The sequence below is a fragment of the Quercus suber genome, unplaced genomic scaffold (genome assembly GCF_002906115.3).
Source record: "Quercus suber isolate HL8 unplaced genomic scaffold, Cork oak 2.0 scaffold_8, whole genome shotgun sequence".
In the NCBI taxonomy this organism is placed as follows: domain Eukaryota; kingdom Viridiplantae; phylum Streptophyta; class Magnoliopsida; order Fagales; family Fagaceae; genus Quercus; species Quercus suber.
The window spans coordinates 375,606-428,077 of NW_027069474.1; the positions used below are offsets into that span (position 1 = coordinate 375,606).

The 52,472-nt window shown below is 36.7% G+C and overlaps 4 protein-coding genes and 1 long non-coding RNA gene across 5 annotated transcripts in view; 4 read left to right on the forward strand and 1 right to left on the reverse strand.

Moving 5' to 3' along the window:
* LOC112012730 (uncharacterized) overlaps positions 1 to 1,127 on the reverse strand; it is a 9,498-nt gene extending 8,371 nt beyond the window's left edge. The window contains exon 1 of the mRNA XM_024045122.2: positions 915 to 1,127. Coding sequence (XP_023900890.2) covers positions 915 to 965 — 51 coding nt within the window. The 5' untranslated portion in view covers positions 966 to 1,127. The remainder of the gene's footprint in view (positions 1 to 914) is intronic.
* An 18,027-nt stretch (positions 1,128 to 19,154) lies between these two features.
* Positions 19,155 to 21,013, forward strand: LOC112012731 (uncharacterized). Its single transcript, XR_002883018.2, has 3 exons — positions 19,155 to 19,320; positions 19,462 to 19,560; positions 20,730 to 21,013. It is a non-coding gene; the product is annotated as an uncharacterized LOC112012731 (long non-coding RNA).
* Positions 21,014 to 24,907: 3,894 nt separating this feature from the next.
* LOC112012726 (uncharacterized) lies at positions 24,908 to 25,312 on the forward strand. Its single transcript, XM_024045118.1, has one exon. It carries the CDS (start codon positions 24,908 to 24,910, stop codon positions 25,310 to 25,312), a length of 405 nt encoding a protein of 134 aa, XP_023900886.1.
* Positions 25,313 to 34,298: 8,986 nt separating this feature from the next.
* LOC112012727 (uncharacterized) lies at positions 34,299 to 34,811 on the forward strand. The gene has a single exon (XM_024045119.1). The coding sequence runs from the start codon at positions 34,299 to 34,301 to the stop codon at positions 34,809 to 34,811; it is 513 nt and encodes a 170-aa protein (XP_023900887.1).
* Positions 34,812 to 49,051: 14,240 nt separating this feature from the next.
* On the forward strand, positions 49,052 to 51,169 carry LOC112012719 (peroxidase 24). The gene is made up of 4 exons (XM_024045111.2): positions 49,052 to 49,318; positions 49,623 to 49,814; positions 50,321 to 50,486; positions 50,675 to 51,169. Exons 1-4 carry the CDS (start codon positions 49,103 to 49,105, stop codon positions 51,079 to 51,081), a joined length of 981 nt encoding a protein of 326 aa, XP_023900879.1. The 5' UTR covers positions 49,052 to 49,102; the 3' UTR covers positions 51,082 to 51,169.
* The last annotated feature ends 1,303 nt before the right edge of the window (positions 51,170 to 52,472 follow it).

The window sequence follows — 52,472 nt, forward strand, 5'->3', positions numbered from 1 at the left end:
TTGATTCCCAAACTCAAACCCATGACACTCCTTAGGTAACTTCATTATTTAAATCACGGTGCCCCCTACGTGAGAATAATCAAATGAAGGGCCTATGTCTAAAACTACTTTCTAATGCCATACCTTCCACATGATAATAAAGGGCCTATATCTATCATTACGTTCTAAATTTACAAAGATTAACTTATAGAGTATATGCATTGCCTACCTACATTCAAGGAACAGCATATGACCACTTCCAAAATTAGTATTCCCAAATACCGCAACCCACCTTAAACCACTTTCCATATTCTTCACGAACATGAAACTCTCTATTTTTTTTTTTCCTTATACTTCTATAATTAACACATCAAATCATATTTTAGGCAACCACAGTTCAACAGCCAAAAATTATTGAAGACCCACATGATATCAGCCGTAATTGCCTAATGGGGATACTCCAAAAAATATGTCAGCTGAACATATTCATTTCTATCTCAAACTTCTTTTTTGAAAAAATATTTATATCTCAAACCTAAAATGATGAAACCAAATCCTTAAAATCAATAGAACAACCGGATCAACGCCATGAACTCCTAGAACCTCTCAGTGCCCTCTATATTAATAATGCTCCTAAATGAAAATCAACCGCTACTGAAGTAAAAAAAAAAAAAATTGCCTAGCCTACAGTTCAGCATTAATAAATTAAAGAAACACCCATTAATCTGCAATAAATGAACATAAAAACTGAAACTTTTTTTTTTTTTTGAGGGGGTAAAAACTGAAACTTTAAAAACCAAAAAAAAAAAAACCATATCTTTTTTTTTTTTTAGAAACAAAAAAAAAAACCCATATCTGAATCTGAAAGAACAAAGCATAAGTTACACATGCACACCCATATATACATATCCAAAATACAAAAAAGAACAGCCAACCTGAGGAGAACTATTTGCTACTCCACTGGAAACTGCTTGAACTGCTTGCATTATTATTATTTGTTAAACCCCAAAGAATTTCAAGGGATCAATAACCTTAAAAATAAGTTATGAAATCATAGGATACACAAGAACCATAAAAGGAAACAAGAAAACCAAAGAAATCTGACAAAAATTCGAGTAATCTAGGAAGAAAGAATAGCTGTCAAGCTCTTAAAGAGTTAAAAGTAAGAAGGTAATGCTATATAAGGGAAGGGTACCTCTGATAGAAAGGGGGGGGAAAACAGGAGAGAGAAAGGATATAGTAGATGGTTGTAGCTCCAGGAATTGTAATCCTTGATTATGAATGAAAACATCTCTTCGGACAAAGTACCCATTTTAGTCCGAGAGCACATTAATTCAGCTTCTCACATCAGTGTTGCTGCTTAATACTGTCATTTTCATTACTTGCCTAGCCCTTTCGCCCACTCTCTACAAAATTTATTGTTTTGGGCTCAGTGGGTTCCGAATCCATACCTCCTTGGGCTTGGGCCGCAAAAACTGTCCCCACAATATATATATATATTATATGTACGTTCTGTGGCATTTAATATATTCTCACGCTAACTGACCGTACTCTTGCAATTGGCGAGTAACGTTTTCCATTCTACTCGAAAAAGTATAGCAAAGTAGTATCAAACTTTTACGTCGGTCCCCAGCATTGATTGGCTTTATCATTTCATTCTCCAAAACTCATGTAAATTTGGAGTGATTATTTAAGAAGGACGTATTAAAAAAATCCATGAGCCAGAATGGTGTATGATTAGGAAAAGTAACTCTTTTTTTTTTTTTTTCTCTCAGAAAAAAGAAACACAAGCATAAAAAAAGAAGAGCATATATATATATATAAATTATTTTTCACAAATGAGCTTTAATAAACTGATAAGAGTAATGCTTGAGATACACTTCTTCTCATCCCCAAATTTACAACATTCTTAGTTTTTAACATTTTCACATAGGCCCATCACATATATTTGAAAATGTTAAAATCCAATTAAGAGTTAACAAATAAGCAAAGTGTGATAGTTGGTGTAGGAAATGATGTGTCCCTAACATTACTCAAGCTGTAATTAATTCCCATCCCTGCCCGTAATTGACATCACTTGTTATTATTATCTATTATTAAGCATTCATAAGCTTTGTTTATCAAAGATTGTGAAATATGTTATGAATCATTGGACAAATCTAAATTTATTGGATTAAGAAAGAGGTACTCCACACATGTACACAGTTCCAATTTCCAAATGTGATGGATGTGCACATTCCACCTTTTGGAAATCGACAGTCTTTCTGGCCTAGTCCACTGTGGATGTTTGCACATTAGCCCGTAATTGACATCACTTGTTATTATTATCTATTATTAAGCATTCATAAGCTTTGTTTATCAAAGATTGTGAAATATGTTATGAATCATTGGACAAATCTAAATTTATTGGATTAAGAAAGAGGTACTCCACACATGTACACAGTTCCAATTTCCAAATGTGATGGATGTGCACATTCCACCTTTTGGAAATCGACAGTCTTTCTGGCCTAGTCCACTGTGGATGTTTGCACATTTTCTTTAGGCAATGCATTTGTGAATGCTTTGACAGTCTACATACATGCACATAGAGAGAATAGCATTAAGTGTAATAATACAAACAAAAAAAAAAAAATCATTAAGTTTTGACTCAATATAAATTAATGGGTCTAGATGAAACTAATATTATCTTCTTAATAAAATTGTGAGCAAAGTTCAAAACAAGATGTGTCCCCAAATATGACTCAATATAAATTAAAGAAGGGTTTAGGTCATACAAGAGAAGAGGGAATCGTGCACTTTTCTTGATTGTACTAATCAGCAGCCAGCAGGTAGTTTGTTCAATTTGGCAGCACAAGAACAAATGGGATTCAGTACTTCACCGACACCCAACTTTATCTAGGCAACATATGTACAAACAAAAAGTTCTTTTGCCAAATTGGTCAATAGCAGCAGGTCTTGATTAAGAAAGAGGGCATGGTCAAGCCCCTTCTTCTGCAAGAAGTTTTAGCTGTATAAAGTCTACACTCTTATTAGCTCTTGAGATTTTTTTTTTTTTTTCTTTTAACTTTTATGTATAATTTTTTTAAATCATATATATATACACACTTTTTTAAAATATAAATATATTTAGCACGTTTTTTACAAAAAGTTAAGTGTGCATTTAGATACCGCTTATTTTACTGAAAATTAAAGACTTATTACTGAAAATACTGTAGCAAAATATTTTTTATTGCTCAAATTTACTGTTCACCCACAATTTGCACTTGGATGATCCATGAACAGTGCCATGGACCAGCCAAAAATGCAGCTTACCAAAACGTAAACCTAAATGCAGCTTACCCGAAGATAAACATAGTTGGCCATGGCGGTTCAAAGGAACTAGAAATTATTCAAAGTTGCAAACATGATATGGAATCATGGATATGGAATAGTCCTTATAAAAAGGGTGCTTTGCAGTTTCTTCACTTGCGCCGCCACACTTCTGTAGAGCCTTTTAAGTTTTAACTATTCTATTTATAAAAAATGAAAACATGATTTGTATTCTAGTTTAACTTAACAATTGCTTATAAAAAAAAATTAATAAATGATTAAATTGATTATATTATATAAATTATTTGAATATGCTATTCATTGAGAATTGTTTTTAATCATAGAATCCTAGATATATTATATCATATAGGATATAACACAGGTTCACAATTTCACATGCAATGGAGGTACCCCTCTCACCTTTTGGAAATCAACAGTCTGTCTAGCCTAGTGGAAGTATATATAGAAAGAGAGAATAATGGTAAGCCTAATAACACAAAATTTTTCATAATTATTGACTTGATAGTTGATATGTTATAATTAATTTGTAATAAAATAATATTGATAATTAATTTTTATGAAAATAATATTAATTTTATTAGGTCATCATGACATAGGTCATGGGTCGGTGGTCTAGGAGGTTTTCCCTAATGCACTAGCAATTCGTTGTTGCTATTTGTACGTATCCCAATATTGCATGCACAATGAGAATCTTAATTCGAAGCAATTAAGGTGCCTATTATGATAATGCTCAAGTGGAAAAACCTAACTAGTTGGCATAATTTTAAAAACCAGTGCAATTAAAGAATTGTTTTTTATTTCAGTTCTTAGTTTTTTTTAAAATTATTTTTAAGTTTTGATCGTTTTATACTGGTTTTAAGGTTTTTATTGGACCAAATTGGTATTCAATTTCCATTAAATTGGTTCAATTGGTCAATCCAGTCTAATTTTTAAAACTATGTTAGCTAGTTGCCCTCCCTAACCATTTATTTTCTACCAAATTTTTTTTTTAATTTAATTATAACTTATCTTTTGTAAGGAGTAAATTAGTTGTGATGTTTCTTTTCAATAAATCTTGCTTTTTCATCCAAAAAAAAAAAAGCGTTGGAAACATCACTCAATAAATATTATATAATATAAAGAAATGTTTAGATTATAGTATTATACAAGAGAAGAGGGAATTGTGCACGCGGTAATCTTGATTGGAGTAATGAGGAGGTTGCTTGTTCAATTTGGCAGCACAAGAGCAAATAGATTCGGTACTACACCGACACCCAACCTGGTACAGGCAACAGAGATTAAAAAACAGAGTGTAGTGTTTTTAAAATAATTATTAATAAACTATTTCAATAAAGTTTTGATACTATTATTATCGGAAAAGAAATTATAAAATATTTTGAGAGTATCATAAATTTGTATTCTAAAAAAATCATCAAAAAAATTAATTATCTTATTATTTATCTAAAAATACTTACTAAACTAATGACATAGGATATCAATAACATTTCCCAAAAAAATAAATTGTTTTGCCATATTGGTCAATATCTAGTTCGTGATTAGGAGAGTGGGGTGGTCAAGGTCCTTTTTCTGTAGAGGTTTTAACTTACTCTGGCTACAGTATACAATCTTTTTGGCTTTTGGGAATCAACTCAAGTAATAAGGAGGTTCAAAGGAACTAGACATTATGCTTATTAAAAAAAGGAACTAGACATTATTCAAAGTTGGAAACCACATTTTAGCTCAGATTTCATTTTCTTTATGATTATGGAATGGAATACAGCTTCATACCAAAAGGATGCTTCGCGTTTTCGTCAATTGCGCCGCCACATTTTTTACTATTTACTATTTATGAATGAAAATGTAATTAGTACATTCTATTAGATAAACGCAAAGAATTTTTTAGCTTAACTAGCGCTCTCTAGCATTTTTCATATAAATAAATTGCCACTGTTTAAATTCCCTCAAATATATATATATATATATATATAAAATAAAATAAAATAAAATAAAATAAAAACACTCCTCCTCCTCAGCTATAGACTTATCCCAAAAAAAAAAAAAAATGAAGAGCTTAAAATATAAATGCTTATGAAATTATCCAATGGAATAGTTATGTATTTGAAGAGCTTTTGATACTTTTTTTTTTTTAAGAAGATTATGTGGTGGATTGAAAATAGTGACATGACAAATAAAATTCAAGCTATTTCATAGGTTTTGCTTAAACCTAGAAAAATTAGACTTGCACTGAATGAAAAATAGGTCAACTGCACATGACTTGTTGAAATACCAAATTAGGTAGGGTTACTTGTACTCAACCCAACTCAATTCGACCTCCCTTTAAATAAAAAAGAACTTTTTGCTTTATTTATTTATTTGAATGTAATATTCAAAGTTTGATGTTCTCTCTTGGTGGAAAGAAAATTATAATTGGTTTTTTGAGCTATCTCTAGACTTTAATGATATGCAATCTCTTGAGTACTCTAAATCAACTTTTAGCATTTGAAATAAAATTCTTATTCAATATTGATTTTGTCTTTTACCAGAGAACTAGAATGTAATATGTGCTTTCGCACAAAAATGATGAATTATAATGGTTTTATTGATATTAGTTTAGGTTATTAACTATATATGACATTTGTTCAACCAGGACATTTGGAGGTACTAAAATGATTTTCTTTTGCAATTTTAATGATATTGGTTATGTGAAGTTTTTCATTACACTATTGTTATGTATACAATTTTGAAAATCACTATTGGACACTACATATATAATATTAATTCACTATCACCAACCATAAAATTTTACTAAATACAACACAAAATAAAAAAATAAAATGGTTCAATAGTATCTCCTAAATTAAATGAGCATAGGTGCATGGAATTGTTTAGCTCAATTATAGTTTGTTACATTCAAAATCTTCACATACAAAATATCTAAATAGAAACAGTATAAAAAAATATACTCATTAGTTCAAAATAAATAAATAACAGCAAAAATCTAAACAATTTAATTTGTAGGAAAAGCTAACAAAGGCCGAATCTAATTGATTCTGATCAAATATTCTCTAAGCTTTGGTGTTATATATACTAGTATGTAACCTTGTACTACCGCACGGGAATGGATATATAATTAGGGGTGTTCACCAAAACCGCACAAACCACAAAAACCGCACCAAAACCGCCTGCAAAATGACATAACCGCACCGCACCGCAAGTAAGAGTGCACTACACCGCATGATGTAGTGTGGTTTGCGGTTTTATAATATAAAAACCGTACAAACCGCACCGCACCGCTATATATATTAATATATTTATTTATTTAATATTAAATATAAATAAATAAATAAATAAATAAATAAATATATATATATATATATATATATATATATATATATATATATAATATATATATATAATATAAAAGGACAAAAGATCAATACATTAATAATTTAATACCCTAGCCGCCACACTTCGACCTAGAGTCCTAGTCTCCTAGACTACTCACTGCCGTACCAGTTGCTTCTACTATTAAGGTATTCATGTGTTCAATTCAAGTTTTTCTTTGTTAAAATGAATCTATTGGCCAATTATACTATTCACTTAGGACAAGTTGTTAAAGTCAATCTATTGTTAAAATTTTTCTTTGTTCAATTCACTGTCATTGCATCAGACTATCAGCCGTATCTCATTGTTCTATTGCCAAAGTTTTTCTTTATTAATTATATATTTTTTTTATTGATTGTTGTGTTGCCATTGGTATATGGCACTTGGAACTTCCTATGTTAGATATTTAAGTTAGATTTTTTTTTTTTTAATTTTTATGTTAGATATTATTTAAGTTAGAAGCTATAGGTTATGCCATATCTCATTGTTCTATTGTTAAAGTTTTTCTTGTTGGGTTTACAATTAATACTTGTTTTAGATTTGTAATTCATTTCATGCTTTGCTTTAGACTTGTTTACATTATGGTTTTGATAATTGAAACTTGAAATTAGTAGGCATGACTAGAATTGCTTTGAGTATGGGTAAATCCTTTTTGCTTTGTACCTGGTGTTTCACATAAACTCTTTACTTCATATTCTTGATCTAAAGTGAGGATTGAGGAGCATTAGATTTTGATAGTTAAAATATTTAAGTTGCTTGCCACTCTATCTTATTTAAAGTACTTGACTTTATTACATATTTGATGTATACCTGAGAATTTGAGATAGTGATATTACTGATACATTTTGAATTGTATGGTGATATATATGTTGAATTTTTATGTAGCAGGTGAATTTTTATACACCGCATAGCACATGTGATCGCAAAAATGAGGTGCGGTGTAGTTATGATTTTGGCTAAACCGCATCGCAAAGTGCGGTGCTAAAAATGGCCTAAAACCACACCGCGAACACCCCTAGATATATTATTAATCATGAGTTTATTCATGTTTAAAAGGCTCAGTTAAGTCTAAATTCATATTATTAATTAGAAAATTTCATTAACAAAACTTAGCAGTATATATATTTTACACAGAAAGATGAACCTTGGTGACAGTGTTTATCCAAAAGATTCATTCACGCTTTTGAATCTTCAATCTCTATTGGTGATTGAAATTTTCGCAGCTTAAAAAATTAAAAAAAAAAAAAAAACCCTCAGAGTTGTACTCATTTTGTAATTTTACGATGGGTCATTTTGTAACATGATGGGCATTTGTGTGAAGAAAAAACCTCTGAAGTTCCATAGCTAATAAAAGAAATTCTCTTCAATCTCTTTTTATAGAGAGATGGGTTTGTGCGTGTTTTTATACTTCATAGTTGTATTATCACGAAGTAGGTCCAATAGATTTAGATTGATACTACCGATTCCCAAAGCATGAGTGTTTAATGTGTTATTAATTTTATCTCATTGGCTTCTGCACATGACAGTAAAATTAAAAATAATTAGATTGTACACGTGTATAGTAAAATTGAACTCTAATTTCCGATTCTAATTGAACAATTGGAATGATAATATATGATAGTAACAACAATAGGAAAATTCAAATAAAATTTCGAATTAAATTGTAACAATCTGAATAAAAAATTCCAGTAGAAAGACAGGGTGGAGTGATCCACTCCAAGAAGGCGACCAAATTTGCGTAAATATAGAATAATAAATCTCTCTTCTGAAAATTTACATTGTTCATAACCTTTACCTTCACTGAAAAATTTAAAAACATAGTGACTCACAACTGCCATTCAGACATCTACAATCAGGTCCTCTCCAATTCGAGTGAGATTCCATTGATCACTAAGTTCCCTTGCAGCCTGCAAAAAGTATTATCCATCAGTCCATAGTAGTGCTTTCTTCATTATTATAGGTGTCAAACCTAAAGAAAAAGCCAAATATAAGGATAGTGAATTTTAGGCATAATGTACATCTAATCACATATTAGCAATTTATAACAAATGTAAAAATGCAAACTTTGTAAATGAATAGTAAACAAAACTCAGTGTTAAAACCAAGAAGAAAGCATTTTAATCCGAAACTCAGTGCAAATATAAAGATGCAAATTTTGTAAGCAATTTATAACAAAGATGCAAACTCTGGCTTTGCTATCTTTTTGGAATTATGCAATGTACCTAAACCAAGTTCTTATCACCGATATTAATCTCTTTGGTTTTCACGTTTGACTGCAAAATTAAGAAAAAACTTAATTAGCACAGTAACTCACTTGACCCGATACATAGAAGTGATTTAATGAGAATGAGCCCACATACATTTAGCCACATGATGAGTCTTATCATTGATATTAATCTCTTTGATTTTCATGTTTGACTGCAAAATCAAGAAAAAACTTAATTAGCACAATAACTCATTTGACCCGATACATAGAAGTGGTTTTAATGAGAATGAGCCCACATACATTTAGCCACATGATGCAAAATTCAACTTCAATTTTAAATTCTAGACACATTGCACAAAATTAGAGTCCTAATTTGGAATTCAATTTCACACACTCTCTGCTTCACCTATTATTATTATATATAGATATATAGATTACATATGTTTATTTATATTGAACTTCTCGTTTTCTACATTAAATTAATTCCTTAACACAAAAATTAACAAAATTTAGATTAGATGAGACACGGGGCAAAAATTAAACTCTAATTGAAATTTAATTTTTACACTAAATTAACTCAATTGGCAAAAAAAATTTAAAAGCTTATATTAGATGAGACACATAACAAAATTAGACTCTAATTGAATTTCAATTTGAAATTTAATTGGATATTCTCTTAGTTTTGCCTCTCTCTCTCTCTCTCTCTCTCTCTCTCTCTCTCTCTCTATATATATATATATATATATATAGATGTGGAAGCTATGTTAATTTAATTCACTAGGTAGGATAGTCATTGTTATAAAATTTTAATTCTATATTGACTAAATTTTATTGTATACCTAAGTTATATTAACATTTTGCATTATACATGAAAATACTAATGAAATTATTCGCCAACTTAAGGTGCAACTCTCAAATATGAAATATTTCTATTATTAGATCTCTACTAAAGTTGAGTAGATTGGATTGCAATTGATATAAATATTTACTTATTTTTCTTTACCTACTATGTTGTGTTTTATTATTAATTTTTTTTAATTTTTTAATTTAGTTATTTTTCTAGGTAATTTAACTTTATCATTATTATTTCACATGCCATAAGTATATATGAACTTGAGGAGGTTGATCACTTGACATGGTCGATGATTTTCATACATTTTTTTCGCTCTTTTATGATGATGATACCATTAGTAAATTTTGAATTGTGTATGTGGGGCCTGAGAACTTAGTAGCCTCGACCCATTTTACATCCAGCCCAAGGCCCATGCTGAGGATGAAGAATCGTCCGAGGACGTCATATGAAGGCCCGAGCTGCAAGAACCACAGCCGAGGATGGCCTTTTAATCGGTGGACCGAGACTAACACCAAGTGGGGGGAAAAGTCTAGTACAGGGTGTCACCTCCACACTAAACGTGCTCACCTAACCCTCTGACCGCATTAATGGAGATGTGACTCCATGACGGGGCAGCCCTGGCCACTAAAAATGACACGAGTATTGATAATGCAGCTGTGGGGACGGGCAATCAGGAGGAAAGGACGCGGATGATCAATAGGTGGAAGAAAGAGACGGTGAGAAGAGGACTATATAAGGGGAACCAACGGAATAGTGAGGGGAAAAAAAAAGAGCGAAAAAGGAAAGGACCTCTGTCAAGCTCCTCGGATCGGTGCCGTGGAGAGACCTTGAGGAGTAACTCCGGAGCGCCGGCCTTCAACGAGTGTAAGTCTTGTTTCAGGCGTTGTCTGTTTGTTAGGGCCTAGTTCTTGAATCCACTCTCTAAAAATATATTGTTTGAGCTTATTGGACCGTTTTCCTTTTGATTTTTGAGAGCTTTTCCAAACCGAGTCCTTACAATTAGCGTTGTCTATGGGGAGAACTAGGGCGTTAGCAGGCGCAACGGCTAACGATTCCCCCGTTGGGGGCTTGTGCAAGGTTGGGTAGTTTTTCGTCACCATCAGCGACACTGACCCCGACTAAAAAAAAAAAAAAAAAAAAAAAAAAGAGAAGAAAAAGAAGAGAACAAAGTAAAAACCAACAATAACGCTTTTGCACAAGATATGGTCGTTGCAAGGAAGTAAAAGATTCAGAGAATAGGAAAAGGAAACAAACATCGTAATGTTTTATTAATCGAAAAGTAAATATAAGATACAAACAGAGGCTCAGACAGGCGTGTTTTAAAGCTAATTCTACAAACAGAGGCCCAGACGGGCTTGTTTCAAAACTAACTTTAGGGAAGGGGGCTGAGACAAGCTTGCTTTAAGGCTGCCAACAACCCCCGGGCCGGTGCGGATGGTGCCGGCGAGAAGAGAGGAGCAGATGCATGGGCCCCCGACGACCCTTCCACACGATGGTCCCTTAATTCTCTCCCAGCCCCACGGTGGTTGGTCGTTGGAAACGGCAACACCCGGGCACTGAACATGACGTAATATTGCGGGCCTCCACCGATGGATAGGCCAGGCGCGAGTCACTGCCAGTTTGAAGGGCAGGCATGGGTGTGCCCCAGAAAAGAGCGTTATGTACTTCAGGGATCTCCCTCCTGACCGCCATGTGCGACACCATCAAGATGACGCCCAAACTCTGCCATGCCGGAAGTCTGACGCGAGCTACAGCCACAACGGCTTTCGGCCGAGGAAGGAGGACCTTTGGCTTGTGTGTCCTCACTCCCATCTAAGGCCGCCCCATTTCTCCAAACTCATGTCACAATCTTGGCAGGGTTATTGAAGGGGCTCGGAGAGCTGAAGCGACGTGTTTCCTGTTTTGCTAAAGGGTTCATGGAGTGTGAAAGGACGTTTCCCCCTAGAGAGCCTTATATAGAATATGGAGGTTGGTGGGAATTGATCCATACAAAATTCAAGAAAAGGGTTATCAGTGGCATTAATCTTGACCAAATTCTAAGGGGGCTGTAGACCACTGGATCTGCATCAATCCATGAGGATATTAATGAGGGCGCCTTTCGCGCATCGAAACGTCAGGCGTGAAATGCGAACAGTCAAGGGATGCCTCGTAATTGAGGAGGGCAGAAGCCTGAACCGAAGGCGGGGTTACTGCCACACGTAAGGTTAAAAGTCCGAACCACCTCTACCTAGGGCACCACGAGGTCAAGGATCCGACCCGAGGATGGCCCACTTCCGGTGAAGCAGGGCCGAGGCCGTCATCATGCCAAAAATAAAATCCCAAGCGCTGAGGACAAACTCCTTCATCCCATACAGAAGTGTTAGACAGAACTAAGACCTTGCATGGTCCTCGGACTCAAGCCTATGGGGAACCTAACTACTTCAAAAAGATTCCAAGTGTTAGACAGAACCAAGATCTTACATGGTCCTCGGACTTAAGTCTATGGGGAAACTAACTGCTTCAAAAAGATTCTTAGTGTTAGACAGAACCAAGGCCTTGCATGGTCCTCGGACTCAAGCCAATGGGAAAACTAACTACTTCAAAAAGATTCCAAGTGTTAGACAAAACCAAGGCCTTGCATGGTCCTCGGACTCAAGCCTATGAGGAAACTAACCACTTCAAAAAGATTCTAAGTGTTAGGCAGAACCAAGGCCTTGCATGGTTCTCGGACTCAAACCTATGGGGAAACTAACTACTTCAAAAAGATTCTAAGTGTTAGACAGAACCAAGGCCTTGCATGGTCCTCGGACTCAAGCCTATGGGGAAACTAACTACTTCAAAAAGATTCTAAGTGTTAGACAGAACCAAGGCCTTGCATGGTCCTCGGACTCAAGCCTATGGGGAAACTAACTACTTCAAAAAGATTCTAAGTGTTAGACAGAACCAAGGCCTTGCATGGTCCTCGGACTCAAGCCTATGGGGAAACTAACTACTTCAAAAAGATTCTAAGTGTTAGACAGAACCAAGGCCTTGCATGGTCCTCGGACTCAAGCCTATGGGGAAACTAACTACTTCAAAAAGATTCTAAGTGTTAGACAGAACCAAGGCCTTGCATGGTCCTCGGACTTAAGCCTATGGGGAAACTAACCACTTCAAAAAGATTCTAAGTGTTAGACAGAACCAAGGCCTTGCATGGTCCTCGGACTCAAGCCTATGGGGAAACTAACCACTTCAAAAAGATTCTAAGTGTTAGACAGAACCAAGGCCTTGCATGGTCCTCAGACTCAAGCCTATGGGGAAACTAACCACTTCAAAAAGATTCTACGTGTTAGACAGAACCAAGGTTTTGCATGGTCCTCGGACTCAAGGCTATGGGGAAACTAACCACTTCAAAAAGATTCTAAGTGTTAGACAGAACCAAGGCCTTGCATGGTCCTCGGACTCAAGCCTATGGGAAAACTAACTACTTCAAAAAGATTTTAAGTGTTAGACAGAACCAATACCTTGCATGGTACTCGGACTTAAGCCTATGGAGAAACTAACTACTTCAAAAAGATTCCAAGTGTTAGACAGAACCAAGGCCTTGCATAGTCCTCGGACTCAAGTCTATGGGGAAACTAACTACTTCAAAAAGATTCTAAGTGTTAGACAGAACCAAGGCCTTACATGGTCCTCGGACTTAAGCCTATAGGAAAACTAACTACTTCAAAAAGATTCCAAGTGTTAGAGAGAACCGAGGCCTTGCATGGTCCTCGGACTCAAGCCTATGGAGAAACTAACTACTTCAAAAAGATTTCAAGTGTTAGACAGAACCAAGGCCTTGCATGGTCCTCGGACACAAGCCTATGGGGAAACTAACTACTTCAGAAAGATTCTAAGTGTTAGACAGAACCAAGGCCTTGCATGGTCCTCAGACTCAAGCCTATAGGGAAACTAACTACTTCAAAAAGATTCTAAGTGTTAGATAGAACCAAGGCCTTGCATGGTCTTCGGACTCAAGCCTATGGGGAAACTAACCACTTCAAAAAGATTCTAAGTGTTAGACAGAAGTAAGGCCTTGCATGGTCCTCGGACTCAAGCTTATGGGGAAACTAACCACTTCAAAAAGATTCTAAGTGTTAGACAGATCCAAGGCCTTGCACGGTCCTCGGACTCAAGCCTATGAGGAAACTAACCACTTCAAAAAGATTCTAAGTGTTAGACAGAACCAAGGTCTTGCATGGTCCTCGGACTCAAGCCTATGGGGAAACTAACCACTTCAAAAAGATTCTAAGTGTTAGACAGAACCAAGGCCTTGCATAGTCCTCGGACTCAAGCCTATGGGGAAACTAACCACTTCAAAAAGATTCTAAGTGTTAGACAGAACCAAGGTCTTGCATGGTATTCGGATTCAAGCCTATGAGGAAACTAACTACTTCAAAAAGATTCTAAGTGTTAGACAGAACCAAGGCCTTGCATGGTTCTCGGACTCAAGCCTATGGGGAAACTAACTACTTCAAAAAGATTCCAAGTGTTAGACAGAACCAAGGCCTTGTATGGTCCTTAGACTCAAGCCTATGGGGAAACTAACTACTTCAAAAAGATTCCAAGTGTTAGACAAAACCAAGGCCTTGCATGGTCCTCGGACTCAAGCCTATGAGGAAACTAACCACTTCAAAAAGATTCTAAGTGTTAGGCAGAACCAAGGCCTTGCATGGTCCTCGGACTCAAACCTATGGAGAAACTAACTACTCTAAAAAGATTCCCAGTGTTAGACAGAACCAAGGTCTTGCATGGTTCTCGGACTCAAGCCTACGAGAAAACTAACTACTTCAAAAGATTCTAAGTGTCAGACAGAACCAATGCCTTGCATGGTCCTTGAACTCAAGCCTATGGGGAAACTAACCGCCTCGAAGGGGACCTGGGCTAGGAAGAACCAGAACCCTACCTAGTCCTTGGGGCATAACGGGTCTGCCTAAGCATAACGCCCTCACGTTATTACAATTACTGCCTTGATTGGCCGAGATACAATTGGAGTTAAGATTATACAAAAAAAAAAAAAAAAAAAAAAAAAGAGTGGATAACGTGCTAATGAATAAATAGCCGGAACAAATAAAAAGAGAAATAAAACTCACGTTGCATTAAGTCCATAGAAGTTACATGGCATGAGTCACATTACAATAATAAAAAAAAGAGACAAAACGAACAGCAAAACAGAAGCAAAAACAGGGCAGACGTGTCCCGACAATGCACAAAACATGGTGTGACAGAGGCGCCAAAGAGCCTATTCCTTTCACTTAATCTCCCCATCTAGTGGGTAGCTGGTTCGTGACAGCCTCAAGGTCCTCTGAGCTCTGACTTAGATGGATAACCTGCAGAGGCACGGCAGGGATAGCTGCCTCCTCGGTGGAAGGGACCTGGGTATCGGAGGAGGGATTTGCAATCTCTTGAGGCGCCTCCTCGTTGGGGCCTTCCCTTGATCCAATTACCCCAAGAGGATCACCCCCTTTGGCAGGCTCACCGGCAAGTCCAGCAACTGAGGCTCCTTCACCTGGAGTAACCCCAACTTCCTCAACAACCTCCTCAGCCTCGGAGGTATCAGAAGCAGCCTCGCGGATAGCAGGGGGGTAGTACACACTCTCAGCCTTCCACAGGTCAGACGAGACCTCGACCCCGGCTTGTTTGAGGGTCTCACCCCAAACTTGGGAACAGTAGCGCCTACATACCTTAGGGACTTGAGTTTTGAAGGCAGCTTCCGTCTCGGCCACCCCCGCGATGTAAGCAGCCTCCTCGGCTTCCTCTTTAGAAGCCAAAGACTCCTCCCTACCGAAGTCTGACTCAGCCTTAGCCCTCACAGCTTCATCCTTGGCCCATACAGCCGCATTTTTGGCCTCCTCAGTAGCAGCTGCCTTCTTTGTCAGGTCTGCAACCACCTCCTTGGCGATTGCTAGTTGTTTCTTTGCATCAGCCAGACGCCTCGTCTGATCTCGGGCCTGCTTCTGGGCACTAGCAAGGCCTGACTCTGCACTGTCTCGAGCCTGGGTCATCACCTTTAGCTCCTCCCTGGCCGTAGCGAGGTCAGTCTCGGAAGTCTTGAGGGTCCGAGTGGCCTCTAAACGCTTCTCGCGCTCCACATCGAGGGCCCTTCCCTGGTCGTTGGCCGCTACCTCCAACCTAAAGGTGGCCTGGACGGCCTGCCAAACAAAACGAATGCATAATAAGCCAAACTCAGAAAAAGGAAGAAAAATTGAAGTCAGAAAAAATCACAAGTATTGGGGGTCTTACCATTTCTAGGTACCGCTTAAGGCTGAGGAAGACCTGCTTGCTCCTCAAAGTCTCCAGCTCAGCCATATCCGCAGGGAGCAACAGGCACCTCTCCAGAGCGTCGGCCACATGCTCACCTTCGCCCTCCTTAAAATCCATGAGGGAGGAGTCATCCCTCAAAGACTCCCTATGGAGCATTAGGGCAGGAAGCCAGGCTTGAGCCTCGGGCTGGGCAGCGACCTACCTATCTTGGCCTTGAAGGCCTATCTTTATCTGCTTTGAGGACCGTCGAGTGTCGTCCCTATCCTGCGAGGACACTGACTTGGCCCCCATAGGCCTTTTGCCCTTGTGATTAGTGGGCTCGAGTCTAGACGACAGACTCGTCTGAGGCGAAGGAGGAGGAAGTCTAGACTGGGTAGAGGCCGACCTAGTCTGGGTAGGATGAGTCTTGAGAGGAGGAGGGGGAAGCTTTGGCTGGGACTTCCCCGGTTGGCCTTCGATCAGGTCTACTAGATTGGTGTGGGATTTCCTCTTGTAACCTATCTCCATCTAAGTACCAACCCTTGGGAGCCGAAGATCAGCTTCAGACAAATAGGGGTCCCCCAAATCACCAGAGGGATCCTTGGACTGATCGGATCGGTCAAATGCACCAAATTCGTCCTCAAACGAGCTTAGTCCGACCACTTCTACCCCCTTTTTCGAGCTCCCTTCCTCGGCCTCTGCTACTTAATGGGATGAGGAAGAACCTGCTAGCGGGATGCCCTCCGGAATAGAAGTTCCTTCGAAAAATGAAAACCCGTCCTCTACCACAGTGATTTGCCTAAGTCGAAGATCACGAGCCTTAATAACATGCTTCAGGACCGGGAACAACTTCTGGGTCGGGTCGCGTCCGAGGATCTTATGGGCGGCCCTGACCTGGTTATCGGTATCATTCAAAAAGAACTCCACCCTTAGAACGGCTTCCAGGTTTGCCTTGTTGACCAGGTGAAAATGACGCACGAAGGCGTGCGGATCTGCAAAAATAGAAACAAAACTCCTATGGTCAATCAAACAAAAAAGATATACGACCAAGAAAAAGAAAGAAAAAGAAGTTAGACCATCCCCTACTTCGAGTACCCTACCTGGCTCTCCCTCTACTGTCGGGCAGTGGAGACCATCGTGCCACTTCCCTGACACAATGAGAAAATCTTAAGTCAACCCCTTACTAGAATCAGGGAGACACTGGATAAGCCGAACCCTATCGTCCCTCGTCTTCATATAGTACGACTTACCCTTCAGGTGCTGAAGGTTGTAACACCAATTTACATCGTGGTGGGTTAACCTTAGCCCCATCTTCTCATTCAGGGCATCTACGCAGCCTAGTATCCTAAACATATTAACAGCACACTGGGTAGGGGCTAGCCGAAAATGCCTAAGGTAACCGCTTGTCACTGGCCCCATAGGGATTCTCATGCCTCCCTCTATGAAGGCAACTATGGGAATCACAACTTCGCCCTCGTTCCTTTTAATGAGCCACTCTCCTTCCTCGCAATACCTCAAGCCGACATTACGGGGTATCCCGCAATCAGCAATGAAATTCTCCATCATCTCCTCAAACTCAACTAACTTCTTGAATTTACCCATCCCTAGTAACGACTCAAAGACCCAAGAGAGAAAGAGAGAGCAAAGGAGAAAAAGGAATCAGAGAGAAGTTTGTGCTACGGAGAGAAGGAGACTTATGAAAATGGGGAGATTCTCCTCGGACAGACTCTTTATGCTGAAGAGGGGCGCTGGTCAGGGTGGAGATTGGGCCAGATTCAGAGTATGTACGCCGAAGTTCTTGAATGCACAAATAAGGAGGCCAAGCGGTTCAAACGAGTATTTATACCCTCAATTAAAATTAACCAGGAGGAATTTCCCGCCCATAAAGGCAAGAAATCCCCACCGACTGATTGTCATCACACCATTGAACGGGGGGAACATGGAGCCCCTAAAATTTAATGTAGGCACACACCAAATATCGAGGCGCCAGAAACGCGCACTGGACAAGCGAAGAGATTCCAACGCTGACGAAGGCCGAGGTTGGGCGAATCATGACAAAGGCCTGAGGGTGTCAAAACCCTCCTCCCTGTCCGAGGAGGCGGGCAGCAGGATTTTAAGGGGCTATTGTGGGGCCTAAGAACTTAGTAGCCTCGGCCCATTTTACATCCAGCCCAAGGCCCATGCCGAGGATGAAGAATTGTCTGAGGACGTCGTATGAAGGCCAGAGCAGCAAGAACCACAGCCGAGGATGGCCTTGTCCTCGATGGACCGAGACCAACACCAAGTGGGGGGAAAAGTCTAGTACAGGGTGTCACCTCCACGCTAAATGCGCTCACCTAACCCTCTGGCCGCATTAATGGAGATGTGACTCCATGATGGGGCAGCCCTGGCCACTAAAAATGACACGAGTATTGATAATGCAGCTGTGGGGACGGGCAATCAAGAGGAAAGGGCACGGATGATCAACAGGTGGAAGAGAGAGACGGTAAGAAGAGGACTATATAAAGGGAACCAACAGAATAGTGAGGGAAAAAAAAAAGAGCGAAAAAGGAAAGGACCTCTGTCAAGCTCCTCGGATTGGTGCCGTGGAGAGACCTTGAGGAGTAACTCCGGTGCGCCGGCCTTCAACGAGTGTGAGTCCTGTTTCAGGCGTTGTCCGTTTGTTAGGGCCTAGTTCTTGAATCCACTCTCTAAAAATGTATTGTTTGGGCTTATTGGACCGTTTTCCTTTTGATTTTTGAGAGCTTTTTCAAACTGAGTCCTTACAGTGTAAACATAAGAATTTGTGCATTGTTTAAATTTTATTATTATTATTATTTTGTCCTTTTACTTGTATTGAAAGGAAGACAAAGATGATATGATCATATTTATTGTTATTATTTTTCCTGCATGTGAAAAACGAGTCGACCCGTAACCCAATCAACCTGACTGTTTGCAACCCATTTTTTACCATTTTTTACTCGAACACAAATGGTGCTGATTCAACCCATTTGCCATACTTAATAAAAATTATCTCAATTTTATGAATTATGTTTACTATATCATTATTTTCTGTCTATCATATAACAATATACATTTTTTTTGAAACAAATATTTAAAATTGTGAGTTAAATATACAATTTACATAAACAACTCATCACATATTTTCTCCTAAACGTTTATAAACAAAACCAAACACACAAAGAGAGATTTTCCTCCAAATGCCTTCCTTCAAAACGACTTGTAGCACATATATCACTTGCTAAAAAAATTGTACAAAACTACGAAGCCCAAGTTAGCTCGTCTTCCTTACCTCCATTTCCACAGTTTGCACTGTAACCCCTCCTCTCCCAATTCGCTCCAACAGGTAATTTTTACTTTATTATATTTTGTTTTCTTACATTTTCTCGATTACCCAACAGAGCAATGGAGGGTCTGAGCTAGTTTTGAATTTCAAAATTGAATCTTTTTGTTTTGTTTTTAACTAAAATTATTATGATATATACAGTGAAAAAAATGAAGTTTGTGGATTGGTACGTAAAGATTGGGGTAGTTTCAGCTCTCATTGGAGCTTCAATGGAGTTGTTTATGATCAAAACCGGTTTCTGTATGATAATCTTCCTTTTTGTTTATGACCCTTATTTACAATCTTACCCTTTTGTTTTCCTTTTTCTTCAATGAACCTTATTAATGTTATAAAAGCAATTCAATTTGGTTTTTGTTTGCTTTGGCTATTGATTTATTATTATTGTTTATCAAAATGGGTTTTTTAAACAAAGTTTTGGGGTGAATGCTAAGGAAACAGTGCCTAAGCTTGTTGTTGTTAAAGGGCGTCCCTGTATATGCATAGACTTTTATCAGAGTAATTTTGTTGAAGAAGTTTTTTTTTTTTGGGTGAATGTTAATCAAACAGAACCTAAGCTTATTGTTGTTAATGGGTGTGTCTGCATAGTGCATATGCATGAAATTTTATCTGTGATAATTTTTTTAAGAAGCAAATTTTTTTTAGGATAATGTGAAACTGGCTGCAGTGAGTGTCATACGCTCTAGCAAAGTTACTCTGCTTGATAAAGATATTTGTTTCACTTTCCAATTATGTTTGTCTTGGTTCACATCCAAATATCCTATATCCAATATTGAAGAAATCTGATTTTGGGGGAGAGAAGTAAAGTAATGAGAGAATTTGTGGTTACTTGACTCCTTGGGTGACACTTGTATGGGATGGATTGATGTGCATAAATTGATAGATCATACTTATTTCCCATCACCATGTTGACATCAGTGCAGAAGGCCTGTTTCACTAATTACAATTTGAAAATTTCCAAAATCAGATTTTGAATATCTTCTTTTTGCATATTTCAAATTTAAATGATTATTAGAGTCAGTTGCCTTCCTATTGTAAAAGCGAAAACCAGCATCATTTTCACCGAACCTTGATCCTTGAAGTTAGGTACACCTAGAACTAGGTGTGTATCTTAAGTTATATGGCCTCAATGGCATAAGGCATCACACTTTCACACTTGCATATTTTTTGTTGCGGTATGGATAATGGGCTGCTGGTTTCACACTTAAAACCAAGGTTTATCTTTACCATTTGACAAAATTTTCCACTCTGTCCAACTGCCTCCTTATTTGAAAATTTAGCTATTGTTATCAAATGTTGTTTGGCGTCATCTTGTATAATCCTTCCATAATTATGTTAAGAGCACCTGTCACATTCAGTCAATTGATTATTACGCTAACAATTAGTTTTCCTGTTGTTCTGTTACTATGCAGATGACCAAGTGACCGTTCTGGAGGCAGAAAAGCGAACTTGGGAGAATTCCCCTGAAGCTCAAGCAATTAAAGAAGCTCTCAATCCTTGGAGAAATCATGACGCACAACCAAGAAAAAATTCTTAACTTTATTCTGTTGCAGTTTCCTCTCAGGTTTATTTCTTTGATGGTTTAACAACATGTTAGGATCTTTGTTGTGGAAAATAATGCATTTGCTCACAACACTGGAACGAAATAGTCCATTTGAGTTTCAATAAAAATTTTGGAATTGGTTTGGCTGTTGAACTTGAGTTGTTTTTGTGTGAAATGTATGTAAATCTGGATTCATGAATGTAGATCTGTGTTTTTGGTTGTTAGAGATGTAGATATGTAGAAATCTAATGCAGTAGATGTGTGAAAAGTGAAGGGAGCTATATACGGAAGCAGATGATAATAGACTTTGTTGCCATGATGGACCATATTTATCAATCCACCCGTAACAAAAGCAGCTTCTTGATAGCAAAATCTGTAATAGATGTCAGGAAAGCAAACTGCAAGAGACAAGCTGTCATGGAGTAGCACCTCTAATGTTATGGTTGAGATGCTCCTGTTAAAACTTAAAAGCATGAACCAAAGGAAGTGGCGTCTTTTGAAGCTTTCAAACGGACTGACTCTTGCCTGCACAAGTTCAAACATCAAAATAACTTATGGCCCTAGCTGCTATCTTCTTCCCATTCTTGTTAAAAACAATGCATAGCACCTGTCAAATAACCATCCTTGTTACTTCTTTTAAAGAGAATGAAAGAAAGAAAAAAAAAAAAAAAAAAAAAAAAAAAAAACACAGCTATAATCTTCTTCCCCCAAAGGCTTGAAGTAGAGTTGTTCTTCTTGATCGATATATATATATATATATATAGAGCCTCGCCTGAACTAGAGTTTTGTTATAGACTTGAAAAAAAAATGCAACATAGGCATTGGCTTGCCTCGGGCCGGTGTGAGTTTTGGCCTTGACTCCCAAAACGAGCTTGGGTCCAACAAGGCCGGCCGTCCACCGATTGAAGCGTGAGACACACAAAAATGTCTCAATACATTAAGATGAAAAATAATACTCAAGAGTTAAGACTGATTTATGAACACTGGCTATGGGTCAAATATATAGCTTTGAATGCATTGGATGCAAGAAATTTCACTCTTGACTCCTGAGCTCAAGGCTTGATAGAAGCATTTGGAGGTTGATGAAAGAGTGCATAAAGGGCAAAGGACGAAACAAAGTGCTTTGACACTAATAAATGCGATTTGTCACTTTTTCTTGCCTGAATGCGATGTGTAGGACGTGTCGGTAAACCCCAAATTAAGATAGAAATGCCACTTTAGACTTTAATTAGTGAAAGGAGAAGCTGACATAATATATGAACACCAAATTACATCCTCTTGACTTCACTTGCCAATCAGTCACAGACTCACAGTCAGCGTGTTTCCATTTTTTCAAGTTCGGAATTGCTTTCACTCTAATGTATGCAATGCTCTAGTTTAGTAGACTTTCGAGTAAATATCACTATTCACAGTGGGATTATTAAGTAATAAGTTGACATGTGTTTTCTTGTTTTTAATTTTATTTCCTTTGTTATTAATTTTTTTTAATTGATAGACAGTGTGGGAGCAAGCGGGGGAGTTTGAATAACATATATGAGATATCATAAATGATACTGTTACCATTAGACTATCACTTGAATCCCGTTATACGTTTTAGTTCGAAGGAAAAGGGTAGGTAAGGGTTATATCTTGGTGGGTCTGTCACAAACTCACAATATATGAGTCTCATGTAGATGCACGTGAGACAAACGCTATGAGATGCCCACTCTATATAGCCAATGAATTGAGTAGGATCATCAATCATATATTAAAAAGTTTAGGATTATTTCATTTAATTATATTTTGAATATGACTAATCTTAATCTCGAGCTCATCATTAATTTAGATTACATATATAGACTTGGTTCATTTTTTTTTTTTTTTTGTCAAGTTTGAGTTCGTTCAAACTAATTAATTAATTTTTTATTTTCCTCATATAAAGTAAATATCATGGCAAAAATTTTTTATCTCTCAAAATTTTATACTAAAGATTAATAATTAAATTTTCAAATATGAGCTTATGAAAATTAGATTCATCCATCTTATATTATTATAAATCATATATTGATACAAAACGGTATAGTCATGTTATTAATAAACTAAAAATAATAGATTTTCCTATCAAAAAAAGAAAAAAAGAAAAAAAAGAAGAAGAAGATTTATACATAAAGTTAGACAATTCAATCATGATTTTATATATTTCACAAACACATATAAATCACATACTTGATAAGTTTATTCACAAATACATTGCTATATTTGAGTTTAATTTGTTGGATAATTTAACCAAACATTGGCTTGAATCGGATTTGTTTACATAGAAGAATATATATTTTAAGTTGAATCTTAATTATTTATAAACAATTCGACTTATTTTCAACTTTAAAAAGGGATATGAAAGGAAAGTAGATGACAGGAAAAAAAAAAAAAGGATATGAAAGGAAGCTAGAGGTATTCAGCAAAATAAAAAGAAAGAAAGAAATCTAGATGACAGGAAAACGAGGAGGAATTTCATTGTTTGATTGAAGTTAATTGGAAGAAATCGGATGAGGAATGAAAAAGAGAGGAATTCATGTTCTTCCTCCGGGTTGGTCATTCCCAACTTCAGAGAAGAGAGAGGGGTGTGAAAGAGGGGGACTCATATGTGGATTATATTTATTAAAATTAGTAATGCAAGAGATATTACAATAAGTATAAGGGTGCAATATTTTTATTTTTATTTTTTTTACAAATCATGTCACCGGTTGTAATATATTTATATATATATATATATAAATTTTTTTTTTTGGTGTAATTAACATTGGTAGAATTATTTTCCTATCTCTTCCTCTAAATATACTTCAAAAAGAAAATTGCTATCCCTTTCATTTCCCTCTCCTCTATTTTTGGAAAAAATGTAGCACCACACTTTTTTGTGCCACAATTTTTTATACAAATCTGATGTGATAGTTGTGAATGGTAAAAATAAAAGTAATGAGTCTATATAAAAGTGACAAGTAGCTAGTTATAATATGGAACATAAGATAATTGTGAAAAATGGTGTGATTCTAGAATTAGTTCTATTTTGAATGACAAGTAAGTAGCCATAATTTGCGACATAAAATAGTTATGAAAAATAATTTAGAACATAAGTAGTTGTAAAAAAATGGTGTAGATTCTAGAATTAGTCCTATTTTTTAACAACAAGTAGCTAGCCATAATCTACCACATAAAATAGTTGTGAAAAATGGTATGATAATGAGTCTATATAAAAGTGACATGTAGCTAGTTATAATAAGGAACATAAGATAGTTGTGAAAAATAGTGTGATTCTAGAATTAGTCATATTTTTGAGCAACAAGTAGCTAGCCATAATCTGCTACATAAAATAGTTGTGAAAAATGGTATGATAATAAGTCTATATAAAAGTGACAAGTAGCTAGTTATAATATGGAACATAAGATAATTGTGAAAAATTGTGTGATTCTAGAATTAGTCATATTTTTGAGCAATAAGTAACTAGCCATAATCTGCCACATAAAATAGTTGTGAAAAATAGTATGATAATGATTCTATATAAAAGTTACAAGTAGCTAGTTATAATATGGAACATAAGACAGTTGTGAAAAATGGTGTGATTCTAGAATTAGTCCTATTTTGAGTGAGAAGTAAGTAGCCATAATTTGCTACATAAAATAGTTATGAAAAATAATTTAGAACATAAGATAGTTGTAAAAAAATGGTGTGATTCTAGAATTAGTCCTATTTTTGAGTGACAAGTAACTAACCATAATCTGCTACATAAAATAGTTGTGAAAAGTGGTATGATTCTATATCTAGTCCTATTTTTGAGGCAGAAGACCGATGGATGACGTGAAAACCACCATCAAATTGGAATGTCAAGCAAGAACCTACCCCCTCCTTTTGACTAGAAAGGTGAGATGAATTTGTAGTCATGATCACATCAACAAACAGCCACAAGTTTTGAATGACTACTATATAATAAAATACTAAATGAACATCAAAGTTCACCTAAACTTAAAATAATATTGATTACATTTCGTTCCCTATATTGGGCAGGCATGAAAAATGGACTCTAAAAATGGTGTGGATGTGTCTTCCTCTCTTTTTTTCGAGGATACTGCAGATTCTGAAACCGATGCTGCTGACCCTGATAAAATACATGCAGATGTTGGTGCAGCTTATGATGACCAGGATGCTGAGTCGTGTAGCTATGACACAAGGGACAATACACTTGGTTTTACTAAGGCTGTAGATTGTGATGATCAAGATTCTGGTGATTCTATTGGTATTGATGGGGATGATCCTCAGGAACTCAGTACAAGTAGCTGCAAGATGAGATTTTCAGATGTCACTTCAAGATGTTTGTCAAAAAAAAAGGGAGAAGAGGAAAAAAAGGTTGATAAAATTGATGTGGATGAAATGGAGGACAGAGTCTTTTGGGAGACTTGCATGGAAGTGGGATATCCATGATCATCCTAGTACTCCTCTGATCGATCGTCACCCTAAGTACATCACTGATCATAAGGTTTTTTTTTTTTTTTTTTTTACATATGTAAAAAAAAAAAAAAAATCTATTAAGGTATCTATGCTGTTCTAAGGGGGATTTCAACCTTGAACATCTTTGTGAAAACATCCGTAGTTGTCGGTTAAGATACAAGGCTCTTAGTCATACTCATGTAATTAAGGACATGTATCACAATATTTTTTTAGAAACATGTATTCCTAAATCCAACCCCGCTAGTGCAACTTTTTAATCCTAAGCTGCTAAGGTGAGGTTTGTTGAGACACTCTCAGTGGTATCTATATTTGTTTGTGTTACTTGGGGTGTATATTGTAAGGTCACGATCTGTATGAGAAATTAAGATCCATTAAGTTATGGTGAATAATAAGAGTCACCGCGCGCTCAGGCTTATGGCCTAGATAACCATTAAACTGGTTCAAGGATTTGGATGAAAAGAGGAATAGGTGATAGGAACCCCATCTTGTTCAATCCAAAGATTACACTTCTACGTATACCATAGCATTAGGCTTATAACGCTCAAAATCCAATTTTAATTTAATGCATGAATTTATTGTATTTTAACCATTTAGCACTCTGATACAACCCCCTTCACCGCCGCGAGCAGCATTTTCCAAAATAAAACAGTAGACAAGAAGGAATTTATGGTTATACTTCGAGGGACAACTAAGACCTCCTCAACAAGCAAAGCTTGATTTTTTTACTAAAAATATTCTGATACTCTCCCTCTTTATTAGTCTTAAGCCTTATATAGACTTACAACTGAACGTAAAAACAAAACAACACCTAAATGATAGAAACAGTTCCTGCAACTGCTACAACTGAACGTAAAAACAAGCCAACGCCTAAGCGATAGAAACAATTCCTACAATGCTACAACTGCCATCCTACTAATCTGATAAGGATAAAGGCAATTGCTATCCTACTAAATAACAATTACTTGAAATATTAGACAACAACTAATAGCTAAGATAAAGATAACTCCTAAGCAATTCAAACTACCAAATAACTTATCAACTTGAAGTCATCTAACTGCTGTCCACGTAGCAGTTTGTAACATTCTCTCTTGTGACAAATCAAGCTCCAACTTTTTAAATTGTCCTTTTTAAACTTTGAATTTTATAAGCCATGACATTTTGACCACTTTATATTCGAAACTACTAATGGAGTATTATATTTGATGGGAGAGAAATTTTCATTAGCTTCAATTACACCTAAACTGTCAGGTCTCAGGAGTTAGGTTTGCGTTGGAAATTAAGATTCATTTACCAAAACACGCGTTAATGTGGGTTGAATATAAAATGATTTGGTTGGGTTAAGGTCGAGTCAAAAGCTGCTTGAAGACTATAAGGTTTAAGAAGACTCAAGAGAGTAGTTCATTGGTAGAAATCCGTGAGTTTCTTGTTGTTAGTTTTCACACAATGTAGGATTTAAGAATGCAAAATCCCGTGGTTGTGGATTATGTTGAATGAAGTGTAGCATGTGTTGAATTTGAGTGATTTACAGTTCATATTTGTTAATGTGAAATGGTCATTTAAATGAAAGGAGTCGAGTTTTTTCCCCCACTAAAAAATTAGTGGCTCTAGGCTATATTTTCAAGAGGAAAAATGATTCTCAAGTGTCACTCTCTTCTAATTTTGCACCTCCTCCGCTTTATTTGTTAAGTCTCTATTGAATGAAGAAAGGTCTCTAACACTTAGAAACCTATTAACAGTCTTCATCTTAAAAGTATCCAGCTCATATGTATCTCCTAAAGTGATAAAATAAGAGAAAGAAAAAAAGAAAAAGAAAAAAAAGAAATGATATATCCACAACATTTTCACAACATTTTTATAACATTTTCGTAATAAATTATAAGTAACAGGATGTTGCGGGTTGCTATTAGTAGGTAAAAAAGTAATTTTAGTAATACGTTCAAATTGGAACCAATAATAACTTACCCTCAATGATTTGTTGTGAAAGTATTATGAAAATATTGTGAACGTAACACTTTTTAGAAAAATTGAGCAATTAACTAAAAATCAACATCTAGAAACTAAAATTGCTAAAATACCCTATTCTGTGTGTTGATTGTTATTTCACAATCTGGTGCAAGTGTTGATTGTCACTTTGACTTCTAGCTCCCATTTTCCTTCTTATTCAATTTTGCTTTGATTTTATGATCTCTTTATAAGATAATTACTAGTTTATTATCAATTTTGAGTCATTTTGTGATCATATTAACTCTAAGATTTAATTAGATTGTTAATTACTCTTTATGTCCTCAATTGTTTGGCATACTTAAAAAACCTAACTTTTTAGGGAACATCATTAAATGTCTTATCTCCTAAAAAAAAAACAAGTTAGAAGTTTTCAAAATTACTCTTAAAAAAATTTATAAAAAATTTGTTTTAAAAGTTGTGATTGAAAAAAAAAAAAAAAAAAAAAAAAAATTTTCAAAAAGTTGTGATTGAAAAAAAAAAAAAAAAAAAAAAAAACTTTTCCAGTATTGGCCCCAACACCTGTTAAGAGATTTTAACAGTTCTAAAGAATGAAAATCGTGAAATTAAGATGGTTACTTTGAGGGAACTGGTCCTCCTAAGAATAGAGAAGAGAGAGAAGAGAGACTGAGATTAAGAGTGTTCTTATTTCAGCTTAATTCAAATCCCGGTATCATTCTCTTATTAATAGGCACAATTAGGTAGTTAGTTAGTTTAACCAACTCAGAACAATTGTAACTACAATAGTAATTGATTACCTACCTAGGGAATTATTACAATACAATGCAAGTGTACAATACAATCATACAGATGAGTCAATAGCCTATCATGAGTCCGAACATTTCCTTCCCAATTTAAAGCACCTTGCCCACAAAGTGAGGAAAATGAGTTGTAGCTTGTAAAGTGATTCCCAAGTAGCATCTTTAGGTCATGCTCCCAGCCATTGAACCAAAACCTCATTAATAGTTCTAGACCTTGGAGTTTTGACTTTGTCAGCAACACAAGAATAGGTTTTGGCACTAGATGCCCTTCATCATCTTGAGGAGGTAGTGTAGGGAAAGGAATTATATGTTGTCCTAACTTAAGCTTTAAGTAAGAAACATGAAATACATGATGGATCTTAGTCTGAAGGTAAGTCCAGCCTATAAGCCACTGGTCCAACCTATTGCAACACGTTGAAGGGTCTAAAGTACCTTGGAGATAACTTCCACTTGCCCTTGTAAGCTAAATATTGCTGCTTATATGGTTAAAGTCTCAGATAAATCCAGTCACTAACTTGGAAAGATTTGGCAGTATAATGCTTATTTGCCTGGAGTCTCATTTTTTCATGTGCAGCCACCAAATCACCCTTAAGAAGAGCTAGGACATCTTGCCTTTGTTGCAACAAGGTGTCAACAACCTCCACCCTAGTAGTACCAGGAACATAAGCTTGCAACTTTGGAGGAGGAAAACCATATAAGGCTTTAACCATTCTAAAGAATGAAAATGGTGGAATTAAGATAATTACTTCAAGTGAATTGGTCTTCCTAAGAATAGAGAAGAGAGAGAAGAGAGACTGAGACTAAGAGTGTTCTTATTTATGCTTAATTCCAATCATAGTACCATTCCCTTATTAGTAGGCACAATTAGGTAGTTAGTTAGTTAGTCTAACCAACTTAGCATAGTTGTATCTACAACATCAACTTATTACTTACCTAGGGAATTATTACAATACAATGCAAGTGTATAATACAATCATACAGACGAGTAAATAGCTATCATGTAAGAGCAACTGCATTAATCTTTGCAAAATTTCTTCTATTTTAGCATAAGAACCTACTTTTTCCATTTTACACCGTCACTTTTACAAAACACACACACATTAGATATTATACACTCTACTTTATTCAAATAATCATTTTATTCATTTTATTATTATTATTTCACTCTCAAATAACTCTCACTTCTCACACTGATCCTCTCACCTCTCTCTCCTCTCAAACCTCTCTCTCATCTGCCATTGTTGCTCTTCGCCGACTCCACCGCTGCTGCTTCTTCTTCTTCTCTTATCCCAAACCAAAACCACATCATCACCATCATCATCTTCTTCTTCTTCTATAAATTACCAAGCAAAATAACACAAATCATACCCAAATATTCTTCTTCTTCTATAAGACAAAACGAACTTGTCAAGTTATTGTCCTGCAAATACAGTGTGTATAGTCACTGGAGTCTGAGGAGTGAGGTTGGGATCTGACCAGAGATTTGGTTTCTGGCAAGGACGACGATTTTTAAGCGGTGGAGACTAGAGATTGAGTCAGGGAAGTTTCTGAAGAAGTTGTTGTTAAGGAAGAGAGATTTGAGGTTGAGGAGGCTAGTGAGGTCTAGGATTTTGCTAGAGAGAGAGTTTCCTTTGAGGTTGAGGACTCCGAAAAGGGAAAGAGAAAGTTGAGAAAGAACGTCAGTAACGAAGTGAGAGAAAAAAAGAATCAAAAAATCATTTGCAAATGAACAGTAACTGTGAATATATGCACAATTATTGTTGCAATTTTGGATATACAAACTTATGCACTCACTAATATGAGTGTTTTTTGGTTAAAATGTGTAAGACTAACATCTTTTTCTATTTTGCAAACTTATGCAAAAACTAATGCCGTTGCTTTAAGAGTTCTAACAACATCGTAGTTCTTAGTTGTGTCATAACCTCCAAATTCCATGTTGATGGATGGAAAAGAAGTGTGTGTGGGGAGCTAGGTGATAATTTGATGGTTGGTGGTCTCCGAATCTTTAAGGCAAGATAGTGAAGTCATCATCAATCTCATTCTCTTAGTGATAGCCTAATGCTTTCCAATGACATAAAGCTAAAATATGCGGTCTTTGAGGAAACTACCCATAGCTTGAGCCTAAAGAGTGTAATTATCCTCATCAAGAACTATGTGGATGAGATAAGAGATATCATTCTATCCCATTTAGAGAATAAAAAAAAAAAAAAAAAACTAGGTAAGTTGCTTTTGATCAAAGTCAAAGTCAATCATTAATGAGCAATAGCTTGGGATGCTAATATGGCATGTGAAGTGGTGCTTTGATGAGACTAACTTGGTAGCACCTGGTTGCGAGTTGTGACATATGGTAAAATGTGTGTAGTTTTATTTGTTGGCATATAGGCTAATGTTAATATATAGGTCAATCTTGCTTAACTCAGTATATTGTGCTTGTAGGTTCTGTTTGGGATTCACTTATTTTGTAGAAATTGAAAACTTTTTGCTAAAATTACTGTAGATAAAGATAAAAGTTAATTAAAATAGTACTGTGGAATCCATAAATAATACCAAAAAATGCAATGAGGCTCATAAATAGTAGCAGAAATAAACTGAATAATAAAATAAATAGGTTTTTTAATTTGAAACCAAACGCACATATAGTATCCTCGTATTACTTGTACTTTACACATATTTAACTTATATAAAGCTCTCTATTGTACCGTGTTCCACACACAATATAGGTTGAAATGGTATCTTCAACTTCAATTAGCATGTGTAGGCGCTTGTGAAAGCTGTTTTGGCTAATTCTGACAATGTTTTATGGTTCATACTCTGATCGCTCGATTTGGGTGGTTTCCCGTCTGTTTTCTGACTCAAATCGATACATGGACAACCTAGATCTCACAAGAAATAGGTTGAAATGTTAACATGAAGTCAGGAACATTGTCTAAGAGCAGTGCTGTCATGAGGAAGGACACTAAAAAAGAAGAAGAAGAGAATTTTCTTAGAGCTTGAGCTTTAATGTCATGAAAATATTGAATGTTTGTCGGTACTAATCTACATAAGAATATTGTACATGGGATGCCTTTGTGTAAGCATGAAGAATTGGACCAATCATCCAATAGTACAATGACAAGGGTAGTGCAATGTATTGATACACTGAATAATACATAAAATTTATAACGAAACAAAAAGAAAATTCGGAATAATACATGATAAGATTTACTGAAAAACTAGGTCAAATTTCATTCAACGGCATATTTTATTTAGCCTAAAATTTATTGAAAATTGTCCTTAAAATATCCCACAATATTGCGCCACAATCTAATAAATTTTTTGCGTTACTCAACCTACTGTTTCTTTCATTTTATTATAGTTTATTTACGCAATTTCAAATCAAGTTCTATTGGATTTAGAACAACATTAAAGAACACATACCATGACCAAAAATCACATTAATTGGACATGTAAAAGATTCAACAGAACATGGTTTTTTTATTATTATTTATTTTATTATAATCGAACACAAATAAAAGGCAGACGATCGAAATAAGACTTTGTGATAAATTGGACCTTTGATTAGTATGCATATCATAATTTTATTTGAAACATCCAAAACACGTGCATTAGGTGTTATCACAAAGTTTATACCAAAAAACAAAAAAAACAAAAAAAAAAAAAAAAAAAAAAAAAAAAAAAAAAAAAAAAAAAAAAAAAAAAAAAAAAAAATCTTCGTCCTATAATATATGAGATCTATAATAAACATTCTGATTGCTAATTATAAATAGAAAATAACATGCAACTCTAACAATGTCCAAGTGTGCAACCATTTAATTTCCAAATATTAAGGACTTTGAGCAAAATATCATAAATATAAATTTGCATCCTTCAAATAATAGAAAACTCAATTCAAATAAACATGTCATTTTGCTAATAAGAATCTTGTAGCCCAAATCAATGGTATGGTCTACTCTCCTTTATTAGAAGAAATTTTTTTTAAACCCCCCTCTCTATTATTGTAACTATCAAATTATCAAAAAATAAATTAAAAAAATAATTTTGGAAGGCACATCAGACAATGAGAAATTGCTTATTTTGTTCTTTGATGCTTGAATCAAATATCTAAGTGAATATCACAAGAATAATATAAAACCGATTTTCAATTAAAAAAGTAGAAAGAGGAAGGAGAATGTCTAGGAAACCCATGGCCATTCTTCACCTTTATACCCAATATCAGATGTTTTCTACACCCCCAATAATTCCTCCTTTCTCTCAGTTTTACACTCTTATATAAGAAACCGCAGGTTTTCGACATCTTTAACCCCAAAACCTTTCGCTATTGTCTCTGCCAAACATGAATCCCACATACAATCCACTCTAATTTGTGCAAGACAACGTGGCTTTCAAGCTAGAATCCAAAGCGGTGGCCACGATTTCATGCGTATCAGAAGTTCCATTTGTTGTCCTTGACATGTTCAATCTCCGTTCTATAAACATTGATATAGCAAAAAGAACTGCATGGGTTCAAGCTGGTGCTACTATAGGTGAGCTTTACTATAGACTCGCCGAGAAAAGCAATGTCCATGCCTTCCCGGCAGGCGTGTGTGTTGATCTTGGCAATGGTGGACACTTTTCTGGAGGTGGGTAAGGGAACCTGATGCGGAAATATGGCCTTTCTGTAGATAACTGGTAATCTATTTGCTCGTATCGCCGGAAGTCCAAACTGTCAAGACCGTTTGGACAAGGAATGGACTAACTTGACTCCATTCCTTTTACTGCAAACAACTTACCATCGCAAGATCTTGATTTTGGTCGGAGGGCAGTTTGACTGTCGTAGTCATGTTCGGGGTGAAGAAGAGAGACTGAGAGAGAGAGAGAGATAGAGAGTGTTGAGGAAGGAAAATTCTGAGCATGTGAGAAGGAGCAGGTGGGTTTTATATTTATTTCGGGAGAAGGACACCAAAGCTTTGGGAAGTGGGGGTAATAGATTTAAAAACAATATAGCATATGTTAAATTAGACTTTCCTCTTGGGACGAGTGAGTGGGCTCTAGTTTTTTAAATTTTAAAGTGGATTGCATTGCATATTTTATATTATTATTATTATTGTTATTATTATTATTATTATTATATTTTGGTTAAGAAAAGGTTTCTTATGTTTATAACTTTAAAATTTAAACTATCAGTATTGATTTTTATTTATTAAGATCGAAATCTGAGTATTTTTTTTTATTATAAATAAAAAATCTGACTATTTTTAGTTGAGATATTAGTTTTTGAAATATTGTTATATTGTAGTATTGTGCTAAAACAATTGAAATAATAGAAGAAATATCTTCCTAATCTTTGAATATTGCTAATTTTACATTTTTATTTTATTTATTTATATATTAAATTAATTATTATATCATCACGGTTTGATTTCTGTCTAACTTTAAAAATCTTAAACTTTTATCTTTTATGATTCAATGAACGGTCTGGATTTTAAAACCGTGAATTCTTCTCTATGATTTTTTTCCCCTTCAGAAAAGTTTCTCTTTGAAAAAGAACCACTTTTGGGAATTTTATTTTCAAGAAAAAAAGACCTCCCTAGAAAAGTATGCCTTTTGTATGGAAAAAATGTTCTCTATGGGTCAAAATAAATCCTAATTGTTTTGAATGGTTGAGACTTGAGGTATGAGTATATATATTTTTAATTCTTTTAAGAAGTTTTGGGCCAAAGAAGTTCTCCCATGTTTTTTTAGGCTTGATAGAATGCTTGCAACTCAACCTAATGGATTGGGTTGAGTTGGTTTTAGAGCTATTGTGTTGGGTTGGTTGGAGATTTTCAACCCAAAGAGGTTGGGTTGAGTTGAAAATTAGATTCTTTAAACCTACTCTAACTTAAGGGTGTCAAATGGGTGGGTTTAAGGTGGGCATAATTGGGTAGGGTATATAAAACTCATTTATTCATTAAAACCCATTTAACTAATTACTTCTAACCCAAATCCAACCCAACCCAATTATTATGGGTAAACCCTAACTCACTCAATTACTCAATTATCAAAATTACCAAAATGCCATTAAAGTGAAAACCCAACACTTTCTTGGATTCCCTTTTCCCACTCTAACTTTCCCGAGAAAATTCCAATCTCTTCGATCAATTTCTTGGCGTCCTCAGGATCACTACTTTCGCATTCAATCTTATACAGAGTCCTAAACCCTCAAATTTCCTTTCTTAATGTTTGCAACTCTAAACCTCCCCATCGCTGCACCTTTCTATTCCTTGTCGGAAACCAGATTCTCCTCTCTCAAACAGTCAGTCAAGGCGTATGCTACCACGGCGATTGAGGCGAGGCCGTATTCCTCCTCGGTGCCAATGCATTCGAGGAGTCTGTATGAGGTGCTTAGAGTGGAGCGGACGACTTCGTTGATGGAGATCAAGACGGCATACCAGAGCTTGGCCAAGATGTACCATTTGGACGCCATGATCCAACAACACCACCAAGACGAAGACAAGCCAGAAATCGAGTTGGACTCCGAATCGGATGGCAGAGATTTCATAGAGATTCACAATGCGTATGCGACGCTCTCCAATTCGGTGGCGCGCGCGCTTTACAACCTCTCCTTGGGGAACACCATTTCCCAATTTAGTAACCAGAGGGGACCGTTTGGGTTCGGCATTGGATTTGGTGTCAAATGGGTGGTCTTTGTGCTGTGTTTGTTGTGCCTCATTGTTCTTTGTGACATCTAGAGAGAGAAAGAGAGAGCAAGCAAGAGGAGAGAGAGAAGTGATTGGAGGCTGAGAAAATGAAAGAAAATGAAAACACTGAAACGTCTGAGGGTTTTTATTTTTATTTTATTTTTTTATGGGAAGGGTTGGGTTGAATTTTGGGTTTATTGTTTTTGGGTTAAATGGGCCTCAATGGGTTTTAGTTAAAATCCAATAATCACTAGGTCTAATTGGGTTGATGTCCATTTAACCCAACTAATAATTTGGTGGGTTTGAGTGGACAAGTGGGTTTAGGCTTACTTTGCCACCCTTAAACTCAATCCATGCACACAGTTAAAACATTTTAAGATAAAACTTTGTAAATAGCAATTAGCTGTAAATAAGGAAGATTGTTTTTTCATCTTTCAGAGATTCAATCTCTTGAACTTTCAATATGTTTCAAGTTTGGATTGAGAGAGACATATCGAAGTAATTGCTTAGTTATTTTCATGGACCTATCTAAATATTGCTTTGGCATATTTACTGGTACAAATTGGGGTATATATATATATATATGTAACTTTAATAGTGATTTGGATGAGTTTTTTTTTTTTTTTTTTTTTTCATTATCTTATTTTGCTAAAATATAAATTGTCATAAAAAAAAGTGAGTTTCTAATAATTATACATAAATCAAATAAGCTGACTTATAAGCTAGGTCAAACAGGCCCTAAAAAAAATTTAATGCTTCTATAGTCTCTAATGATCATAATATACAATTGGGATAGGATTTGCTCACAATAACGTTAGAGCATCAGCAATAGGAAGGTTAAATGCCAAAATGAAAGCTGCTTTTACCATTCAAACCCAAAAACCCACTCCATCAGGCATTGTAAAATGCAAGTATTGTAAAAAAAAAATACAATTTTGCTACAGTGCGATTCTACATTTAGAATCGCACTGTAGTTGAATGGTAAAAATAAAAAAAATATTTTAATCAGTTTGGTCTTCTCTCTCCTCTCTCTATAGATCATAATCTTTCTTTCTTTCTTTCTACTTTCTCTTCTTCAACGGCATGGAGGTTCGTTGGTTGTGATTTTTCCGAAGGGTTGGGGGATTTGTTCCAATGGGTTTGACGATGGGTTTCAGTGTTTGCCGAGTTTGTTTGGTAGTGGGTTTCGGTGAAGATGATGATGATGACGATGACGATGACGGGTTTAGGATGAATAGAGATGGCAACGGGCGACGGCGACAGCGATGGGTTTGGGATGAACATATGGGTTTGGTGAGACTAGATGGGTTTGATTTTGGATTTTGGATTTTGGATTTTGATTTTGATTTTGATTTGGCCGGATTTTGCTATGGATTTTTCTCAGCAGAGGTGGGTGGTCTGATTGAGAAGCTGGATGGTGGTGGTGGATGGTGGCTATAGGTTTGTTGGTGGTGGCTGTGTTGTGTTGGTGGTGCTGTGTTGGCGTTGGATTGTTTTTTTTTTTTTTTTTTTTTTTTTGGTTTAGCTACTGGGGTTTGTGGTTATGGCTGGTGGGCCGATGGTGGGTGTCTGTGGCTCCGTTGGAGTGGGTTTTAGGTTTGGCGGCGTGGGTTTGCTGCCTGGTTTTTTTTTTTTTTTTTTTTTTTGGTGTTGACAGTAAATTATGGGTTGGTGGTGGTGGTGGTGGTGGTGGTGGTGTCAGGTGTGGGTAGTGCGGTGGTGGTGATGACTGTGGTTGTTGAACATAAATAAAGAGAGAGAAAGAATAAATAATGTGTTATAGTGTAAATGAAGGTTATTGTGGGATATATTATTTTATTGTGTAGAAATATTATTTTAATGAGTAGAATAGGAAAATAGAAGTTGGGATGTTGGGTGTAATGTAAAATGGTATGGTATAATTGATAAAGTAACTTTTTGAAATGGTAAAATAAGATGAGATATAACATTCGGATGTGGATGCTCTTAGAATAATGTTTCTTCTTTTTTTAAAACTCTCCCTCTTTTGACACAAAAAAAGGCTAATTTTTGAAATTTTTAGAATACTTTTCTCAGATTTTTCCTTTTTTGACAAATGAGTTTTGGTTGTTAGTCCAAATATAGAATTTTTAATCATAATAAAAAAATTTCTTGCACCTTTTAACTTTAAATCATTTGTGGCTTTGACCTTTGAGGACTTGATTGTGTCTATTTGAAAATTTGTTTTTATTTGCTTATGACTCATGAATATAAGTTTGATTTGTTGACGTATAAGATATGGAAGTATAGATGTATTTTTATTTGGGACTAAAATTTTGTTGTTGTTGTTTTTATTATTGATGATTTTCCAATTGTTTTTTAATGGTTGATAGAAATTCCAAAATGTTTAATTTTATTTAAATAAATATCTAAACATGGGATATTTAATCTTATAAATGATAAAACATAAGAGAGATATTATAAAATTATTATAAAATATATTTTTTTAATATGTCTATGGCAAATAAGGTAACTTGTGTATTGTAAGGACGCAACTTGAGTCCTAAGTCCAAAAGTTAAAAGGATCTAGGCCCAAAGAGTCCAATACAATGAATTTATAGAGAGTGGGTTGGAAAACTAGGCTCTAATGAGTTGGGTAGCAATGATAGTGGATCCAAATGATAATAAAGTAAAAATAGACTGGTTTTATCTAAAGAAAATCGTCATCGGCACAGTTCGAAAAGATCAGTTCTTGTATATAATTCTTGAAGTTGATTACAAGTATAGTTTTATTGCTACAGTATTTCTCTCTCAATTCTCCGATCTTCTTCCATCTAGGTCTCCCCTCTATTTTATACTCTCTTATTTCTTTTATCTCCAGCCTCCACATGTACATTAGATTGCTAGTATTGATACTTGTTCCATCAGCACCTTTCTGAAGTATTTAAGAGTGGCTGTAAGGCTGAAAGTTACCATTCAGATATCACTTCCTCATTAATGCAGCCAAAGAGTTAGCTACAGAGTATTCAATGTTGTGGTAGCAGTTTTCTCTTAGATATTTCACAGATCCCATTTGCCCTGTACGTTCATAATGCATATCCTTATCAATAGAATTTCTTGGAATGTTACTTTGGATGACAGAACACACCTTCTAATCTTTGCTTTATTTAGCTGAGGAGATACTCCTTCTTGGCCTACCCTCCCCAGCCTTCTCACTTGTAACTTACTTGTGGAGTTTTGAGTCTTACATCTTCATTATTGTTTATCTGTCATCGGACCACTAAACGTCCTTAGACAAGGCCCAATGCCCAACATATATTCTTGGGCCCCTTATCCCTATAATAGCCCTTCAAAACTCTGGTTTTTCCCCTCTTGTCCAAGGAGAAAAAATGGGGTTTTGACTTTGGATAATTAACTCCATATGTTTCTTTGATTTTCACACGTGAGAATGTTGCTTCACGTGTCCCGCAATTGTTCCTGACGCTTCAAAGCCCGCTATGTCTCATTAAATGCTACAAGCGGCGCTTTGTTCCTTGCATCTTACAGTGAGATATAGATCTTACGGCTAACATTTCTCCTCAAATTTTGAGTGGGATAACTCCCACTTAATTCTGCCTCCGATATAAGGTGCCTGGTGGGTTTATTTTTTCCACTTCACAAATTTGCAAATTCTTAAGACTTCTCAAACTCTCAGGCTTTCAAGACTACCCAAGTCTCCCAACTCTCAAGAAGCTCCTGAAGTGTTACTTGTTCTTATTCTGGTAAGTTTTCAGACTCCTAGATTCTTTTCTTATCGGCTAGTCTCCTCGGCCTTCTAATCTTCACTCCATTTTCAAAAACATTTCCCTCACTTCCCTTTAGCTTATTTAGATGGGTAGATTTAAGGGGTCCTCATCCAAGGATGCCTCAAAGTCTTAACCAATCCCTGCTCTTCCCTTTCCCCCTTATCTTTCTATAGTTAGCCTGCTTCCCATTCCCAACTTAAATAAGAAAAGGAAGGAGAAGTAGATTGTTGAGGAGGGGGAGGTGGTCCCCCAAAAGGAGCCCAAACAGTAAAAGATAGCCAAAGACAGACGGTGGGCCACCTTAGTGGAAAGTAAAGAGGCCGAGCACTCGACTGACGTGTGCCATCCAACTTGGAATCCTTGGTTAGAGTTGGATGGCACGACAGTGCTTTGGAACTCCTCCATCAGGCAGTTCCAGAGAGGCCACTCCTACCACATGGCTGAGGCTCTAAAGTGTCCTCTCCTTCTTCCCAAGGACATGGATGCCTTGAAGCATATGAGGCAACCAGAGCTTTTCCTGTCCCTGAAGAGGGACTTGGCCCTGGTGAGCTCCTTGGCATACTTTACCAAGGATGGTTTCCTTTCTTCTTTTTTTTTTTTTTTTTTTTTTTTTTGGCCAACCTCCACGTCGAGATCGATAGGGCCTTAGGCGGTGCCAAACAGAAGAACCAGGAACTTACCACCAAGCTAGCAGCTGAGGAGAAGGCGTGGAGGAGTGTTGAGACCAATTTGCAAAATGCCTAGGACCAGGTTGAAGACCAACGTAAAAAGCTTTACCATACTGAGATAGAGTTAGCCACCTAGAAACAACTGGTCCTGAAGTTAAAGGCAGAGTTGCAGAAGGCCGAGGAAGCAGCTCGAACGGCCAAGGAAGCTGCTGAGGCTTCAAAGTAGGCCTCCTATGAACGTAGGGTGTAGGAGATTGAAATCTAGCTGGCAAAGGAGTTGGTGGAGGTGTGCAGGGACTATTGTAAAGAGGTGTAGGTGGAGGCGCTCAATTGAGCAGGAGTCCCTACTGCCTCCGAGTGGAGGAACGCTGAGAACATATTCTACCTAGAAGACATTCGAGAAGTTCCAGTAGTGCTCCTTCCTCCCACTGCTCTTGCCCTTCCCCCTTCTGAGTAGCCCTCTACTACCCAGGCCACTCTACCTCTTCCTAAAGTCTCCAAGGGGTCTGGCAAGGCTAGTGATCAAGGCCAGGAGGCTGAGGTGGCCAAGGGCAAAGAGGCTGGCTAGGAGGATCCTCGGCTCGAGGACAAAGGTAAGGGCAAGGAGGTCAAGTCCCTACCAGAGGCTAAGGGTACCAAGGCTACTTTCATGGTCAAGGATGCTGTCTCCAAAGCCAAGGATGTTGAGTCCAAGTCCAAGGCAGCTGACCCCAAGGATGACCCTTCTCGTACCAAGGCGTAGTTTTAGGATATTTTCCTTTATTTTTTTTGTACTTTTCTTTTTTTCTTTGTTGTGGCAGTTTGCCACTGTTTATAATCTACCCCTTTTCCTTTGTTTAATGAAAATATATCAATTTTTGCTTCATGAATCGTTATTTTCCTTGCAATATTTATCCATGATTGGTGTAGTTATCATTTTGCCTACTGATGAGACTTGAGATCGATGATGCCTTTAAGGATGAACACTCAGACTTTAACAAAAGCTAACAGTAATGAATTGTTACTAATTCAAATAAATTAAATGTGTATAAATAGTGAGAAGAATGGCTATGTGCTGGTACTGAAACCTGTGCAATTAATAGGGGATATTCCAAGTTTTTAAAGAGAAACATAACCCTTAGATAAATAATGAGAAGTATCACTTTATCCAAGGCATGTGGTATGCGGTGCCAACCACAACCAATGTTCTGTTTAACACTTAGAAAAATACTCTGAAGTATTAATTCACTCAAGGCATGTGGTCTGAGGATTCAGGCATGACCAAGGTTCTATTCAATACTTAGAAAAATACTGTGAAGTATTAATTTACCCAAGACATGTGGTCCGAGAATCCAGGCATGGCCAATGTTCTATTTAACATTTAGAAAAATATTGTGAATTATTAATTTACATAAGATATGTGGTCTGAGGATCTAGGCATGACCAAGGTTCTATTTAATACTTAGAAAAATATTGTGAAGTATTAATTTACCCAAGGCATGTGGTTCGAGGAGCCAAGCATGACCAAAGTTTTGTTTAACACTTAGAACAATACTGTGAAGTATTAATTTACCCAAGACATGTAGTTCGAGGATCCAGGCATGACCAAGGTTTTGTTTAATACTTAGAAAAATAATGTGAAATATTAATTTACCTAAGGCATGTGGTTCGAGGATCTAGGCATAACCAATGTTCTGTTTAACACTTATAAAAATATTGTGAAGTATTAATTTACCCAATGCATATGGTTCGAGGATCCAGGCATGACCAATGCTCTGTTTAATACTTAGAAGAATAATTGGAAGTATTAATTTATCCAAAGTATGTGGTTCGAGGAATCAGGCATGACTAAGGTTCTGTTTAATACTTAGTAGAAGTAATGTGAAGTATTAATTTACCTAAGGCATGTAGTCCGAGGATCCAAATATGACCAAGATTCTGTTTAACACTTAGCAGACAAGAAGTATAACGCATAATGTTATAAACGAAAGTATGGCAGAAAAAGCTTTCATTAATAATAATACCTTTGTAGGTTATTTATATTCTAGGGGCGTGGTACAAAATTTTTATCTATATCTTCCAGATAATATGCACCTATTCCAGCCATCGAGGTGATGCGATACAACCCTTCCCAGTTGGGCCCTAATTTTCCCCATGCTAGGTTCTTTGTAGTACCAAAAACCTTTCTCAACACCAAGTCTCCAGGTGCTAATGGCCTTAGCCTCACATTGGCGTCATATCCTTACTTGAGCTTATGTTGATAATACGCCAATTGAACCATGAAATTTTCACTTCGCTCTTCAATTAGATCTAGACTCTTCTCTAATAACCCATTATTGTTGCCGGAGTGAAAGAACTCGTTCTCAGTGTTGGGAATCCGGTTTCCAAAGGAATCACAACTTCGGCACCATAAGTCATTGAGAAGGGGGTCTCCCCTGTTGACCTATGAGGTGTAGTCCGATATGTTCAAAGGATGAATGGCAGCTCTTCCACCAATTTTCCCTTTGCCTCATCCAATCTTTTCTTAAGTCCATTCACTATGACCTTATTGACAGCTTCAGTTTGTCCATTCCGCTGTGGATAAGCCAGGGTGGAATACCTATTCGTAATTCCCAAGTCATAATAGTATCTCCTGAAAGCTTTGCTATCAAATTGAAAGGCCAATGTTCGAGATAAGGGTATGGGGAAGCCAAAATCGAGTGACAATGTTTTTCCACACAAATCTTTAAGCATCCACATCCCTGATATTTGCCAATGGTTTAGCTTTAACCCATTTGGTGAAGTAATCTGTGCCGACTAGCAGCCATCTCCTATTTCTTGCTGCCTTAGGGAAAGACCCTACAATATCTAAGTCCTACTAAGCAAAAGGCCAAGGGCTAGACAGAGGATTAAGGATACCCCCTGGTTGATGAATTTTTGGGGCAAATCTTTGGCACTCGTCGCACTTCTTCATATATTCTTGTGCTTCTTTCTGCATGTTCAGCCACCAATATCCTTGAGTGAGGGCTCTATGAGACAAAGATCTGTCTCCTGTATGGTTTCCACAAATCCCTTCATGTAACTCTTCTAGAAGTAGCTCTGATGCCTCAAGGTGTATGCATAATAAATATAGCCAGAAAAAGAGCGCTTGTATAACTTTTGGTCCTCAGACAGCCAAAACCGAAGAGCTTTTCTTTGTATTTTGTTCGCCTCGGACTTCCCCTCAGGCAAGATATCATCTTTAAGGAATAGCACGATAGAGTCCATCCAGCTAGGTACCATTCTAATTTGATGAATATGGATCACCTCTCTTTTCATCTCAGTAGGCTTACACAAGTCTTCAACAAGGATAACCCGAGGTAAGCCTTGTGTTGAGGAGGTTGCAAGAGTGGCCAAAGAATCAGCGTGTGTTTCCACTCCTAGGGATATGCAGCAAGTTGAAAGACTCAAACCCTGACTGCAAGTGTCTAACCTAATTTAAATACTTTTGCATTCTCCCATCCTTGGCCTCTAACTCTCCCTTCACCTGACCTACGATCAATCTTGAATCTGAGAATATCTCTACTACCTTTTCTCCCATTTTTTCAACCATGGTCATCTTGACCAATAGAGCCTTATACTCCGCCTCATTATTTGTGGTCGAGAAGTCTAGTCTTAAGGATTTCTCAATAATGATCTTCTTAGGAGATGTTAAAACTAATCCCACTTCAGATCCCCTTTGATTCGCTGCACCATCAACATATACCCTACAGGATAAAGGTTCTTGCAAGGAGATCATGCCAAATAATTTTCCATCCATGCCCTGCTTTTGTACCTCTTCTTCTAATGAGGATTCAACAAACTCCACCACCAAATCTGCGAGGACCTGGACCTTAATAGAGGTGCGAGGCATATACTTAATATCAAAAGCGCCTAGGATTGTACCCCATTTGGCAATCCTCCCTGTGAAATCAGCACTTCGAAGTAGTGATCGGAGAGGAAGTTGGGTTAAAACAACAACTGTGTGGGATTGAAAGTAGTAAGGGAGTTTACATGTAGGATGTATTACTACCAAAATGGCCTTTTCCAATGGTAAATAACGAACTTATGCTTCATGCAATGACTTGCTTACATAGTAAACTAGCCTTTGCACACCATTGTCAATTCATATCTGCATCAAGCTTACAGTATGGAAAGCCATAGCAATGTAAGCAAACAAGTCCTCATCCATTTCGAGCTTGAACATGATAGGTGGCCAAGAAAGGTATTCTTTAATCTGATGGAAGGCCAAGGCACACTTCTCAGTTCACTCAAATCCCTTCCAATTATTCAACATCTGGAAGAAGGGTCTGCATCTGTTCGCTGACCGAGAGATAAATCGGTTTAGGGCAGCAATCATTCCAGTTGGCTTTTGGACTTCTTTAGGGTTTCGAGGTGGTTGTAGACTGTTAATTACCTTAACTTGATCAGGGTTGACCTCAATTCCACGATGAGTGGTCATATAGCCTAGAAATTTGCCTAATCCCACGCCAAATGAGCATTTGGAAGCATTAAGGCACAGTTTGTGTTTCTTCAATATTTCAAATATATCCTTGAGGTCTCCCATATGCTCGAACACTACTTTACTCTTCACCATTATATCATCTATATAAACCTCAATATTCTTACCCAATTATGGCTCAAACATCCTAGTCATCATCCTCTTATAGGCAGACCCTGCATTCTTTAAATCAAAAGGGATCATCTTGTAGTGGTAATTTTCAGTAGGTGTGACAAAATCTGTTTTCTCTTGATCACCTAGGGCCAGTGGTGTTTGATGGTATCCCTAGAAGGTATCCAAAAAGCTCATCTAAGGATGGCTTACAGTTGCATCCACTAGCTAGTCTATCTGAGGCATAGGGAAAAGGTCTTTTGGACAGGCTTTATTCAAATCTGTGAAGTCCACACACACTCGCCACTTCCCATTTTTCTTTTTCACCACTATAGTATTGGCTAGCCACTCAGGGTAAGACATCTCTTTAATAGCCTAGCCTACTTAAGTTTTATCACCTTGTCTTTAGTAGCATTAGAATGGTCTTTAGATGAACGCCGAAGTGGTGGCTTTTTGGGGGGTGACAAATGGATTGACATTCAAATGATGACAAATGAAGTTTGGATCCACCCCAGGAGTTTCGTAAGCACTCTATGCGAATACGTCAATATTCCTCTTGAGAAACTTTATTAGCTCTTCCTTCTCCTAAGGAAGCAGCTGAGCTCCAACCTGAAAAAACTTTTCCCAATCATCATCTACAACAATCTTCTCTAAACCCTCACACTTCGCCCCCTCAGCTGTCTCATCCACAGGTAACACCGGAGTCCTTGATTGCTATAAACCCTTATCAGTAGAGGTCGAGGACCTGATTTCAAGCTGATTCATAATTGTGGCTACCAAGCATTGTCTAGCCACGAACTGGCTCCTAACCAGCTCTTCAATCTGATCTCGGTACGAATATTTCACATTTAAGTGGAGGGTGGAAGAAACAGCCCCCAGGGCATGTAGCCAAGGCCGTGCTACAATGATTGTGCAGGGAGAATAAATATCCACCACAATAAAATCCACCTCCACTATCTCCGAGCCTACCTGCACGGGTAGTATAATCTGACTCTTTGGAATAACAACCTTCCCATCAAAGCCCAATAGAGTTGAATCATAACCTGTCAAATCCTCTAGTTTCAAATTTAGCCCATTGTACAAATCAGAATATATAATCTTTGCCTTGCTACCCTGATCCACCAACACCCTTTTCACATCATACCCCCTATCCTAAGGGTGACCACTAGGGTGTCATCATGTAGTTGTATGATTCCAATCTTATCCTTATTCGAGAAGCTCAACACTGGTCGGATTTTTGTCTTAGCTCTTTTCGGCTCATGGCTAGAGTTCTCGGCAGGTGGTCGAGCCACATACATCACCCTGAATGGAGGAGAACCAGTCCTCCCAGGAGCAGCAAGGATGACATTAATTTTGCCCAAAGGGGCTCTAGAAGAAGCATCTTTCCGAGGTTCCAATCCTGCCTGGCCCCTTTATCCACTGGGATGATGCAAAAATTTCTTTAACCTCCTTTCTCAGACCAGCTACTCCAAGTGATTCCACAAAGTTCTACAATCCTCTATGGTGTGCCTTCGGTCTTGGTGGTATTCGCAATGAAGGCTATGATTACGTTTCATGGGGTCACCTCTAATCTTATTTGTCCATTTAAAGAATGGGTTGTCCTTGATTTTCTCCAAGACTTGGTGTACTTGTTCTTGGAACACAGTGTTAACTATTTGAGCAGTGGTAGACCCTAATTACTTAATAAAGTCTCTTCAGGGCCGGTTATTTTTGTATCGGTCCGACTTGAAATCCCTCATTTCTTGAGGGATAACCTTAACCTTCCCCTTCCCTTGTTGTTGGTCTTCCTCGACCCGCTTATACTTATCAATTCGGTCCATGAGTTGACGTACACTGTTAGCAGGTTTCCCAATCAAAGACTTCATTAAACCATGCTCAGCAGGTAGGGCGACCTTGAAAGTTCTTATGGCTACATCATCAAAGTCACCATCTATCTCATTGAATATCTCCCAGTACCTATCTGAGTATGTTTTCAGGGTCTCCCCTTCTAACATGGTCATAGACAACAGGGAATCTAAAGGCCGAGGAACCCTACTGCATGTAATAAAGTGAGATCCAAACGACCGGGTGAGTTCCTTAAAGGAATCTATAGAACCTGCTCCTAGGCCATCAGACGGCGCCAATTGTAAGGACGTAACTTGAGTCCTAAGCCCAAAAGTTTAAAGGATCTAGGCCCATAGAGCCTAATACAATGAATTTGTAAAGAGTGGGTTGGAAAACTAAGCTTTAATGAGTTGGGTAGCAATTATAATGGATTTAAATGACAATAAAGTAAAAATAGGCTGGTTTTATCTAAAGAAAATCGTCCTCAACACAGTCCGAGGAGATCAGTTCTTGTATATAATTCTTGAAGTTAATTACATGTACAGTTTTTATTGCTACAGTATTTCTCTCTCAATTCTCTGATCCTCTTCCATCTGGGTCTCCCCTTTATTTTATACTCTCTTATTTCTTTTATCTCTACCCTTCACGTATACATTAGATTGTTAGTATTGATTCTTGTTCCATCAGTACCTTCCTGAAGTTTTTGGGAGTAGCTGTAAGGTTGAAAAGTACTGTTCAGATATCACTTTCTTATTAATGTGGTCAGAGAGTTAGTTACAGAGCATTCAATGCGATGGTAGTAGCTTTCTCTTAGATATTTCATAGCTCCCATTTGCCCTATATGTTCATAATGCATATTCTTATCAAAAGAATTTCCTGGAATGTTATTCTAGATGACTGAACACACCTTCTGATCTTTGCTTCGTTTAGCCGAGGAGATACTCCTCCTTGGCCTTCTCACTTGTAACTTGCTCGTGGAATTATGAGTCTTATATTTTCATTACTGTTTATCTATCCTCGGACCACTAAGCGTCCTTAGACAATGTCCAAGATCTAACATATATTCTTGGGCCCCTTATCCCTACGTGTATGGTCATAAAAAATTATAAAAATAAGTTCTTTTAAAAAAATTATTATTTTTATATATAAAATTTATGACTTTTTTTTTTGGTTGATGAATAATGATAAATATATAGAAAGAGAGCAAAAGGAAGGACTTAACTCATCTCAATATTTTTGGGAAAAAAAAAAACCCTAGGGGGAAGAAAAGAGATGGAAATGGTACAATCCCAAATACAAAAAGCAAGCTAACGAGCCTATTTGTGGAAAAGGAAATTAACATCCCTAGAAACAAAAGAAAAAACTAAACAAAAGAGAGAACTATGAACAACTATGACATCTAAGAGAAATGATGTAAGGAACCGAGTAGATGAGTTGATTTTCTGTAAAGCCTTAATAATTCCTTTGGAATCACCTTCAAAGAGAACATATGAGTACTTGTTGTAGACTACAAGCTTGATGGCTTGGAAAGCAACTTGTATTAATTTCACCAAGAGTCTGATCATAAGGAGGGAAGAGACTTGAATGAGCAAATAAGACATCTTTAAATTCTGAACAGTTTTAGACCCCTTAAACCAATCAGATTAACCTAGTTAATTAGCCAAGTGATTAACTTAGTCAAATTATGCAGGTCTAGGTTATCACAAACATACAATCATATCAAGAATATAAAGCAGCGGAAATATAAAAGACACAATTTTATGATCACCCAGGAAACCACACGGTAAAAACCAGGGAAGGATTTGACCTAGCTATACTCAAGATAAACCTGAATCCACTATGCGAAAGAATCGAAGTTCATACAAAAGGACTTACAAGCTCCCCGCTAACTTCTTAATGCTACCCACCAGTAGAACTTACTGACACGACCACATGCAAGCTTCGAATCCACAGATTCCTTCTTTCTTGGATTCTTCAATCAGCTACAAGCACCCACGCTTGTTATTCTTTAAGCTCCAATGGCAGCAACCGAGTTGATCATCAAGATGTTGATACTATCTCTACCTTGAAAACCTTAAACTTTGTGTAAAGGAAAGCTCCTCTAGATCTCACAAGAGATTTACACAAAGAGATCTCATCAAAGAAAGAAAAACCCCTATAGGAATGACATTTGAATTGCCAAAAAATTTCTTTAAAAAAAGAATAAGAATATTTACTGATTTAATCATTCGATGATCAATATGACCAGCACTACATTGGTGTCCATAGTCTATGTAAGCTGTGCAACCAATTAATTTAATTTATCATAAAAGATAGCAAATTAACTCCGAAAGGCTTATGTACAAGGTTATTGGCTTTAATCCAAAAAGTTTTATATATGCTTCCTACTATGTCAATAAAGTTCCTATTAATATAAGATCTATCATGGGAGAAATACTTCCTGACTGAATATCGATCATGGAGATTCATTTTAACTACAACGATAATTTTCAGGCATCAAGTAATTTCTCTACTCATGAATTACATTATCTCTTTTCACAGAAGTTACATCTAAACAGTTCAAACGTACATTTCAAGTTGACAATCTAATACATTAATTTCCAACACCGTGCCATTTCCGTTAGCTTTTGCTGCATTCAATTTTCTTTTGAGCTGGCCCAGATAATTAAGTGTACAACTAAGATTGAAATGTCATGGAAAAAAGGAAATATTGGGTCCTCGCATGCATGCAACATATGTACTATATATACTACGCATGGTAATGAACTATAGTACTTAAAATATGTATCATGGCCATGGGGCACAAGGAGAGAGAAAAGGAAATTGTAGGTCCTTGCATGCATGCAATGTACTATATACTATATAGTATACACTATGCATGGTAGTGAATTAACTATATATTGTATTTAATAATGTATCATGGGGCACGAAGAGAGAGAGAAGCAAAAAAGAAAAAATAGGAAGAAATGCAATATTTGACAAGTCTTATGAGAGAATAGTCTTTTTTTTTTTTTTGGGTGAAACGAGAGAATAGTCTTTGAATAGTCTAGATTCTGTGAAACTTTCACATCATGAGAAAAAGAAAGGGCTTAGAGGCCATTATATCCCTTGTACAAGTAGCAAAGAAATTAACCTCGATGGAGGATGCGACAAATTCGACAAAATTAGTGTGTGTTTATTTCAACATTTGGTAGGAATAATTGGTTCAAACGGCCCCTACCAATCAAATTGTTTATTTAATGCAGAAGATATTAGTGTATGTTTATTTCCAAGAATAAAGCATCCATTTGCTTTGTCTAACACAAAGAAAGAAAAATATAAAAAGTGTTAGGACAAGTCAAAGATTCTCTCTCTCTCTCTCAAATCTCAACATCAACTAAAGATTTAACATTATTAAAATAAATTTTACCTTCCTGTAATGAACTATTTACTCTGAGAAAAAAGACCACTACCACTATTATTTAAGGATGCAATGTGTGTATTAGCAAGGTAGTGGAGAAAAGAGAGAAACAAAGAGAGATGAATACTAATTTGAGTTCCTTCTTGATCTCTATAGTAGTCTTTGGATCACTTCTAGGAGTTTGTCATGGAGGGGAGTTGAGAAAACATTTTTACAAGGATAGTTGTCCCCTGGTTGAGGACATTGTGAAGGAAATCATTTGGAAACGTGTGGCATGCAATTCAACTTTGCCTGCCAAGTTTCTGAGGATGCATTTTCATGATTGTTTTGTTAGGGTAATTCACATCTTTATCTCTCTATCCCTCTCCATGCATTACATTCCTCCTTATCATTCATGTCTTTAAAATTACAATATTTAGGAATATAACATTTTTTATAACTATTGACATAGCTTGTTGTGATTGTCGCATAATAAAATATTGTTAGTGGTAGACTCAAATGGAAGTGATATTATCCTAATCATAACATAGGTCATATCAACAACGTTCATAGCTAACATTCATTTCTCAAAACATGAAACACATGCACTGTTATATGTTTACTAGACATCTAAGGTCTTGAATGGTTATAATGTATCAGGGTTGCGATGCCTCTATATTGCTAGACTCTACAACAAATAACCAAGTTGAGAAAGCGGCAAGTCCAAACCTATCTCTGGGAGGATTCGATGTAATAGATGAGGTGAAGACAGAGTTAGAGAAGACCTGTCCTGGAGTAGTTTCTTGTGCAGATATCGTTGCTTTGGCTGCTAGAGACTCGGTTTCCTACCAAGTAAGTATTGGAAGTATTTTAGTGTGACTTGGAAACAAAATAGTAGCATTAGTGGGATGTGTCATGTCTGAATTTTGAAAAACCATGCCAAGGCAGTAAAGTTGATGTTTTTGACCAAATTCCTTCCCATTTCAAATGGAATGGAAACGGAAAAAGTCCATTTCATGATTAAGAGTTTATTTCCAAACATCTAACAGTGTAAAGAATATCACGTTATTTATCATTTTAAATAATGTGACACTAAATATACTTTTAGATTCGTAAAAATTTAATCCGAACAGTGAAACTAATCTCCTTTCCTAGTTCTACACCTTCACTTGGTTTATGTTACTCTTTCAAGTATAAATACACACACCATTACCAAAATAACACCGTCTTTATTGTTCCTATAAATCAATTCTGCGAGCAAAATGCAATACCCCAAGCTCTTTCCCTTTCCCTTTTTTTTTTCATCAACATCTTGAATTTAGCATTAGGTAATCAAATGCTTGCGGAAATGATTGCAGTTTCAGAGGCCAATCTGGGAAGTACTTACTGGTAGGAGGGATGGAAGCATATCGCGTATTTCAGATGCCCTCAACAACATCCCATCACCATTCTTCAATTTCAGCAGCCTAAAACAATCTTTTGCTAACAAAAGCCTCACAGTTCATGATCTTGTTGTTTTATCAGGTAAAGATTCTATATGGGGGAAAAAAGCTTTATATAAGTTTGTAATATGATAAAGTTGTTTCACTAAATCAAAGTCTTTTGATGTAAATATATAAGCCCTATTGCTAGTCTTAAGCAGTAACAATCTATTACTTTCAAAATGATATCTTAAGTTGTGTCCAAATGATTAACAAATTATTTTTGGTTAGGTGGACACACAATTGGTGTTGGGCATTGCAATTTCTTCAGCCAAAGGTTATACAATTTCACAGGAAAAAATGATGCAGATCCTTCTCTAAACTCTACCTATGCTGCTTTCTTGAAAACCCAATGCAAAAGCCTCTCAAACAACATAACTATCATACCAATGGATCCTGCAAGCCCCCTATCCTTTGACAACAACTACTTCAAAAACTTGAAGTTGAATCAAGGTCTTTTCCAATCTGATGCTGCACTTTTAACCAACAATGAAGCTACCAATACTGTCGATGAGCTGCTTGACTCTCAAGATTTTTTCACGGAGTTTGGTCAATCGATGAAGAGGTTGGGAGCCATTGATGTGCTTACAGGAAGTTCGGGAGAGATTAGGAAGAAGTGTAATGTGGTTAATTCTTGAGAGCTAGTTGGTTTATAAGTGTGACAAATAACTTGTATTTTTTTACTTTTCGTGTCATATGAATAATTTATAAAAATAAGTTCTCTAATTTTTTTTTTTGGGCATAAATAGAAGATATGCATAGATTATAAAGTCATAAGTCTGTTACATAACATACTAGCTTTATCAAATGCTACAAGTTTTTCCATCATAGTTAGTGGTTCCAAAAATATTACAAAAGAGGAGATAGTTCCCGATTCAAGTCTTACCAATGCATCAGCACATTGGTTAGTTTCACAGTAAACATGATCAATCCATTTATCGGGGATATCTTTCAATAGGTTTCAAATGGAGGTCCCATTTATAAGTTATGACTTAATCTAATATTCTTTTTATATTAATGCATACACATGTAAATGTATATAATTATGTGGTTTGAATTTTTCTCAACTCAGCATATCAATATCATAATTCAACCTCCTAAATAAAAATATGACCGAATCTTCCCCTGTTTAATATAAAAAAATAAAAAATAAAAATCTATGTCCACGATGCATTATTCAATAGTAGGTTTTTCTCAGGAAGGTTTTTTTAGAGGATTCGGCTAAGTTCATTCCCTTCACCAAGTGAGCTAGTTATGGGAGGGCGGTTGTTTTATTAAAGGAAAATTCGATTAGTACATTAAATAATACTGTGCAGGCCAAAAATGTGGCTGTCGGGCTGAAATCTCACTTGGGCTCACAATCTATTTGTGTGGTGGGTTTGGATTTCCTACCTTGGGTAATTATTGATGCAGAGACTCAATGAAATCACTTTTCTCTCTCTACGTTATTGCCCTCTTCCTTCACTCCCTTCTACTTTTTGTCTTTTTTTTTTTTTTTTCCTCTCTTTTCTCCCAACTTTTTCCAACCCCTTTTTCTCTTTCATTTCTCATATTTATACCCCAAGTTAGTGGAGAGTCTATGATCACCTCCATGGTTAGTGCAATAGGAGGTTCAACATTATCGACCATAAGTGGATACTTAGGTGGGAGTGGGATATGGTGAAAGTGGCCTTGGAACTTGATTCCTACTCCAGAAAGCTTGCTCGGCGGCGGTGCTTCTAGGCGCTTTCGGGTATGCAAATGATGGTATGTTCGGACGTTGTTCCTATTTCATTGTTAGGTAAAGGTCCCCGAGTAAGGATCAGGTGAAAACACCTGGGCCTGCAATTCATGTGGGCCTAGATTGAGGCCATGGACCGCACTGTTGCGTTGGAACTTTAGGCCCAAATGTGCTTGGGCCTCACGGGATCGTACCTTACCCCTTTGACTCGTGCTCGGCTAATCTGGTGGCCCTTGAGCCCAGCTTCTGACGAGGGAGTTAGTAACCATGGGCTCATTTGTGGAGTTTGGGCCTAATGTCCAGATGGTC

What these genes read in the sequence shown, in the direction of transcription:
- LOC112012726 (XM_024045118.1), top strand. Translation starts at nt 24,908, where the DNA reads ATGGACTCTAAAAATGGTGTGGATGTGTCTTCCTCTCTTTTTTTCGAG.
- LOC112012727 (XM_024045119.1), top strand. Translation starts at nt 34,299, where the DNA reads ATGTTTGCAACTCTAAACCTCCCCATCGCTGCACCTTTCTATTCCTTG.
- LOC112012719 (XM_024045111.2), top strand. Translation starts at nt 49,103, where the DNA reads ATGAATACTAATTTGAGTTCCTTCTTGATCTCTATAGTAGTCTTTGGA. An exon ending in TTCATGATTGTTTTGTTAGG is followed by an intron (nt 49,319 to 49,622) that starts GTAATTCACATC and finishes ATAATGTATCAG; the next exon opens with GGTTGCGATGCCTCTATATT. An exon ending in TGATCTTGTTGTTTTATCAG is followed by an intron (nt 50,487 to 50,674) that starts GTAAAGATTCTA and finishes ATTTTTGGTTAG; the next exon opens with GTGGACACACAATTGGTGTT.